Below are 72,089 nucleotides of genomic sequence, written 5' to 3'. Positions count from 1 at the left end.
CACCTGTATAAGGTATGCTATCTAAGAGGTCTGTAATTTCTCTACTAACAGAGAGTCCTTTTGCATGCAATCATTTGTACTGGCATGAATAAAAACAGATCCATACTTCCTTACATTAAGGTGTTCTGTAGCCTGTCTCACATCCTCTATTTTTGCTCCTGGCAAGCATAACATTATTCAATGGTCATTATTTTCTCTGCAAATTAAGTATCAGTTCCTGTACTAACTGAATCTCCAATTACAAGAATATAATTTCTGACCAGATCTGAAGAATCTTCAGCTTCTAATTAAATAATATCTGCTCTGTCAATTGTTACAAAGGAATCATCTTCATCATCATTAATCTTACTAATCCCACTGTCTCCATTGCTTATTACATTTACAAGCATGCAATACTCATCCAGCTGGCTTTGTACATCCACAGCTTGAGCCATGTTAATGTATTAAATGTCCATGATGTTTACTCTTGCTGTAATTCTTCCTGTTAACCTTGCTCAGTTTCTTGCTTTATTGGTGTATTTATGTTTGGTTGTGCTTGTTTTGTTTCATGTAAGTAAGTGTTTTATCAATTCAACTGCAATGTTATTAGTTGCTGTTATTGTTAAATGATGTGTTTCTATCACCTTCAACTATATATATACAGACCCTGGGATTCAGCAAGCAGCCATGCAGGAATAAGTTATTCCTGCTTGGCAGGGACCGCTCCTGTTCAGCTCAGCAGTGCACCATGCATATGTATGAAGGTGCACTGCCGTTCTCTAAAACAGACATGGTTCCATGTACAAGTGCAGGGGGTGTGTGTAAGAGCAGAGCTCTCACAATTAACATGCCCCCTGCACTCCAGAATTGCCTTTTGGCAATTTAAAATGAGCGGGAATGCTTGTAACACCCCCAACCCATCAGGATAACAAATCTGGTCAAAGCCATAAGGCACAATCTTCCCTACCAAGGCAAATGTTGTCAGAATAACACATGTAGCATAAGCACATAGTGCTCACCTCCCAACCCGTCAGAGTAAGGAATGTGGACAAAGCCAAAAGGGACAATCATCCCACAAAGCAGAAAGTTGATAGAACAACAGGTTCAGCATTAGCAGGGATATTCTGAAGGGTACAAATAAAATAACACAGCAAATAATTTTTTTTTTAATAAATGCGATAAAGTTTAAGCATAGCTGCACAGGTGTACCCATTGCTTAGTTATGCTTAGTCCAGCTTAAACAGCACAAGAAGTTAAATAGCAAGAGACATCCAGCATAAGCAGTATTTCAACAATGTAGTGGTTAGAGCATACAATTTGCAAGCAGCCATTCCCTTTTCGATCCTCACTCTAACCAGTTTGTATTTTACATGTAAAAGCAGTACATAAACATTTATTTTTATAATTAGCTACTAAATAATATATATTTGTAAACCAGAGTACCGTATTAGGTCCAGATGTGAGGCGTCAGTTTAATAAAGTTGTGAAACCCCTATATAAACATGTGTCCCATACAGTATAGTCGCACATAAATAAATGTAATGAAAGCACACTGGGGGATGTCAGGGAGAGTAAACAAATTTATAATATGTAATGAATGATGAATCAATGCCATACAGCCGATAGTCTACAAAATAAAAAATAAGCCATGCTAAACATTGCACAGCTCTGCTTACCAGATGTAAGCATTGTGTAAATATGACTGCTAAGCAATGAGTAGCCTAGCTAAGTGGATTTGCTCATTGGTAAGCAGTGCTGAACCTGCCCCTTTAAGCACTGCCAACCTTAGCTAAGCAGGTTTGTCCGTAGCTTAGCTTAGCTTAGCTCAGCATATTCAAAACCATCCAATCATGGCAAGGGGGGGGGGGTTGGCCATATTTAAACCCCACAGGCAGGAATACAGCTCATAATTGGTTGCAGCTTCTCACTGTAGGCAGTATGGCAGGAGTTGGTGAGGGCATGTGCTTCCATGCACAATGCTGGGGCATACAGAAGTCCAAGGCCATAGTAGGACTCCTGGTACAAAACCAGATGTGAGACTGCTGCAGGGCCAGTACCAAGGCTCCCAATATAAAGCAGAAGCCTGGGACATTCTTGCTCATGATCTCAACAGGACCACTGGTATCCCTCGGAATGGTGAGCATGTCTGGCACCACTATGCTAACGTGAAGTGGAGAAAGAGGGAGCTCTTGGACGAGTGTGTCCAAGAAGCAAGGCAGAGAGGTGATGTCCCAGCAGTGTGCAAGTACTCATACCAATAACTGTTTACTAATGTCCAGCCTGTGTATATGATGGATAGGTATGCCTAAATATTATTCTATTCTCTTATAGCTGTAGCTGCGCGGGCTGTGAATCAGGAAGTCCATGCTAGTAGGTTTCAAAGGCTGCATCACGAGGCTGGTGAGTAATAATCCTCCTTGTAGTAGTCATACCAAACAAATATAATGTAGTAGAAAGTCACCTGACAGTATAAAAACTGTGTATGGATTGTACTGAATAAACCAGATGATATGACAGTAATAGTCCCATATAGGTCATATTTAAATAAAACTGTAACTGCCTGGCAATAAAGCTCTAAATCCTGGACTGGTTGTATTTACTCTGGTATTGTCTGGCATTTATTGTTGCATTCTTTGAATAGTTATGTTGTGTTAACAACTGTTACCCACACTGTGCTACATAAAAAAAAAATGTCTAGGAATGTCTGTATAAGACTGTTGTAAGTACAAGATCAGATTGTACAACCAAGAGGGACTTAGACAGAAAACACTGAAGTGACAGACAGCAATATCCAAATAGCAGATTCTGCTGAAACTTAAATTGCTGCATTTTTAGCAGACACAGCCATGGTTCGAATCCTGGGAGTGGTAGTAAGCTGTATGCATAATCATACCTCTCAACTGTACAGATTTTTTCAGAATGTCCAGATAATTGGCTCATATTTTCTGCCTGTCCCTCTGTCCCCCTGGCAAATCAGTTGGATGATCTCAGAATTGTAGTCACTAAATAATGACATACATTTGATTTTCAGACCACAAAACCTTCAGAAAATGTATATTAAAACAAATCCTGTCACTCAAGCAACTCTCCAAGTTTGTGAGAGCAATATTCAAAATGTGTCCCAATTTGTACCCCCGTGTTGTCAAGCTTTGTCCAGAGTGTGTGCATTAAGAGATTGAGAGGTATGTTCATAATTTTAACTCAGAATCTGGGAATATGTGTAGAAACAGTCAGGTAGTGTTAACAAACATTCCTGCCACAGGTCAGATAAGAAAACTGTGCCTGCCAATAAAGATTTAAATCCTGAACTGGTAGTGTTTACTCTGGTATTGTATGGCCTGACATATAGTATTCAGTAACATCTGATATCAGAATGGTACTGTTGTGCCAACCACTGTTTCTCACACTGTGCTACATAAAAATATGTCTAGGAATGTCTGTATAAGACTGTTGTAATTACAAGGTCAGACTGTACAACCAAGAGAGACTTAGACAGAAAACACCGAAGGAATAGACAGCAATATCCAAATAGCACACTTTGCTAAATTGTTGTATTTTTAGCTGACACAGCCATGCTTTGAATCCTGGGAGTGGTAGTAAGCTGTATGAATAATCATACATCTCAACTGTACACATTTTTTCAGAATGTCCAGATAATTGGCTCACATTTTCTGCCTGTTCCTCTGTCCCCTGGCAAATCAGAGGGATGATCTCAGAATTGTAGTTACTAAATAATGAGACACATTTGATTTTCAGGCCTCAAAATTTTCAGAAAATGTATATTAAAACAAATCCTGTCACTCTAGCAACTCTCCAAGTTTATGAGAGCAATATTCAAAATATGTCTTATTTGTACCCCCATGTTGTTAAGCTTTGTACAGAGTGTGTGCATTAAGAGATTGAAGGTATGTGCATAATATTAACTCGAAATCTGGGAATATGTGTAGAAACAGTCAGGTAGTGTTAACAAACATTCCCTCTACAGGTCTACCAGGTAAGAGATGTAGAATTTAGCTATAAGACAGTTGACGTATACACAGTGTACAAACATGCCACTACCCAAACCAAGGCCATAGGGTATTGTAATAATACTTGTACAGCAATGATTAGAGCAATGATCATTAAAGTTGTGAGTACTACAAGGATATATAAGTCGTTAATTGACATCTCTGCCCCCACCATATCTGCAACAATAATCTAAATACACAAATCAATGGGTATGTTTACACCAAACATACTGTTGGGACATATGTCCTATTGTTCAATAAATATTGAAATGTTGCTATCAATGTAACCTCCATGCCATTGTAATGGCCACTGTGATTCCGTAAATGCATGTGTTCTGTTTGCTATGCAACTGTTCCAAATCTGGTGTTTTGGGTTAATGGGAATATCTATGCATGCTGTTATAACTAATCCTGGATTATGTTGACTATTACTAACCCACATATGTTTTAAAACTGCAACACCATAGCATTTTTGGGAAGGCTGGTCCCAGCGGACCCACCTCTCCCAACTCATCTGGCTGTGGCACCGAGTCCCAGAACATCTGGGACACACCACAACACCTCCTCATCCACTGGTCCTGCACCACCTTTGGGTGGAACTGCCTCAAGGGATGGGGCTCATCCCTCCCCAGGAGCGGGCACGGACAGGATCCTGTCACCCGAAGTCAGGTCCAGGGATTGGTGCGTAGTGAGCTCCAAAGGGAGTTTGGAGATTTGCTATGCCTGCTTTAGGGCTGTGTGGTCAATTCAGAGGGTCAGCCTACCCCTTCTGTTTAGCCCCCAGCACAGTCACCTTCGGAGCCATGAAAGTGCAGTGGTGACTGCCTATGTGTGGGGACCTCAGTCCCACTGTTTCCATTTGGGGGCTCATGGGCTTCCAGTTCCCAAACACCTCTCCCTGTCCAAGGTGTTTACCTCCTACATGTGTCATATACCAGCCCTGTATGCTGTCTTGTCTGTTTTCCTACCAAACCTACCTCCCCAAATATACCTACTATCCTTCCCCAACATCCCACTCTCACATTAAAAAACAAAAGAGCAATCTGCCCCCCCCAAAAAAAAAAAATGTCGCCCCATACATAGCTGTCCATTTTGTACAGGAGTCCACTAGCACATGTAATCTGGTCTAATTGGCTTCACAACACATTATTGTTGTCCATGCCCCTCTCTCAGGGGTTTGCGTGTCCAAATCTTCTTCCAAATTCAGTATATATATATATATATATATATATATATATATATATATATATATATATATATATATGTATATATCTATGTGCACATCTCTTGCTATAGAAGAAATGGACAGATATGGACATTCCCTACACCTACCCTGCACATCCCTAGCTACTTTCGTTGTTGTCTTTCCCTCTGCATGCCCCCTTTTTCACCACTTTCCTATCAGCCCTTTTTTCTATTCTTTTAAAGAAATTAGCTTGGGGTAAGCGGGGGTAAGCACTTTTAAGCAGTAGTAAGCAAGTTTAAGCCTGTTTGTGTGGTGCTAAGCAATGCCTACACAGATTAAGCACCCAGGACCCTGCACAACATAGCCACAACAAGTTACCAGTAAGCCATATCAGCTGTAATATGTCAGGATGATTTCTCTAACATATCATGCAGAGCAGTCAGTCTACCACTGGGAATGTATAATGTGGAAGCACTAAACATTCTAATGATACATACATACACACACACACACACACACACACACACACACACACACACACACACACACGCACACACACAGACACACACATACACACACACACACACATATATATATATATATATATATATATATATATATGTATATACACAGACACACACACACATACATACACATATAAATATATGAATACTTATAGATAGATAGATATAAAAGAGTATATATAGAGGGTGCACAACATATCAAACTGCCATTATTCCTACAGTTGCCACCTTTTCAAATGGCCAGTGTCTGATTCGTTCCTACAAATGAGAATTATTGCATGAAACATATACCCACACACAATGCAAAGAATAGGACACCACACACGTTTGCATACATAGAAATGCTTATTTGTGTACTATTTCACTTGTTTATGCCATTTCCTATAGCAGTTAGGTGTTTGAAATACATAATAACTGATTAATGCAACTCTCAAACAAAACATATGATACAGTAATCTGCAAAACTTTACATACTTTGCTGTCTAGGCTAAAGCCTTCAAGTAGTACAACAGTAAAAAACACACTTACCTTGAAGATAAGAATTAATCAACACTTAATTACAGATGTCGTTCAACAGCCTCCAATTACACTCTGTACTCAACCCCTAGGGGGAAAAGTATTAGTTGTCACAATGTAAATGTATCTGTTACATAACAATACTTAATTTAAAATGTCACTATCACACTGACAAACAGAACTATGTGTAAGACAGTAAGCTCTAGACCACCACTGTTCCCATGGTGAAATGTATGAAAATGTACAGCCACATACCTTAATTTTTCTTATTACTGATAGCCCTCACATGTTGCAACAGCCTAGGTTAAAAACATGTAATACCCCTCCCCCATAAAATGTCTTACAAGGACATATAACAGTGTTCTCCATACACTGAACTCTGGACTGTACAGGGTCACACATGTTTTGTCCAGCTGTAGCCCTCATATATATGGACCCTACCCCACAGTTTGTGTGGGAGTCCACAACATCACTGGAATAATAGCAGGAATGTCAGCACTAAATAATTATAGGCCATTACCTAACAACCTCTTACTGCATGACATCTGGACAAAGCCTGGTATATAAGTGGGAGACAGAGGCTGAAGCACAGGGCCATATTTGAAATATTGCTGTTATACACTGTGAAAGTTGCAGGTGTTACAGGATTGGTTGCAACATACCCTTACTCAGGAATATGAAGTCAGAAGCACAAATGGATGTTGCCATGTATGGATAGCAATCAGCGGAGAGAATGGCACTGATATATCAGGGACAAGACCTGTGTGGGGAACAGACAAAACATAACAGCCAATCCTCTGGCCATCATGTGGATAGGCCCACAGTTGAAAGCTATGCAGGCAGACTGCATTCCATGCAAAACTAGCATGTACACACAAACCCTGCAAAACTAGCAGTATTCAATGCATATAATAGCAATACTCACACACTGTCCCTAGGTCTGGTACCTTATACAAACATGTAGTTGGCCTGCATCCACAAATACTGTTGTAAGAGGCATTGCTACCTGCTGTCTGTAACACCGCTGCCAACACGCAGGAAGGATGTCTTCCATACAGGAATGGTAAAGGGACAACGCCCACATGATGCAGTCATTTATAGTAGTGGGTTGCTATGACATTGGCTAGTGGAAGAACTACACAGCTGGCTGCATGCAGTTAGCAAGTGGGGAACACCAATTGGTGCAGAGGCCAATACCTGATCATGAGCATCACCTACAAAAGCCACGGTACAGCCTATTCAAACCAGCTCGATCACAGTAGTGGAGAGTGAGAGAGAGATAGAGAAAGAAATAAAAAAATCAAAAACAAAAATAATACTAAAAAATAAAAATAATACTAAAAAAAAAAAAAAAACAAACACGGAAGACATCCAACTGGTACACAGAAGAGAGCACAGTAATAAAGCAGGTATGTGAAACGTGTCAGCATGTAACTGAATGTAGTACTTGGTCTGTAATAATGGGATAGATGATGTTGAAAGATTTATATGTGCCATCAAGACTTGCTGTAATGATGTCCTGCTGAACAACTGCCTGGCCCTGTGGGCAGTGGGACATACCTGTCAACTGTGCAGATCTTCACAGAATGTCAAGATTTAAGCCATCATAGTGTTTGTTCTGCTCCTCCAAACATCTATATTAATCTGGCAAATAGCTGAAGGTGGAATTAATGATGTCATGACAGACACATGAGTTTCAGACCCCACCACCTTCAAAACAGTCATGGTAATATGAAATGTATTATGCACAAACTTCATAGGTTTGCAATAAGCACATGTATGATCTGTCCCTATATATCACCCCTAATGTTAGGCTTTGTCCACATGTGATGCTCTGTTTTGCAGCAAGGCAGAACAGTTCAGCTGTGGAGGAAGGAGGTTCAGAGTTTGGATCCGATGTCTGAATACACTATATATATATATATATATATATATATATATATATATATATATATATATATGCAGACATGTATGTCTACATATATACATACACACACACACTCACACACACACACACACACACACACATATATATATATATATATATATATATATATATATATATATATATATATATATGTATATATAAAAATACATTTTCCCTACTGTTGAATGACTGTGCTGAATGATATGTTTGAGAAAATATCACACATATCTGCAGCTCAGATGGTTTAGTGGTAAACTGATGTGGCTATGGTGTGCAGGATCCTGGGTTTGACACTTGCAAGGGCTGATATTTTTTTGCTGTCCGTAACAAGGGCTGTTGGTTACAGAGTGATTAAGGCACTTTTAGGCAGTTGCAAGCAGGTGTAAAATGGACAGTTATGTATGGTGTGAAATTCTTTTTGGGAACAGATTGCCCTTTTTTTTAAGGTGAGAGTGGGATGTTGGGGAAGGATAGTAGGTATATTTGGGGAGGTAGGTTTGGTCGGAAGACAGACAAGACAGACAAGACAGCATACAGGGGTGGTATATGACAAATGTGGGGGGTAAACACCTTGGATGGGGAGGGGTGTTTGGAAATCGGAAGCCCATCAGCCCCCAAATGGAAACAGTGGGACTGAGGTCCCCACCCAAGGGCAGTCACCACTCCTCCTTCATGGCCCTGAAGGTGGCTCTGCTGGGGGGTGAGCAGGAGAAGCAGGCTGACCCTCTAATTGCACTATGAAGCCCTCAAGCTGGCATAGCAGATCTCCCAATTCTCTGCGGAGCTCACTATGCACTAGACCCTGGACCTGACTTCAGGTGATAGGATCCTGTCCGTGCCTCTCCCGGGGGGGAAACGAGCCCCATCCCCTGAGGTGGTTCCACCTGAAGGTAGTGCAGGACCAACAGATAAGGAAGTCCCAGGGTGGATCCCAGACATGCTGGGGCCCGGTGCCATGGGCAGATGACGTGGAAGAAGTGGGTCCACTGGCCTTCCAAAAAATGCTATTGTGGTGCAGTTTTAGAACATATGTGGATTAGTAATAGTCAACACAATCCAGGATTAGTTATAACAGCATTCATAGATATTCTCATTAACACAAAACACCAGATTTGGAACAGTTGCATAACAAACAGAATACATGCATATATGGAACCACAGTGGCCATTACAACAGCATGCAGGTTACATTGATAGCAACAGCCCACCAATGATAGTGTTTCAACATGGAACATGAATAGAAACACATTTCAGTATTTGTTGAACAATAGGATATATGTCCCAACAGTAGGTTTGTTGTAAATATACCAATTGGTTTGTGTGTTTAGATTATTGTTGCAGATATGGGGGGGATGTCAATTAATAACTATTATATCCTTGTAGTATGAGGTCCTGTGATCTTTTTTTATGTTTATGTCTTCCAGGTACAATGTCCCATGAATGGCTCCCTGCGTATACACCCCAGGAAAATGATGTTATCATAAACTTCATTGTACTACATCATGGAACCCTCTTTGGATGCAGGGCCCATGATCCGCAGCAGAGGACCACCCTGTGGAATGAGCTCATCTACAGGGGAAATTATGTTGTCCTGCATAACTGCAGTTTTGAGCAGGTGTGACATCATTGCATGGATCTCATCCGCCACGCCCATCAGTGTGCTGCTGCAGATAGGAGGGAACAGCTAGCCACAGGTGGGAGTCATGCCATCCAGCCCCCACTGACACATGCTGAGGAGCTCTTCGCCAGCCTTGGGGCACCAGTCCACCAGCCAAGGCAGGAACCTGAAGATAGCATTTTGGAGGTGGGTGCCACCCACAGAATGGATGAGGAGCATGCAGATAAGGCCCCAGGGCACAATAGTAGACCACTGTTGCTTACCCATCTTCATCTGTAAAGTTTCTTCATGCATATGTCAGATAACATAATCGGTTGCTGCAGTGTAGTAATGAACAGATGTGCATAATCTCTAGTATTGTGAGTTTGTACTGTAGATGTACTGAAATGCTGCTCCCACCCTGTACCAATGCCACAGGTGTGGCTACTGACATTACATCTCTCACACAACTATGTAAAGCCCGCTAGTATACAACTGGGGCAGCAGCCTGTACCTGGTGAGTATGGAGTTTTTTTCAGGTTTGCCAATACACTGGCCATGTTATGACCATGGTATTTGCCATGCACACATTTAACACAACTACCCATAATGCATGATGTACATGTTCACTTATTGTTGCTGTTAACTGCACTACATCACAGTGGTCACCAAGGTGGCATATCTGAAGGGTATGTAAGAGTCCTGAAGTATACCTAACAACATGTCGGTGCAAGATGTGTGTACAGAGATGAACATAATGGTGGGACAATTGGCCTACAGTAGGGACATGTCTGAAACATTATTCTTATACAGTGGCTACAACAATGTATACACCACTATTGCAATGGCAACTGTTACAGATCTACACAATGGCAAGTCACAATACCACATTCCACACCTTTTACAACCTGTAATGTGATCCTAACATGAACAATGAATGTGTAATATGGAATCCTCTGTTAGGAGAACAAATATAGGGAATACATACCTTAGCAAACACTGGAAGCATATGAGTGCACACACTCCAAATAACATATTGTGGAAGCAGCTTTTGAGATACTGACAGCATTCACTCTTCTTGAGTGCAGACCTTCCATCAAGTACAGGGCCTCAATGTCACAACAAGTAATGCCCTGCTGTCACAGAAATATGTCGATGACATTTGCCTACTCACCTGCAACAGAGGCAACTGTGGCTTGCACACATCTTACAAACCATGGAATGGATCCCATATCTGAAAGGTAGCAGTCAGGAGTGGGAGATGTAGCCTTACCTCACCATAGCATATACCATGGCAAGCAGTGCATACAGTCATGTATGCAACTATAAAGTATGGGACAGCGATAATGTAGAAAATAAATAGATGCCCATCCAAGACAGATGACAACGCATGTTGCAAACTGGTCATGGATGCTAGCCAGAAAGATGCAGCATCACTGAGGGACTTGCTGGAATGTCTAGCAAGTACTGCCTGTGCAGTACCAGTGTCAACAATAGCCTGGTATATGCATAAGTGTGACCTATGGGTTAGCGTAATCAGATGGAAGAGTCATTCCACAGGAAACATCATCCAGGGCTCTCTACAGGTAGCATATGCATAACATCAAGTCTCCCAAAAGCATGTGTTGCAATATGTAATGGTGTACTGAGACCAAGGCTGAAACCTACAGACAGTATTAATAAAGATATATGTGGTGCACAAGCAACACCTCACTCCACCTCAGGCCCACCATCCCCATCTTTACCTTGCAGGTGCCAGTGTACACCTTTAGGTTTGCTGTTCATTAGTAGGAACTAGGCCAGTAGACATGGTGTTCTGAATTAGGAACATTGAAAAATGACACTCGTGTGTGGCCCATAGTTGTCAAGCATCTGCAATAAGGCTGAGGATGGGGGAGGGGTGTCATCCTGAAACACAACAGTGAACTGAAGCATACATCCAAAGCTCGCTAAGAATGACTGTATCGGAACACAATCAAAGTCATGAATTGTGCCAGACATAACCCTGACTTCACAGCAATAGTGAAGGCACTGTGTGACCTCCAAGGGCTGTGCACATGAGCTGACCTTGCAATCCAGCAGAGTTGGGGGACATTTGTAGGATGGAGTGGCCAAATAATGGCAAGTGAAGATGGGCCATGCGAGTATACTCCTTCCAGGAATAGTGACTGCTGTAGTTCACTTAACAGGTGCTGCAACAAACCACTGTGTTAAGGGTGTGCACATTGTATGCATCTCAATCAGCATCTGCATGACTAGCACATTTCTTTGATACTGCATTTGATTGCACAGGTCATATGTCACATATCAGGTGTGTGTAATGTTAACATATGCAGTATTGTGGCCCCATTGCATATCATGGAAGAGGCTGGCATGTCAACAAGGGTGTGTACACTCCTCATAGCCACAGTAAGCTTTGAAGGTTGTCAGTGTAATCGGAGTTTATTGCTCATACATGCACTGCTGATGAGGAGATCTGCAAATCAGACGTCAGGCATTCACTATTGACATCTGTCCCCATATCATCCCAGGTATGTGTCAGACAAACACATAGGGGCTGTGAGCAACAGAGCAAACATAACTGCCACACATATACACATTCAGCAATGGTGTGTACACTCGTGAGGTATGGTGCATAGTACATGCCAGGGTGCTGAACAGGTGCACAGCAATACCGTGTACATTGGTGCAGTGTGGTCCAGGGGAAGGGGCATCACCTACTAACACAACTCATGCATCACAGAGATGTATAATGTTGGTAACAAGGATTGAGTATAGCTGCAGTGCATGCTGTTGAGTGCCATATGTCATGCATGTTGACTGCTGGGTAATGAGAGGTCTGTGTAATATCTTTGTGCCACCTCACCTGTAAGTGTGTGTGCGTGTGTGTGTGTGTGTGTTTGTGTGCGTGTGTGCGTGTGTGTGTGTGTGTGTGTGTGTGTGTGTGTGTGTGTGTGTGTGTAGAGGTAAGCAATGATGTACAGGTCTTACATTACATTTATTATTTTCTCCTCACAGGTGGCGAGGTGGGTCAGAGTCCCTCCTGCAGGCAAACTGATGTTAGTGTCCATATAGACTCTGACAATGAAGATAAGTATGGTGAGGCACAGGGAGGGTTGTCAGGGGCTGAAGATGTGCCATCAGTTGACATCCCACTTTTATCCACCCCATCCCTGTACACAGTCACAATGCCTATACATACCCCATCACCAGTGGCCATAGATGAGGAGCAGCTGGCAGGTGGTGGCATGGGACAGGACAGTGTGGTGACTATGGCAAGTGTGTCTGTACACAGCAGCCATAGCCAGATGACCAGCGAGGTACCACACCAGCAGATGTATAAGGGTGCTCATAAAGGCTGCTGGCCATCATGCCCCTGGCAGAAGTGCCACAGCAGTTGTCACCAGACTCATATTTAGGGCCGTCAAGGAGGAACAGACATGTATGGAACATTACACCAGACAGAGTCTGAGGCTCCGGAGGGCTACTCATTCTGCTGTACTTGACAACATCCGTGATCTTGCAGGTGCCCACCGTTATTTTGCAGAGGTTCTGGATAGATGGTTGTGTGAGATGGTGGGAATCCTTGACCACATGGTGTCTGTGTTGGAGCATATGGTGGGAGTAGGGTGACAGCCACATGGACATAGGTCAGCAACACCAACAGGTGGAGCTCTACATGGATGTGCAACAAGTCTCAGCTGCTCCCCTAGTGGCAATACCAGCACCAGCACTGTATGGGGGGTGCTGTCCACACCACAACACAATAGGCCATGTGCACATGGTCCTGGCTGGTCCCAACAGGGACATGGATCCAGCAGACTTTTGTCATCATCAGGGGAGAGTACCATATGGGCTTCTACTTGGTAGTGCCCGTAGAACCCCTAGCAGGCACAGTTCCCGTGTCCATGGCCAGACATGGTGAACTGTACACCCTGTCATGTACGGCCTGCAGATGTCCAACAAACCCCTGTATAGGGCAGCCACATGGCAGAACTGTGTGCATACATACACACAAACATCACCAAGACAGCTAGGGCACCTCCATACCTACACACACCATATATGCACAGCCCAATTGGTAAAGAACCCCCTAACACACACATATGATGCCAACCAAATGGCTTAGCATAGGTTTCTGGCAAAACCCACAACACACCCTGTGCATATGATGATACCTGTGCCACACAACACACCCTATGCATATGATGACACCTGTGCCACATCCCTGTCATCCATACCATTGATGCAGAGACATGCTAATATGGTTCTGATGCACAGGGTGAATGTTTAGCAATGTAATGCTGTTTAACATGTTTTCAGCTGGAATGTTTAATGCTTACATGTCAGGGTGTGTCCAGCCATGATGCATTATAGCTGTTTTTTAACACTGACTGATTGTGGGCTCCATAATGTAGTTCATTTGTGTTGTAGGTGTCTGTGTCAGTAGGATGCTGGTCTGCTGTTGTTTCCTACAAGGGGTATGGCACTGTGGTGACACATTGACTTTGTCATATCCTGTGTACAGTGGAACACAAGTAACAGGCCTGTATAACAGTTACTGCATGTGCCACATGGCTGATAGGTCTGAGTGAGTGTATACCATACTTCTCAACTGTACAGATTTTCACAGAATGTCCAGATTTTTGCCTCATTTCTGGTGTACTCCTCCTAAAATCTGTACTTGTCTGGCAAATAGCTAAGGAGTGAAGTCATTAAATAATAACAAATATTTGAGTTTAAGACTCCACATCCTTCAGAAAATCAACTTTCTAAGTTTGTAAGAGCACTATTTAAAATCTATCCCTATTTGTCTCCCCATAATTTGAGGCTTTGTCCAGATTTTTTGCTCTAACAGGTTGAAATGTATGGTGTATACACATGAGGGCATGGTGGCTGATGTCAGCAGCTCTTCTACAGTGGACAATGGTAAGTGTACTGGGTTGCACACACCAAATGTTTGTGAATAACACACACACACACACACACACACACACACACACACACACACACACACACACACACACACACACACACACACACACACACACACACACACAGAGGCTTTGGTGTTGATGCAATGCACAGAGAATACTGTACACATGGATGTACTTAATTTTGCAGTGAACTAATTTTGGCCTATGTAATTCCACCAAGACAATATAGACAAAACATCACATCAGTAAATGATCAGTCTGGCAGTTTAATGCCATTGACGATGGTACTGGCAGGGTATATGTCCTCTTCCCCAAAAATGCAATCCTGGAGTTGGTAAATATAGGTGTGCTGATGTGGATAGCACAGCCCTCCACTTTGGAGGGTGTGGGGTGGCATAGAACCACACATAGTGTGATTAACAATGACAACTTGTTAACATAAATTGTAAAGTATTACAGCAGACTAAGCAGGGGAATACGCACAACAATAACCCCAATGAGGGTGGCAGGGCCCACAACATCCAAATCCAACTACATGTACCAACTCCAGTATTGCTGTACAGCTGTACAGTGGGAAAGAGGGCATTTATACATCTACAACTAGTTTTGTTGGAATGAATTTCCACAAGATGATTCCTTGTGAAATGTTAGCTTTTGCCAGTCAGTTCTAGGACAAATGAACTCCTAGAACATGTATTTTCTGCAAACTGAAGTAGATCCCGTCACATACACCCACACTTAATTGGCAACACTGAAAGTAGAACTCCTACCTATGTACTTATTACCACTAATGTGTTTGGTCTTAATTGCACACACCACACAGATTTTAGGATGAGGTATGTCCCGAGTTTCTTGTTAAGTGAAGAACATCACCAGGCCTTGTACAGTATGGTAATGGGGGATGTACTGGATGTTAATGAACAATACATAGTATGGCATGCTGTCATATACACATTGACAAATACATAACAGTCATAGAGACATCTAAGAGACCTGAGTTTATCAGTGTTAACTACCTTGTCAGTGAGTCCATTCTGTTACAGAGAATTTGTACACAGCACATGCATCACTGGGCTGGATAGTGTAATCAGTTTCCTGTATGGTTGATGGTGACAGTGGTAATCATACAGTGGACCTTGAGACATGTGCTGGGGTACCATGGTGTAAAGACAGTATACCCAGCACCCACATCCCACATTTGATATTTTACTCACTGAAACCCATGATAATGCTCTGACATACCCACAATCACACATTGACCAGGACTGCAATACAACCTCTTGTCTATCTAATCAGTGCGACTACAGGGATATGCATTTATTGCACATGCCACAGGGATAGTAGGGTGAGGGTTTGTCATGGCTCTCCTAATGTCAGCATCATCACTATCCCTTATAATATATGGTAAGGTGTATTGTATTTGGAGAATGTGGCCTCAGAATGCTGTATCCTACAAATATACACACTCACACACATGCACACATTTCCCAGGACTCAGGGGGTAACTCATGCCTATCTACCCATTTGTACTACAGTGTTATGCTGGTACTGCAATCTCCAGGTAGCCCATAAGGTGAAGAGAGTAACAAGGTACATGTAATGTCAATTACAGCAGCAGCCATTTCTAACTCTGGCAATGGGGTGTGTAGTGGATGAGAAGGCCCTTAGGATATTATCAACTACAAGTTTACAAACACACATACACTGTTATTCTCAGTAATGCACACTAACACATTTATCAGTACTGGAGTCCATAGGTGCAGGTGTTCCTAGGTGTGTACCAGAGGGAGATGAGAAGAGTAGGTGATGTGGGTACACTGGAATCATGCCACCTGACATTGACAGGCCATCTATCAACTGATGCCACTTGAGTGATCCCCAGGGTGACAGTTAAATGCAACATCCAATAATATGGTTGTCTCTTGCAGACAGCCAATGAGGTGCTCCAATTGACATGTATGCATCATATATTACATGACATGGCCAGTGTCTGGGTTGGAGACCTGTACCTAAGCATGTTCTGTTGACTGTGGTAGTCTAGTTCAGGTATCCATGGCATGTGGTGCATACAGGGCGGGCTTTCCTAGATATGGCATTCATAACACAGGTGGGAAGACATGTCAGTGTCAGACAAGCATAGATTGCCTGCAAGCAGACAAGATGGATACCTGACATCTGCACATCTGTACAGAGGATAGACAGAAATCAGCCAGCCAACAGTTTATGCATTAAGATAAATGTTTTAATAGATAGATGTTTGACACTGATAGGTATGCCATTACTACATGAGAACAGCCCTCAATTACATGTCCTATACACATAGTAGTCTACAGTTAATATCCTCATATCAGATCAATATCCAGTAGCAAATACTTAATAACATACAGCTCCCACACCAAGAACATGATAGTCAGTACTCAGAGTCCAGCTTTGCATGCAGGGATGTATGGTTCCAGTACTACAATCTGCAATTTACTCTTACTTGGAAATGTACTGTTAACAGTAGTAAAGTAATGATACAATACATGCAAGTGTGACTGCATATAACTTGGGATACTACCTAGGTATGAAACACATACAAAGAGAAAACACTGTTGCACTAGCCATATATACTAAGGTGTCCCATACAGTATACTCACACCCCTTGCTACTGTAATGACAGCACATAGAAGCATGTTATGTACATAGAATTAAATACACTTATTAAAGATATCATTACCCTACTATTTCATCAGACTAGAATGTGATCACTGGTAACCAGGGAAGAGCTATACTTAGCAGGTGTAAGCATTGCTTAAATAAAAATGCTAAGCACATTGGCGCACTAGTAAGCGAAGCCTACATGGTGTAAGCACCTTTTCGTTTAACCGTACGTTAGCACCACTTACCATCGCTCAAACCCACGCAAACCCACTTAAAGCTGTTCAAAACTGCCTTAACCACTCTGTATCCAACAGTCCTTGTTCTGCCTAGTACCAAAATAAACAGCCCTTGCAGATCTTGAACCCAGAACCCTGCACACTATAGTCACAGCAGTTAAGCACTAAGCCATCACAGTTGTGATGATGCTTGTTATTTTTTCAAATATATATTTCAGTACACATACTGAATAGTGGTGAACAACTGTTTTTACTACTACAATTGTTTAGTACTTTTAAGTGAAAATAGTTTTGAATCAGTCATGTTGTTATATCTAAATATACACATATCAGATAAACATGCTGGGATACATCTGTGAAGGTATATACAACACTCAAGTTACATATAAGGATATGAATATATATATATATATATATATATATATATATATATATATATATATATATATATATATATATCTGTATATATTTTTTTCATATATATATATATATATATATATATATATATATATATATATATATATATATGTGTGTGTATATATATATATATATATATATATATATATATATATATATATATATATATATGAATATATAACCAAAACATGTAGTCGAGTCATACCTCATCACCAAGTCACAACCTGTTAGTGCAAGGTAATGTAATGTAAGTATTGAAGGTATGAATGTAGAATGTTGCTACAGTAACAGGGGTTGTGTCAACAGACATGTTGTGTAAGAAGTAATTTCTGATACTGACATGTGCACCATCAGTTATTGACAGACATCATAAGATCATTATAGTGAAGTACCACACAAATCACAGTAATGATCCTGTGGAATACAGAAGAGATATTACCAGTAAATGTGGACAGTCTGACACAATCTGGTCTGTCCAGAGGTATACACAGAACTCCTTAGTGCAAGACGTGTGGACCAAGCCTGATAAAGTGGATGTTTCCAGCATGTAAATGGGGTATCACAAAAATACTGGAATAGATAAGCTCACACAGCTGATGCAGTCACACACTCCTGTCTGTCCTAACACATATTAACCAGTAGAGAAGAGGTCCCAAGCCTACATACTTTCCACTAGTTAGTGACATACATCTTCACAGCATCCCACTGCTTTTTCAGAAATACACAACACTTATGCTGGCCAGGCAACAGTACATCTGACAAATATCTGGACATAACATCACACTAGGTAAATACACTGAGCTGCTAAGCATATCTCAAAGCACTGTGCAAACTACAGGCAGAATGCCATGACAAGGACCCAAGTTTTCTATGGGGGAATACACATGTACTTTCAAATATAACAGGAACTACAGGCATGTAACAGCATGGAGTTAAGACACCACAACCAGTCTGAACACAGTCACAGTCACATTATGGTAAGCCTAATTAATAGTACAGTATATGGACTGTGTGAACAAAACCATTCTCATATATGCCACTCACACACTAAGCCTACATATACTGGGCTGATACACAGTGTAGTCTGATGCCTGACTGCAGTATGGGACATGTCTCAGTCTGCCCTACAAACATATACACTGATAGGGTACCGTAAACTGGAGCAGCATGCAACATCAGATAGAACAGGACCAAGAACAATGACATCTACCATAGTCTGTACACAGGCCAAGTAACATATTCACAATAGACAGTCTGTCAACAATCACCATAAGCACACAGACCTCACTACTGTACAGACTATAACAGAATGTCCAGGTTTTGCCCTCAGATATAAGGCCTACTATACATAACGTCTAGCAGTCTGATATCTTACTGATTTGTTATCAGGTATGATGTCAGTAAATAATGATATAATGTACATATGCACCTCTTACTGCATGACATATGGACAAAGGGTGACAGACGTGGGGGACAGAGGCACATACACAGGGCCAATATTGACATATTGCTGTGATAAACGGAGAAAATTCCTGGTGTAACAGTGTTTGTTGTGACATATCTCTTCTGAGGGATATGAAGTCAATAACTCCCACGCATGTCATAATTTACTGACTGCAATCATCAGAGTATGCTACTGCATTTCTAAAGCTAGGAAATGGGTGAATAACACACCACATGTAAGACTCCAAACTCTGGCCACTCTGCAGATTGCCCTACATGTGAGAGTTTCCTCAACCACATAACACTGTCATGCCAGACTTTAAATCATGTAGAACAGCCATATCCACACAAACCCTGTTAAATCAACATTACTTCAAATGTAGAACAGCAATACTTACATTATGTCCCCATGTCTGGAACATCCATCTCCTATCTGTTGGCCTGTCTCCACAGTGTATGTTATAAGATGTATTTCCAACTACTCTCTGTGATGCTGTTTGTCAGACACCCACATGAAGTCCTGCTCACAGTGAAAGAAAAGGGTCAACACCCATATGAAGTGCTTAGTTATAGGAGTGTGTTTTCATGCAATTGGCTATAGGATTGATACCACAGCTATTCCACAGGCAGTTAGTAAGTGGGGGACTGCAGTTCATGCACAGGCCATCAGCTGATCATGAGCATTACTTACAAAACTCAAGCTGCTGCTGCCTATGCAAAACAGATGTACTTTTCTACATCCACCAGAGAGGGAGAGACAGAGAGAGAGACAGAGACAAAGTAAGAAAGGAAGGGAGTAAGAGAGTAAGAGACAAGCATGTCTGTGTATGATCCATGGGTGGAGAGTGGTATCTGGGTATTATAACAGTTGCCTATATTGTTTACTAATCCATATTGTCACATAATAATTGCACATGGCTGTACACATTTATGGCTGAGGATTGTCTACAACAACCTCTACAGTGTTTGAAAACTGTTGGCCTTGTAATGTGGACATTGGGACATATAGGTCATCAATATAATGATGTAGTAAAACCCGCACAACAATGGATCTTGTCATTACACAATCACCCCAAAACCCACACAGGACACTGATGACACAAACATAGACTTACCAGTACTGAATTTCAAACCCCTACCTAATTATGCATTGCTATGACAGTGTTATGCAGATATCACACACACCATTTAGCTTACATTTTGGAGAGCTGTCCAAAGGTATCTTTGAATGTGAGTAACATCAGCAACAGTGCTAAAGGAGGGGTAAGGGAAGTGTAGTAAGTATGAATGTCCACAAAATCAAGTGATAATGAAGACACACACACACACACTCTCAGGAAAACACACACATTATCACAGTTGGCAGGATCAGGATTAGAACTCTTACCTAACTAGTTTGCTACACTACAGTATTATGCAGTTATTGCAAGCACCACAGAGCTTATATGGCTGAAATATGGCCAAAGCATTATTTCAAGGTGAATGACATCAGCAGGAGTGCTAAAGTAGGGAATTGGGAGGTGTAGTGAGTGTGAATGGCTTCAAAATCATTAATCTCCACACACACACACACACACACACACACACACACACACACACACACACACACACACACACACACACACACACACACACATTTGCCAGTACTGAGATGCATAGGTTCATTGCTTCACAGGTGTGCAGTAGGTGAACGGGCCTGAAGGCTGTACAAGGCTAGGCAAAGGGAATACCTTGGCATCAGGCCCATGACAATAGTCTCCAGTGTGGCTCAGAGGTGTAGTCCCTGGCATGGTCCCCATGGGTGGGTATTGTATTCACCATCCACTCATCTGGGTTACTATTGTGGCTGGCCAGTGATGTGCACTGCTTCCCATGTATGTGATCTATATTCCATAACATGGACAGTGACTGGGTTGTGCACATGTCACACATGCATGTTCTTTGACGTGTATAAGTGTACTTGAGGTCTCTGGGGCATATTGTGTGGACAGATTGTTAGCTTCTGATGTAGCGTTCCTGACCTCATTCAGTGAGACCTGGCTATGGAACTGAGGTCATGTTTGCACCTACATTGACAGCATGATACAGGTATTCAGTGGAGTTAGTGGCATCTGTCCATACAGGGCATGTGTATAAGGCATGGTGTTCCCTTTTTGGGTTACATTTTCAGACTCTACAGTTGTTGCAGGCGTCCAGTGGGGAACATAGCAAAAGGGTCACTGTAAGCATTTATTTGCCTACTGTGGGGATGGAACAGGGTGCCATATCCTTTTACTTGCTGGATAACACTCACTCAGTCAGGAGATGTAACACATCACAGTACTTTCTGATGTCAGTGGCACTGTTGTGGTCAACAGGCATGTAGTCCACTGCAATCACACTATGGTTACTATCTGTGAGGCAATATGCAGGAAACTACCAATACAGTGGTTGTTGCCTAACCAAGTGTGTTTGTATATGAGACATGGGTAGAGAGTGTTCTCTGAGTAATAGAAGTGTTGCCTATATTGTTCACCAATCCATAATGTCATATGTAGGGCTATGGATTGTCTACACCAGCCTGTCTGGTGTTTGACATCTGTTGTCCTTGTAAGGTGGATATTGTGACATATACTAGGTCCTCAACATAATAATTTAGCAAAACTCACCCCACAATGGATCGTCTTATTACACAATCACAGCAACCTCCATACAGGATACTGATGACAGACACATGCACTTTCCAGTACTGGGATTCAAACACCTACCTAGCTATGCATTGCTACTATAGTGTACCACATTTATCGCACGTGCCACGGAGCTTATAGGGTGGATGTTGTCCCAAGGTACTTCTAAGGTGAGGGATATCACCAGCCCTTGTAAATACTGGCATTGGATTATGTAGTGGGTGAGATATCATAAAATTATAATTTTACCCTAAACACACATTTATATTTACCAGGGGTGAAGTTCAAAACTCTATTGAACAATCTTTACGGACCATTATGTTACACATTCACTACATGCACCACTGACCTGACATGGTTTAGGGGTGGCAAAAGGTACTTCTAAGGTGGATGATATCTGCAGGACTGCTAAAGTCAGGCTCTGAGATGTGTACTGGGTGTAAATGGGTCCAAAATCTTTGAGGTAAACACATACATACATGCACACACAAACACTTACCACAGATGAGATTCAAACCCATACTTATGTAGTTATGGCTATGACATTGTTCCACATTTATGCCATGTGCCATGGAGCTTACATGCTGGAGAGCTCTCCACAGGTATCTTTAAATGTGACTAATATCAGCAGCAGTGCTAAAGGAGGGGTAAGGGGAGAGTAGTAAGTGTGAATGCCCATAATATCAGGTATTATTAAGGACACACACACTCTCTCTCTCTCTCTCACACACACACACACACACACACACACACACACACACACACACAGACACACACACACACCGTTTCACAGTTGCCATGTCTGGGATTAGACCTCCTACCTAACTAGTATGTTAGACTATAGTATTGCACAGTTATCGCAAGTGCCACAGAGAGTATGGATTTGGCCCCTTATCCAATGGGTTATTTCAAGGTGACTGACATCAGCAGGCTTGCTAAAGTAGGGCAATGGGAGGTGTAGTGACTGGGAATGGTCTCAAAATCAGTCATCTCCACACACGCACACAGACACACACATACACATACACACCCACACGGAGTTTCACAGTTGCCATGTCTGGGATTAGAACTCCTACCTAACTAGTATGTTACACTATAGCATTACACAGTTATTGCAAGCACAAACATGCACACAACACTCAATCACATACAACTTTACATTTGACAGGACTGGTTATACAAATGCTAGATTAATACTGATTTGTACTATCATGTTACACAGTTATCACAAGCACCACAGAAACTATAGGGCTGAGGGCTACCAAAAGCAATGTCTACAGTGATTGACATCAGTACATCATGTGATATTGGACAATTGAATGTGTGGTGGGTGGGACAGGCCTCATGATGGAAATCTCAATGCCGCTGTCTTTCTCTCTCTTCCCCTCACCTGTGTGTGTGTATGTTTGACATATTACAGTGTGTTAGACTTGGATATGTATGAGTATTCCTATCCAATGTGTGTGCAAAACATGAACGGTGTGCAATGTGGTGTGTGTGCACAGACATCTGCGACTGACAGATATATATATAGTCCACTGTTGTTGTCAGACATGGGCTTCATTTCTCTAAGTGTAGGAGCATACCCAGTATGACCTTCTGTATTGAGTGTATGAATGCATTCCAAGTAAGTTGTACTCCAGTCCAGGATTTGGTGCTCTACACCTACAGCTAGTGACCTGTTTCTGCAGGATATCTGTAGACAGGTTGACAATATGGAGTCACAATGAGCGAAAGCTAGTGGGATACTGTAACTATTGTGTCTGTGGTGCTTGTGTTACATAGTTGGTGTTAGCAGAGATATTCAGACATATATACTGTTTTACACTGTGATGTATTATGTCATCAACTACTGACAGATATACTTATTTGCTCACAGTTATTTCCTGGGAAATACAAGATGAATGAAGCTCTGTCCAGTATTGTGGTCTGCAGCCTACATATTCTTGCACACTCATGCCATTCTGGAGGGGTAGCTGCAGACACTTGCTGAAGGGTCTGTTTAAATGGTCCAGCACCTTGGTACTGTGGTGGCTGATGATCCCCTGCTTGTACATATATCGACGTAACAGAATAGCCATATCCTGCTGTGGCCATACCTCTCAGCTGTACAGCTTCACCCAGGTTATCCAGAGGCAGGGGTCATATATCTGGTCAGTTCCCCTTCACATTGTGGTTTACGAGCAGGTTTGTAGCCACCCATTACTGAGTTTGCAGGCAGGGGTAGTATGGGCACACATAAGAGTTTCAGACTTCACACACTCCATGACACCCATGCTTCTACATCCCCCCACTCTGTTATTCTATTCTCTTCCTAACATTATGCGAGCGATATCTAAGAAGTATCCCTATAGATGTCCCTTCATCCCAGCAGTATTTAGGGGTTGGTCCACAGATCATGCAGTAGGACATGGTGGGCATGCTACTGGGATTTGTCAGCATTGTCTTGCATTTGTGTTCTGTGGACTGTTATGTTGTTAGTTGGGACTCCATGAGATAACATACATTGGCAGTATGGGTGAGGCACAGGCCTTTGACAGAGGACTGTAGGGCATTTGGTAGTGATGCAGGTCATCTGTACCAGGCCAGTGCATTCTGTCACTTCTACATTCCCAGGCTGTGAGCCACTGGATTCCCTGGAGTGACAGAGTAAGTGTGTGAGGTGTTAATGGCAATAGTTCCTGTCCATATTAATCCATTGGTCTAGATGCTGGCAGGGTGCTGCTTACAGCTAGGAACACACCTGCATGGGACACCTCTTCAGCATGGTGCATTCTGTGGATATTCCCATACAGAAGAGGGGGTCATACTGCACTCATTCCCAACAGCAGGGATATGACCTGTGATAAACCTGTGGCTGATGGTGGGGTGAGCTGAGTGCATGTGTAATATGGAAGCTTCTTGCAGCTGACTCAGAGATATACCTGGGACATTCCCCTTATGCTGCCTTGTGCGGGGACATAGGCAGTCTCTCATTACTTCATAACTGTGCCTTTTGTGGTCTTCCAATGATTGGCCAGACTACATCAGTATTCCATACTACACAGACAACTAATGTGCTGCTAACCTGTATGCACAATTCCAAAGGTGTGTGCAGTTGACAGCTACATTTTATGTGCTCTGTATAGGGTACTTCCACCTGTGTGCTGTGCATATGTCTGGGCCCACATTGATGGCATTTCCATCTTTCAGATGGTGACAGATATTGACATCTAGACAGTGAGTTTGGATGACTGCTGAATTGGGTATTGCTGAGATGCATTGTGGTTGGCACTGCAGTTGTCAGAACATGGCCCTGTCCTCAACAGTACTGGCCATAGGCCACCAAGACACAACCCTTCATGCCTACATGCTGACCACTTCCACACAATATAGAACACACAACAACCTAACACCCAAACCCCTGCATATTGTACACATGCAGCAACTTGTCCTGTAAATTGGGCCAGCTCAGGTAATCTGTGTTCCACTGTTATTAAACCCACACATACATGTTACTGCATTTCTACATAGGATTGTGTGTGTGTGTGTGGGGGGGGGGCACCTGACAACTGTAATCATTGGCTATGACTGTACTGGTATTTCAGGTACTCTGTTGTCTTCCATTTTGTTTTATATTCTGACCTGTCATGCAGACTGGAGGCATATCAGTAGAGTACAGATCTTAGGTTATATTGACCTTCATTTAAGTTTCAGACTTCTTGCCCTTCAGAGCTAACATACAACTGCCAGACCTGTTGTACTCTGTCTGTGTAGGTCTGAAGGGGGGGTGTTCACCAGTGCAATCAACTGGAGGCCTTAACACAGCCTTTCTTTATGGTCATCTACACCTGTCCTGCTGGCTGAGGCTGATGTTGGGTATGTGAGCCTCACTGACATGCATGTGTGTGTCCTATGGACACACATTTGGGCCACCACATGTACTGCAGTGGGATTTGTCACCTTGTCTAGTACTGCCTTCTTTGTTGACACCAGTATTTGTTATGGATTTCATGCTGCCCCTATAGGTGTCCACTATCTGCTGCCATCCCATTCAGCCAGCCGATTCCCTTGCATACTCACATCCATACCATAGATACAACTAGCAGAACATACTACTCCATTTAGCAATGGATAGGAAGAGTGACTTACCTTGTGGCTGTGCCAGTACTGAGGATGGTGCTGGAGGGCTAACTATGTTGGATGCACATAGTACACTCCCTATACATGGTAAAGCACAGGTAGTGTCATGTTTGGCATCCCTTTTACTGTATGTGAGAGTCAGAGAGAGGTGTCATTCTCTGGGTCCCTACCGTGTCAGTGTATGTGCTATGCATTACCTCTTTGCCAAAGTCTGGGCATACTGGGCATGCCTCCTTCTGCCTACATGGGCAGGCTCAGGTTGTTCCTCCTCCAAGTCCTTCTGTGCCTGTGATGGCCTTGGCAATGGTGGGGGGTTGTGTAATTCTGCCCCGTGCTGTTCCTGCTGCAGCTGTTTCCACAGGATCACATTGTATAGCATGGCACATACAATGAATATTTGTGTACACATAGCTGGAGAGTACTGCAAGGCTCCACCTGATATGTCCAGGCACTGGAACCATGACTTGAGCATCCCAGACACACGCTCTATTATGATTCTGGTTTGTGCGTGTGCCTCATTATGGAGTTCTTCTTCATGTGTGTGTGTGTGCACTGATAGGTGTCATTAGCCACTGCTCCAGTGCATAACCAGCATCCCCCACTAGGTGGCCATATGGGATGTCCCCACTGGCATATTTTTGGTACAGCTGTGTCATATGCCAGATGTGGGAGGTGTGATAGCTTCCAGGGCTGCCAGCACACACAATCAAGATAATTCCATGGGCATCACACACAACCTGGCAGTTGATGGAGGGGAAGCCCTTGCAGTTTATGTAGACACAACCCCAATCACTGGGTGGTGCTTTGATGTGTATGTATGTGCAGTCTATAGCACCCACTACCTCAGAGTGTTCTGCTATTTGGTGAAAGAGATGCATATTGCTGGTCAACGCCTCACGGGTGTTGTGGAAATATATGTGCTCACTGGCATGTGCTGACATGGTATCCAGGAACTGGTTGAGTACCCTGGATGTTTATGCCTGTGAGATCCCCATGATATCCCCAGTTGGCCTTTGGAAGGTACCTGTGGCTAGTATTCTTAACCCTACACATACCTTGGTATCCACTGGGATGGGTTCCCGTCTGTTGGTTCTGTGTGTGAGGCAGGGCCGGCACAGCTCAACAATTTGCTGTAGTATGTCCCTGTCCACCCTATAGCGCTCCACTATCTCCAGCTCATGTAGCCCCTGGTAGGTTACCCTGGGTCTGTACACTCTTCTCCTCCTCACTGTGAGTTGGTTATCAGCATTTACTTCCTCGACATCATTAATCTCTTCCACATATTGATGTATGAGAGCAACAGCAGCCCCTAACATTTTGTTAGCTTTGTCAGGTAAAATTTCCCTGTCTGTGTACACCGGTGGTGTATAGTTTGTGGGAAAATCCAGAGTGAAAGGTGTTTGCATAGTTTATAGTAGTGTGCTGGGCTGGGCTGCTGCCTGTGCAATTAACTGATTCTGTTACATTTCACCTGTCAGCTATGCTAGTTCTCCTTGATTGCTTTCCTACTGCTGTTTTCCCTTTTCCATTGCCTTTCTGTTTAAGCTATGAGGCGTGCCACGCATACCCAGTGCTCAGATGTGAACAGAGCTGCTATTTCCTTTGATTTTTTTTTTTTTGTTTAAAACCCAGTGAGTGCCACGCACACCAGTTTAGGCAATGTAACCACTGCTAGGCAGTCTCAGACGCACACTCCCCTTCCTAAGCTGTGCTTATCTAAGGGCAAACATAGGCCACAGAGCTTCAATAAGCTCACAGCATGCATGGCACTCCCCCTTATGAGGTCATCTACTTCTTATACTTATACCATGGTGTTGCTGCACCTACATGGTTGGGTGCAAGCTAACACTGAGAGGAAATCTGTAATTCAGTATCAATCCCCTCATTTGTATAAACTAGAATGCTAATTCATAGTTACCACACTCATACTGAGCCCTCCCTTTAGCAACCACTATTCCCTGGTATTGTTGTCTTATGCATGCCATTGCCTATCATGGCAAAATGCTAAATAGGGTTTAAAAGCTTATTTCCTCCTTTTTTTTTTCTTATTTCCAGGCTGAACCCGTTTGCTCATCACTGCCCTACGTTAAATGGCTGAAATTGTAAAAAAAAAAAACAAAAGTTATTTTTTTATAATTTTGCAACTATTTCCCATGCCAATGGCCATATATTTGGCCATTGGCATGCCTACTACATTGAATATATGCTTTCTTTCCAGCTGTCATGCATCCGTTTTTTAATTTGCAGAAATGTATTCGGCTAGTAGCTGAATACATTTCTGCAGGTTACTCTATTCCTGCACAGACACCTGCCTGCTTCCTGGATTGCTAATTCACCTAATTTGTATGTTTTTCACCAGCAAATGGGGTAATTAGCATAGAGCAGTGGTGTCCGTGCAGGAATAGTGTAGGAGCACTCATACACGTCCCAGGAGTTCATTCCTGGATCGCTTGTCAGCTATATTGCGTGCAGCAGCTCTTGCACTATTCCTGTACACCGTGCAGAACTTGTTGAATCCTGGGGAATGGTTTTATATAATATTTTTATTGCGGTAATTGTTATACTGTTTGCTAAGCTCTTATTATTGTCCTATCTTGAGTACCTTAATGCTAATGTATTTTAATTGGTTACCTAATTTGACAATAAAAATAACTCTGGGAAACTTGTGATCTTCCTGTTTTAATGTCAGAAACATTTTGTCCAGTGCTGTGATAAAGTACAGATTTCCTGAATTCACTTCAAAATGGCACACTCCTTATAGTCTGCTACACATACTAATCCTGGGACAGATATATCTGCACACTCTGGTGGGAATATAGGCTATGCATTACGACTCCTGTGGGCAAACTGCCTGCCAGAACTGCTTACTGACCTCAAAATTGGGGTGGAAGAAAACATACCTAACAAATGACGGAAAATGCCACATGAATGATTTGATAATATAACTGTGCCATGTTTTGATCCAACTAAGTATATCTGTCATTTTACACCTTTGCTGCAATTATACATTTGCAAAAGAAAATTTTTTTATTTGTTCACTATAATGCTCACCAGATAATGAAGTTTTCAAAAAATGATTATCATTTTTTAGTCCAGTATGATTCTTACAGTTGAACAATATGCACCTACTTCTTAAGTCAGAGATATCTTGTGAGAGATTAAATTCTATTCCAGTGTATTTTAATAATAATATTGACATCTGTACTTCCTTATCAAAATAATTCAAAAATCCTAATCTATCATAAAGCAATTTAAAGTACTTGCCCAGCTGTATTTAATGTATATTATTTAAAACAACTGTGTACATGTTTTGGGGACATGTTCTACTCCCAGAACAGAATAAATTGTATTATATGAAATGCAAATGTCAGGTATTTAAATGTACTTGCTGCTTTTTGTCTTCTTTGAGCATTATGCTGCATAAACATTTTCATTGTGCCTGCTTGTTATTTCAGCTTTATAATAAATGCTAATCATTCTTCCTGTAGGCTGAATTTCTTATAATAGCTGCTTGATTATTATAACATATGCACTGCTTTCTGCTCTCTGTGAGGCCACTCATTGTGAATCTGTGAGCTTTCAATTTTTTTTTAAATAGACTATTACTAAACAGAGCATTGACTTCAGGAATAGACTAACAGCAGAAAGTATTGTATTGTCAGAAAAGTCCCAAGAAATATTAACACATTCTGATTTCCTGTGTTAAACTGAATGGCTAACTACTGCTGTTATATTGAAATTTATTAATATTTTCAGACTAAATACTGTTGGAAAAGCAATACTTTAAGGTACATCTTGTAAAATGGTATTATTATAACTTAAAAGTACACATATAGTTGGGCCATGATCTGTACCCAGCATACACTTTATGTTATGGTTTTCTTTTCACATCTCCAGCCTAGAAAAGTATGCTCATCAGGTACCTATAAAATCACTGTGCTGCCATCTTCTGTAAGTCATTAAGAAATTATTCCTATCCTCAGCTGTTGACCTTTTGCTCCCACAGTATGAAAGCTATCCCCTTGAATTGGCATGTCAAGCAGGCCCTGTGCTGGTGACACAGTGTTCTTTAGTACTTCCACTGTAAGTTAATGTTATTTTCGTATCCCTTTTATTACTTTCCCATTTAGCATTACCTACTCACCTTCAGTCCATTTCCCAATGAAATGTATCACCTACTTAACTATAAAATAAACAGATAGTAGAAAATCAAATGGTCAAGCATTGTGGCCAGTATGTCTCCTTCTTTAGAAAAGTGTTTATTAAATAATGAGTTTTCTTTAACCTCCTCACATCTATTTACATTACATGTTTTGTTTGAAGCAGATCACCATTCCAAGACAATACTTGGTTAGATAAAGGCCTAACATTTCTATATTTTCTTTATTTATTTGACTGTTTAGTACACATAATCCCCCTTTTCGGTCATGGTCTGTTATGAAAGTAAAGCAAATTAAAATGAACAATAATGCATGAAATAAATAGAAATGGCTAACCAAGTTAGAGTCTTCACTGTGAAATGCCTTAAACCTCCTATAGTGTACCCCATGGAATATATGCAAATTATTCCTTAAGGGCATATACGGAGTTTAGATTTATTGGCATGAATATACCAAAAAGTCATGGGCATTCAAAAGCCATGTAATTAAAATAGTGCTACATCTAGGGGGTTAATTGTGTATATACCCATGGGCCTCCATTACAGGAGTTTTAAGGTATTACATAGCCTTTCTTGCATATTTTACCCTTTGATTTGGAATCAACAAAAATACAGACAACTCAGCAAAAATCATTGTTACAAATAAGTCAATATGTTGTTTGCTAGACACTAGATAACCTCAAGCAAATCATGTTACTTTCAGCTCATATATTAATTTGTAAGCAATGAATGTTTTGTATGTTGTTCAGATTCCAGAATTAAACATGCATTTCATTAGACTGGTAAGGAAAGAACAAAATTGCTTGTGGGTTTAAGTATTAAGTAGTACTAATGTGGTAGGAATAATTGCTGCCTATCAGTTTCTCTCAATAACAGTTAATGTAAAGATCTAGTTCCATCGATGAGAGAAATAAACCCCAAACTTCATAAAGCATTTAATAGGGTGACAAGATCCAGTGGAAAGATTATTTTAGAAGTAGTTATAGAGTCTCATTTGTGTACTAAACTCTGAAGGAAATCATCTTGGCTCTGCTGCATAAAGAGATAAACTGTGAAAATACCCTACAACATATGTTTGATTAGCAGCACAGGAAGTAGGAAGAGCCAGGTAGGGGGCGTAGGAGTGAAAAGCCTTTGCTGGCTCACCCATAACGATGGGAAAAAGATAAATGAACCACATCAAGAGGGTTGGGACATAGCAGCCAGAATTAGAGGTCAATGTGATACTATGCTGCAGTAAAGTTGGGGTGACTGGTAATGTGTGTGACTGCATGCATGTACTCTCCAAGGCAATAGCATTCATAATGTGGGGGGGGGGGTTAGACTGAGAAAAGAAAAGACAGATCAACATTTTTTGTGGGAGAGCACGCTCTCAAACATCTGTGTGCAGAGCAAATGGGTTGACCAGGTTCTTGACAAAATCAAAGGAATAGATGGGCCATAGGACTTTCACACTGCTCATTGAATAAATGGGCCTGGTTCTCACAATAGATAAGCAGGAAGGGGAGCCATCATTTGAGGATAAGATATGACCTGCCACTTAAGGCCCCCATGAATTCCACCTGGTGTCAGGCACTCTGAACAGTCTCTCCCATCAGTTGTCACCCACAGTGGGTGGCATAATAGCCCAACAGCCAAGCCCACGCGCATGAGGCATTGCCTTAAAGTTATATCAAGCCTACCTCTTATCTGTATTTTCTGAAAAAAAAATCATTGCCTGACTCACTGGCATTTTAATATTTATAGTAAGCATAATAATTTTGATCCTAAATATTGCCATATGGAGAAAACACCTGTTTAAGACCCTTCTGGTCCAAAATGTTTGCCCTAGTTTCCCCATTAATGCAAGTCAGTACAGAGGAAACAGAAGCAGTGTTCCCAGTTCACTGCACCTCAGAAAGGTGTTGTACACTTCCTCCTCATATACATACATGCAAGCACACACACACACACACACACACACACACACACACACACACACACACACACACACACACACACACACTCACATAAAACACATACACACAGACACACACAAACATGCACATACACACACACACACACACACACACACACACACACACACACACACACACACACACACACACACACACACACAGTCTTCTTACCTACAAATGAAAGATATACACTTGGGTATAATATTTCATTTATCATATATTCTTGAGAGTCTGCTTGGGGAAATATTTAAAAAAAGTAGGCAACATTGAGTGCAATCTAGGTCCTAGTAATTCGCCCACCTTTAACTTTCCACATCCTATTGCTAAGGCTTCTAAATCATTCCATAGCTTACAGTGTGCCCTTATTAATTCAGACATCTATAACAAACCCTATAACATGCCAGCATTATCTGTCTGCATTGTCCTGATGGCTTGACTATTAAAGAAACAAGGCAAAAGCCTGAGATACAAATTTAATTTCATCTACTACAAGGTTATACATGGCTAAAGGTATGATAGGTATGACAGACCCAATCCAAAAGTCAGAGGAAACATTTTATTTGTCATTAATATCCATGTGTCTACACCTCCTCTACAAACATATCATCCTTCTTAGATGAATATGAGCCTAATTGATTCTAAGCAACTCTTACTAATGGTAGGCCTTGCATTCTTGTAAATAATAAGTGGAGTCTACACCAAGAAACATGTTGTAGCACTATTTCTGCTATCTCCGGTTGCAACTGCAGAGCTAAACATATCTATACTAGAATGTTTCCCTCTTTTATGACTTTGTAACTTTAAAATTAAACTATGTGGCCTACAACCCACTAAGGTATGCGATGTAACTCATCAATAGTCCTACAAATCCAAACTTTTTTTATCACAAATCCCCTCAGTTCAGGCTTGGTCGTCAGTAATAAGCCAACCGATGTACAAGGCATACACATATCCACATGCAACCTAAAAGATTACTCATTAGTTTTGCTCAACTCACCATCTAGAGAAGTGAAACATCATTTAATAACCTGCCACAATAATGCCCAGAATCACCCAGTGAATCTATGTGCTGTGTGTAGCAATACATATCATCCAGTGATGTAGCATCTATTGCAAAAATATTCTGGTCATTATAATAGAAATTGTCCTACTTAGTACTTGAAGGAACCGGAGAACAAAGAGTTATGGATGAGCACAGTATCAGAGCTTCCTAAATTACAAAATCCTGCTAACTGAAATAAGTGCACTTGCATCTTAACCAGAAATTGGTTACCTAAACCTTAGAAATAATTCAAAGTAATGTGATCCTGAAACAAAAGGCAACTATGATTTATACAAAGGCAAGCTCAGCTTATTGGCAGTCATCAGATCTTTTGTTGGGAATCAGTTGTTTAACAATCTGGCCATGGTGTCTGATACTCCATCTCAATCTATTAATGGTCTCATATCAAATTCTAAAAAGGAATTCATCTCAGTCCCCACAGTTCCATTGATAAATAAAATCATATATAGCCATTCAAAAACTTTAAAACAAAATAATTCATCTAAGTCCTTACAGTACCTCTGATAAGGTACACTGAACAGACATGGAGATGCACATTCATGTCCTTCTTTTAACTTCCAAAATATCTACTCCTACACGAGTCAAGCCAAACTTCTTTGATGCCCTTCTTTATACAGCAAACATGAACTTAGGCAGGTTGCATTGGTAGTTTATTTTAGAGCACGATGTTTACAGAAGGCCACTAGCTTTTTGTCTGTAAATGTTTCCTAGCTGCAGCCATGTGCTGCAGAGAAGGTAACCTGCTCTTATGGTTACTGTATCTAAAGTATCAGCTCCATCATCAACAGGTCTGTTGATACTACATGCCTTACCAAAAGTACTTTTAAAGCCAATGCAGCAACAGGTTCAAGAGCACTTGTGTAAATGTGGTTTATACTTCTGGGTACAGTATGGCTTTGGGCACCAGAGATACAGGTCACACAAACCATACCACTGGTACCCAGCAGGGTAAAAGAATAGAAAGTGCACACAAGTCTAACTCAATAATCAATTCACAAAATTCAACCTGGCCTCAAGACCATACGGGAATATGCACTGATATCCCAGGTATGCAGTTTCAACATCCACCACATATTAGACTGTTCACAAGCCAACTTCAAAACTAAGTTTTTGACCTAACAATTCAAACCTTTTGCTCACCACTCTCACTTCAAACAACTGTGTCTTCTAGTGCCCCTTATTCATAATAACTCTTTCACACAAGTTATCTTCACAAATACATACATTTCTCAGGGAAGGCTAGTAGAATTCCTTAATGCACTGCAGCATTCCTCCTGACAATGTAATACTGCCACTAGTTTGGATTTGGCCAGAGGTCTCAAGTTACCTGCCACTCTTAAGTCAAATATGCACTCATTCACTTTAATATTTTTTTCTGGTGGTAGGCCTAAATGATTTACTTAAGTGGGGATGGGAGCCAGAACTTTTTACTGTAAAAAAATGATAACACTCTCTCAAGTAATATTTATGTGTGTATGTATTTATTTATTTATTCATTTATTTTACAAGGACAGAGCACTGATCAAAGTTGACTATCTGTAGGCTCAGCCCCAATTGCATACATTGTGGCAACATCAAGTTAAGACTAAAGGTACAACTAATAATGCAGTGCAATCACTTAATATAACATAGATGTAAAAAAAAAACATTAGACATATAAATTTATAAAATATTTACAAAGAAATGGAATCAGGAGCATGCAATGCATAATACAGGTGTCATAGCTAAAGCAAATATGGTCCAGTCAAAAGAATGGGCATATTATATACAATTATGGAAAGTTTTAGGAGTGAAGAGAGTAGAAAATGTTAAATAGTAATAAATAAAATAGTTAATAATAAAATCATTAATACAGATATAGTAAAAATAGACAAGTAAAAGCTTAAAAGTGAATAAATAAACTTTACTTAAACAACAAGGCAATGGTGCTGTTACAGAATAAATATGCAAAGAAACAGGAAAGTGTGCATGGAAAAATAAAATAACATTTTGTTAAACACAAGAATATCTGAAGAAGACTTATATCTCAGCTTTCTACATATTTCTATTTATAACTTAAATAGTACTGAACCATTTGCTTTTATAAGCTCCTAGAAGTTAACAGATGAAACTGCAAACAGTAACCTTACAGGGAATTGGTCATCTTAATATTTTCCAAGCAAGGGCAAGAGAGAAGAAAGACCAAGTTCTCATTTTTATACATTTCAGTTTCTTGGTTGTGCTTTGAGGCTTCATTATATAATTACCTGTAGAAAGTATTCTTACCTTTCAATACCTTAGAGCAAGAAATCTGGACAAAGCCACAAATAATGGGGAGACAAAGGCCCAAAAATATGGGCACTTTTTAAATATGGCTCTTACAAACTTAGAAAGTTTATACCATAACAGGTCTGGCATTAGTATGAATTTTCTAAAGGATGTGAAGTCTGAAAATCAAATGTCTGCCATTATTTTCTGACTTTAGTCCTCAATTATTTGCCAGTGATTTGCCAGAAAACTACAATTTTATGAGAAACGGATAAAAAATATGAGCCACAAATCTGGACATTCTGTGAAAATCTCTGCAGTTTAGAGTTATGTTACATCAGCTTTTCTTCAGTTGTTTTGCTTTCCCATAGCAAAAGTAACTAAAGTACTTCTCCCACTTGTAAAGGATGAGACCTTAATTATACCAACTCAGACACAATAGAGAGCACAAATGCACAGGAAGTCAATACATATATCCTAACCAGCTACATTTTAATATCTGCTTTCTTTTCACAGTTCGAGTTAGCTAAGTCTTTGAAGTGGACTGTGATTACTTTGTATGACATACTAGCACACGAGATACCAGAGGATATATCTTCAAACAGATTCATGCATTCCCCTTTCTTTCATCCCCTTTTTCATTAACAAGAAAAAAAAGGGATATAGTTACACACATTTTGCTGACCAAATGTGTTACCATTAAGAAAGAAAAAGAAGAAAATACATTTTTTTACATTTCAGATTGTTCTGCAAAGCTTTTAACAATGTTTTTACATAATTAACATGTCTGACAGTTTTTATACGCTGGTTACATTCACTAAGAATTACTGTTAGTGGTTTTAGGCAATATGTTTATATGAGTTCAGTTTGTTTTAATTTACTAATTAATGGTAATTTATGGAATTTGCATTAACTGATCAAGTATTAGAGAGAAAAGTATTTAAGCAATGTTAGTAGGTTTAAGCACTCATCTGAAGAAGTCATGTTAGGATGAAAACACAGTGAATCAGTTATGTGTCTATGTGTTTTTAAGTTTATGAATAAAAGTGACAATTCTGCCTGGTTCTTCACAAGTGCCTTTATTTGGTTTCTGGTTATTACACTTTGTGTAGGTTGTCACTGGACTGTCCTCAGTTTACTTTTTGGAAAGAAGAAAATGCATAATATTGTTTTCCGTAGCCTGGCCTCAGCCCCGGCTCAGTAGTTTCACTCCCATAAGTACACAAGCAAGTCTTCTGGAGGCATCCCTCAAGAAGCAAAGTCTGAGTCAAGGGCACAGTCCTTTGATGCCAAACCCCATCCCTTTTCTAGGCAAATTGTGTACATTATTATTAACTCATTTCAGTGTTGCATAGTTATGTTGCAGAAGTGCAACACTAAATTCCATTTAAGAGGCTTTATGTAGATATTTATTTTTATATCTATATATCTCTGTCTATCTTTCATGTTCTATTCCTATTCTGGTGTCTAGTTTTAATATGAAAGGGTGTTTGTAAGGGCACATTTATGTGCATAATGATCATTCTCAAATTGAAGACAAATTCTAGACTTGTTAGACTGATCCCATATTCTCTCTTTGACTGACTCAAACCCCTGCAACATTCTTCTCACACAAATTTTCGCTAACCTCCAGGACTCACTCTTCCCTAAAATGGGTCTATATTAAATGAACAAATGCTTAAAATGTCAAATACGGTATTATTTACACCTTTTAAGTGAACGGTCAGTTTAGTGAACACTCACATACCCGAAAATCGTGTATTTGAAAAATATTGTTTGGCCAACACTATTCCCCTAGTGCCGTATGTCACAGGGCCATACACAAACAAACACAACTTCAATACCTTAATCAAGTGGGGGGCTTCACACCCCCCCAACTAAATATACCAGCACTGAGATTGCTCTATGTTGGGAAAAAGAGCAATTCCCAATAATGGACGACTTGAATAGCGCATGTGCATCACAACTTCTGCAGTAACTGCCTGTGTTTTATATAACACTGACAGGAAATAATACTCTACGATTTGAACATTTACTTCTTTTAAATTTCCAAGATGTAACACTTAACAATTTCAGTATATTATTTGTTCGAAGTGTTTACAGAACACAGTACTTAAAGAATTATTTATATTTACAAAGCTATCATACAGCTACTCACAGTGTGAACGCCTTGACATCAGCCATGAGTTTCCTGAGAGATGGACAACTATAACTTTTCAAAACTCCGAATTTACACATTATGAGCTTTCGCTAAACTGAATATTCACTTAAAAGGTGTCGATAATACCATATTCGACCTTTTAAGCATTTGTTCATTTAATATAGACCCCCTAAAATCACATGGCTCTATACCCCCCCCAAAAAAAGGCTGGCTCACATACAAACTCAAATGCCTCCTTAGTCTCAGGGACAATGTCTGTCATACTTGGAAACAGAACCATCCTTGACCTTCAGGCAACAATATACTAAGCTAATTAATCTAGCTAAACAGGTAATCAGATAACATAAAAGTCACATTATGAAAAAGCATCAGTCATCCCTTCTAAACTCACCTAAAAAATTCCGGGTAGAAGTCAACCACAGGCAGTACTAATCCAGCTAATGCCTACTCCTCCTCTTCTTAACTCACAGCTGCTGATTTCTGCTTCCACTTCAGTACATATCCCAGCCCTGATTCCATTAATAACCCTTTCTATCTCTCTATCCTCTCTCCTTCCCTTGTATTTCCACTTTTCAGCTAAAAGCAATCAAAGCTAAACAAATAGTACAACTCCTTGTATATCTAAAAGCTTACTTACCTGCTAGTCTTGACAACCTTCTCCAATAGTTCTTATTCCTATATAAGGACTTCATAGCCCCCCCCTTCACATTTATAATCTCTGCCTCAAAGTAACGTCTGATATCTGAAAAACAGCCATCATTAAACCCATTCTCAAAAACACTTGACCATCCGACATTACTAACTACCATCACATCTCTGTTCTTCCCAGACTTGTTAAAAGCCTTAAAAAAGTAGTTTACAACCAATTCACCCATTGTATCTCTCTGTTTCATCTACTATCCACAAATCAGCATGGTTTTCATGCTAGTAGAAGCATTTCTATTGCAATCTGGACACTTACTGATAACATCTCACTTGCTATGGACAAAGGCCTCCTCACTGGAGCCATCTTTATTGTCCACACCACAGGTTTCAGTTTGGTTGACCATAACATTATTTTTGGTCAATTAACTGAAATTGGAATTAGCCCAGATACAGCTCCCTGGTTTAAAACATATCTTTCCAGTCAATATTTCTCTGTGCAGTTTTAAAATATCCTCTCTGCTTTCATCCCTCTCCTTAAAGGAGTCCCTGAAGGCTCCATTTTTGTTCTATTTTCATTAAAAAAACACCACTTGACCTCCTTCACCTCTCTCTCTCTCTCTCTTAATTTATGCTGATGACATGGTCTTAGTTCATACCTGACCTTCTAGGTCATACAGCAATACCTGCAATCTGACTTCCTTTCTCTTATCAAATGGCTTAATAACAAAAAACTAATTCTGAACACTTCCAAATCTAAAACAATGCTATTTTGTACCTCCCATAAATGGCAGAGAAACTCTCAATCTCTTCTTAGCCATGACCATCTTAACAACCCCATTGATCAAATCCTTTCCTTCAAACATTTAGTTATGTAGCTTGATCCTGCACACCTTCACCTAAAATGAATATGGATGAAAATAAATGTCCTCCTATTTTGAAACTATAAAATTTTCCCCTTTCTCTCCAGACCAACTAGGAGTGCCAGAGGTGAATGTATGTATGAATGTACCACAGCTTGAATATGGACTCCCACTGGTTGCAGCAACTTCCAAGAAAAAAATTCCACCACCATCCAAACTATAAGCAACTGTATGCCATTTTATTACCTGCTGCCCTAGAAATGAGCATCATATGGCTACCTGTCCAACAATGTATCAACCTGCATCTTGGATCCCAACTCTTCAAGCTCCTCAAAGAACATTCCTGTCCTTCCCTTGCCTTCAACCTGTTCAGATTACTCCCCAGTTACAGTTTGAGAAGTCTTAACTATTCTGACCCACATCTTTGATATCCCAGAACCAGACTTTATTGTACTAAGCATGCCTTCTCTATCCTTGGCCCCAAACTCTGGAAATCACCCCTTACAATCTTAAAAACCTCACCTCATACCACTCATTCCATGATCAGCTTAAAGATCATATCAAGTTTGAGACAATTTGCAAATGCTTTCTGTCTGGACACATCACCTAATTCCTCATATTATTTCCCCACACTAATATGTGACAGCTATTCCCCGTTGTATATACTGTACATAGTTAATTTCTGTGTGCCCTTTCCTTACATTTGCTATGTTTTACACTTTGTGATTTATCCTTTCATGATTTCAAGTTCTTCTTCTTCCCTCCTTACTCAAACCATCAGGGTACTATTGTCCCTTATAATGAGTACTTTGTTATTATCACTGCTCTTTGTTCATTACGATCTTCACACATTTTGTTTTATGCATAACACTTTTTGTTAACCTGCTCGTCTACTTTCATTTAGTTTTTTCCGTGGCTGAAGCTGAAATAGGTACATTTGGATCAGTGTTCTACTGCAGTTACCAAGCCAAATAAACAAATTCAACCCTGGACAGCTAGTAAAATTTAACTCTCTAATCCAGTTATACTCTCAATATTCAATATAATTAATAACATCAACCCCTCTAATTTTAATTTTTATTAACTGTAGTACCCTAACAGAAAATGTATGATGTGTACCTATATTTGCAATGTTTTTTCAAAAACATTGTTTTTAGGAAATTGTTTAATATTAGAAATATTTTTCATTTATCTGTTCCTTAAAAGCTCTATTAGTCTTTCCAACATTGAATGTGATATATAAATTACAGGTGGTCAAATAAATAACATGTTTAGTCATACAATTTGTATAACACAAAATGTTATATATTTTCTTAGTGGATGGATGTTCAAATGTCACATTCAGATTAATACACATGCAATCATTGCAGTTCCTACGGGGAGAGTGCTTATTGTATTCACTAATATAACAGGCCTCTCTATTCTATGACATATGAGGATAAATTTAAGTAAGTAATAACCATTTAAACCTGTAAAACTGGTAGAATTTAACTCTGAAATCTAGTTATACTCACGATCTTCAGTATAGTTAATAATATCACCCCTTCTAATTGTAGTTTTTATTAAAGATAGTACCTTGAAAGAAAATGTCTGCTGTTTACCTCCATTGACATCATCAGACATCTTACAAGTGTCTTCAGTACACATGCAAAAAAGGTGACACTCCACAACTGGTAGCTACAGTGTGAGGGCCAAAACACAGACACAATGAGATATGAACAGTATACCCAAAATATGGAACTGCATAATATACTTGAGAATATGCAAGATTCTGTTAAAACCTCTAAATCTAATTTTGCAGCTCCATACTTTTGAATAGAATAAGCACTCACTCCAGAATATGCTCATACATCAACAGGTATGCTGGTAGCACTGTTTAAGCCCCTAGACTGACAATACCACCACTAGAATCAGGCCAGCAGGAAGACGCAAATATGTTCACATCAGAAGCATTCATAGACATAGCACAGTATTCACTGGCTCATGCAAGCCATCAATGCCTGTTACATCATTCTGTACTGTGCCATTACAGATGTATATGAGGCACACAGGTCAGTATGATGTATAATCAAGATGCCATGTTGTGAGTAGTAAAGCTATGCAGACCAGTGAATGACCTACCCATATTGAACATATACCCAAATGACAGGAGACATACTTACCAGAGTCACTGACCACATGTACTGGGAAGGGATGTCACAATAATGGCATGTTAAGATAGACCTTATTATGTGACAGTGAGAGGTTTGCCCATGGGTGCATAAAGTCTGGTGCTCTCGGCATCTCATACTAAAATCCTGAAATCCTCCCTCTCCTGAAATGTAGTACTAGTAATAGGAAGCAGCCAGGCACATGAGGATAACAAGGAGTTTTGTCCCACTGCAGAGTACAGGTATGACCTTGAATTAGGAGAATGTACTGTAAAGTGACAATCTATATCATTGTGTCACAGGTCTTGCAGATGTAACTGCCCCATGGTCAAAAGGAACCCCACCCTGCAGCATAGATGAACTCTGTGCACACAGTCCATGATATATACTTCAGATGGATACAAAAGCCAAAGACACCCCCTGCTCATTGTATTGACTGGGCAGGAAATGCCACACACAGCATGTACCATCCTATCAAATGACGTGACTGATTTGTACCATCAGTGCTCCCATTATTTTCCAGTAGCACCATCTACCACCAACATGCATGAAGCCAGTCATAGGGATCAGGTCTTAGATGGCAGTTAACTGCCTCAGTATAATATGCCAGCTGTTCACTGGACTCATTAGTCTGCAGTTAGGTTATGCAGTAGTAATAGACACTGGACCACAACACCCGCATGTCCATCCAGCAAACCAGCATCAGAGGCCACATGTGCTCCTGAATGAGCAGGGAATGGTACTGGTGGAGGCAGCAGTCAACCTGTGATCTCACTATTATGTCCCATTAGAAGAACCAGGCACAGGATCCAATGGTATTTTTGCTCTATCTGTAGCAGTAATTCTAGTCTTGACCTAGATGTTTGGTGCCACCACACCATGTTGTAAAGCACCAACCCTTACTTTTCCCTGCATGTCACAGACTGCTTCTGTTATCTGTAGCTAATAATCAGATATCTTACATGTCCTCAATATTTGTGTAGAGAAGGAGGCACTCCATAAGTGGTAGCAACATTGCTAGAGTCAACACACAGACACACACACATTGAGATATAAAACCCTTCCTGAATACAATTTATTGTTGTGTTGTTTGACTGATGATTACATGAAATGTTTTTGTGTATAATTGTGGCGTATTGTTTTAGGTGCAGTAATGATGCAAAACCAGGGATCAAATCAGAGAAAGGATAACTTTAGCCATGAATAGAACTGCATCCTCATGGTAACCCTTAGGACATATGGAAAATTTCTTTTTGGAAAAGGGGCTTCAAACAAGCTGAGAGGGCAAAGGCTAGGAAGTTATAGATATAAACACAGTTGGCAGAAGGAAGTGCATATTAACAGATTGCAAAAAGAGCGTGAATGATATCATCTGTTCCAGAAGGCTGGTTTAAAAACACTAACATATATATATATATATATATATATAGAGAGAGAGAGAGAGAGAGAGAGAACTGGGTGCTGACATGGAATGACTACATTAAATATACAATTGCTATTAACAGGTGAACTCTCCATTTAAGCACAGAATGACAATGAAGGCAGTGTGCATGATAAGTATCCCCAACACATCCTTACTCTGCATAAAGTAGTGTATACACTACTACTTTATTGGTAATGTTTTAAAATAATTTTTGCAGTATCAGCAACACAAACAGTTCCGCTACACCAATATCTTTAGAGGATATCAGCAGCAGGATGACTGTTGAAGATGATGACAACATAGTTATATTTAAGAGTCAGTCCGAAGAAAGTGGCAAACAGTCCCCAAGTTTAATAGCAGGAACTCACACCTCACACCATGTTAGTAACTCTGCAGAAAGTGACAGTGCATTACAAAGTCAAGTACATGTTAACATTGCACTCAAACTTATGCAGGAAATAAAAAATCCACCTCTGCATCAGTATCTTTAAAACCCAGATGAACATTTTCAGAATGATAGCAGAAATTCAGAGGTAACAGATCCTCAGTGACACCTTTACAAAGGGAAGCCAGATGCAGGAATTTATAAATGCTACTCTAGGAAACATGAAAGCATTGTGTCATGACATTGTTAGAGCTCAGATGAGTACCACATAGAGTCAGCCAGGGTATGTGTGATAGTTTCTAGCACTATTTGGAAATGGCACAGAGTAGCAATAATACTATGATCACACCGATGGGTAATTCAAATAAGGCCATGATAACACTGATGGATAGTAGAGATAATGCCATGATCACACTGATGGGTAGTGTGGATAATGCCATGATCACACTGATGGGTAGCGTGGATAATGCCATGATCACACTGAAGGGTAGTGTGGATAATGCCATGATCACACTGATGGCTAGTATGAATAATGCCATGATCACACTGATGGGTAGTGTGGATAATGCCATAATCACACCGATGGAGAGTGTGGATAATGTCATGATAACACTGATAGGTAGTGTGGATAATGCCATGATCATACTGATGGGTACTGTGGATAATGCCATGATTACACTGATGGGTAGTATGAATAATGCCATGATCACACTGATGGGTAGTGTGGATAATGCCATGATTACACTGATGGGTAGTATGAATAATGCCATGATCAAACTGATGGGTAGTGTGGATAATGCCATGATCACAATGAGGGGTAGTGTGGATAATGCCATGATCACACTGAAGGGTAGTGTGGATAATGACATGATCACACTGATGGCTAGTATGAATAATGCCATGATCACACCGATGGGTAGTGTGGATAATGCTATAATCACACCAATGGATAGTGTGGAGAATGCCATGATAACACTGATGGGTAGTGTGGATAATGCCATGATAACACTGATGGGTACTGTGCATAATGCCATGATCACACTGATTGGTAGTATGAATAATGCCATGATCACAATGAGGGGTAGTGTGGATAATGCCATGAACACAGTGATGGGTAGTGTGGATAATGCCATGATCACACTGATGGGTAGTGTGGATAATGCCATGATCACACTGATGGGTAGTAGAGATAATGCCATGAGCACACTGATGGGTAGGATGAATAATACCATGATCGCACTGATGAGTAGTAGAGATACTGCTGTGATCACACTGATGCATAGTGTAGATAATGCCATGATCACACTGATGGCTAGTAGAGATAACGCCATGATCACACTGATGGGTAGTAGAGATAATGCCATGATCACACTGATGAGTGGTGTGGATAATGAAATGATCACACTGATGGGTAGTATGTACAATGCCATGATCACTCTGATGGGTAGTAGAGATAATGCCATGATCACACTGATGAGTGGTGTGGATAATGAAATGATCACACTGATGGGTAGTATGTACAATGCCATGATCACACTGATGGGTAGTAGAGATAATGCCATGATCACACTGATAGGTAGTAGAGATAATGCCATGATCACACTGATGGGTAGTGTGGATAATGCTGAGATCACACTGATGGATAGTACAGATAATGCCATGATCACAGTGATGGGTAGTGCAGATAATGCCATGATCACAGTGATGGGGAGTGTGGAGAATGCCATGACCACACAGATGGGTGGTATGAATAATGCCATGATCACATTGATGGGTAGTACAGATAATGCCATGATCACACTGATAGGCAGTGTGGATAATGCCATGATCACACTGATGGGTAGTGTGGATAATGTCATAATCACACTGATGTGCAGTGTGGATAATGCCATGATTACACTGATGGATAGTGTGGATAATGCCATGATCACACTGAAGGGTTGTGTGGATAATGCCATGAACACACTGATGGGTAGTGTGGCTAATGCCATGATCACACTGATGGGTAGTGTGGATAATGCAACAATCACATTGATGGGTAGTAGAGATAAATGCCATGATCACACTGATGGGTAGTGTGGATAATGCCATGATCACACTGATGGATAGTAAAGATTATGCCACGATCACGCTGATGGGTAGTAGAGATAATGCTGTGATCACACTGACGGGTAGTGTGAATAATGCCATGATCACATTGATGTGTAGTGTCGATAATGCCATGATTACACTGATGGGTAGTCTGGATAATGCCATGATTACACTGATGGCTAGTATGAATAATAACACAATCACACTGATGGGTAGTAGAGATAATGCCATGATCACACTGACGGGTAGTATGAATAATGTCACAATCACACTGATGGGTATTGTGGATAATGCCATGATCAAAATGATGGGTAGTAGAGATAATGCCATGATCACACTGATGGGTAGTAGAGATAATGCAATGATCACACTGATGGATAGTGTGGAAAATGCCATGATCACACTGATGGGTAGTGGAGATAATGGTATGATCACACTGATGGGTAGTGTGGACAATGCCATGATCACACTGATGGGTAGTAGAGATAATGCCATAATCACAGTGATGGGTAGTGTGGATAATGCAATGATTACATTGATGGACAGTGTGTATAAAGTCATGATCACACTGATGGGTAGTAGAGATAATGCTGTGATCACACTGACAGGTAGTGTGGATAATGCCATGATCATACTGATGTGTAGCAGAGATAACACCATGATCACACTGATAGGTAGTGTGGCTAACGCCATGACCACACTAATGGGTACAAGAGATAATTCCATGATCACAGTAAAGGGTAGTATGAATAATGCCATGATCACACAGATGGGTAGTGTGGATAATGTCATGATCACACTGATGGGTAGTGAGGATAATGCCATGATCACATTGATGGGTAGTAGAGATAATGTCATGATCATACTGATGGGTAGTAGAGATAATGCCATGATCACACTGATGGGCAGTGTGGATAATGCCGTGATCACACTGATTGGTAGTAAAGATAATGACATGATCACACTGATGGGTAGTAGAGATAATGCTGTAATCACACTGATGGGTAGTGTTGATAATGCATTATCACATTGATGTTTAGTGTGGATAATGCCATGATCGCACTGATTGGTAGTAGAGATAATGACCTAATCACACTGATGTGTAGTAGAGATAATGCTGTGATCACACTGATGGGTAGTGATAATAATGCCATGATCACATTGATGTGTCGTCAGGATAATGTCATGATCACATTGATGGGTAGTAGAGATAATGCCATGATCACACTGATGGGTAGTAGAGATAATGCCATGATCACACTGATGGGTAGAGTGGATAATGTCATGATCACACTGATGGGTAGTAGAGATAATGCCATGATCACACTGATGGGTAGTATCAATAATGCCATGATCACACTGATGGGTAGTGTGAATAATGCCATGATCACACTGATGGGTAATAGAGATAATGCCATGATTACACTGATGTGCAGTGTGGATAATGCCATGATCACACTGATAGGTAGTGTGGATAATGCCATTATCACACTGATGGGTAGTAAAGATGATGTCATGATTACACTGATGGGTAGTGTGGATATTGCCATGAACACACTAATAGGTAGTGTGGATAATTCCATTATCACACTGATAGGTAGTGGGGATAATGCCATGATCACACTGATGGGTAGTTGAGATAATGCAATGGTTACACTGATGGGTAGTGTGGATAATGCTATGATCACAATGATGGGTAGTGAGGATAATGCCATGATCACACTTATGGGTAGTGTGGATAATGTCATGATCACACTGATGGGTAGTGGAGATAATGCCATGATCACAATGATGGGTAGTATGAATAATGCCATGATCACACTGATGGGTAGTAGAGATAATGCCATGATCACACTGATGGGTATTGTGGATAATGTCATGATCAAACTGATGGGTAGTAGAGATAATGCCATGATCACACTGATGGGTAGTGTGGATAATGCCATGATCATACTGATGTGTAGCAGAGATAACACCATGATCACACTGATGGGTAGTGTGGCTAACGCCATGACCACACTAATGGGTACAAGAGATAATTCCATGATCACAGTAAAGGGTAGTATGAATAATGCCATGATCACACAGATGGGTAGTGTGGATAATGTCATGATCACACTGATGGGTAGTGAGGATAATGCCATGATCACATTGATGGGTAGTAGAGATAATGTCATGATCATACTGATGGGTAGTAGAGATAATGCCATGATCACACTGATGGGCAGTGTGGATAATGCCGTGATCACACTGATTGGTAGTAAAGATAATGACATGATCACACTGATGGGTAGTAGAGATAATGCTGTGATCACACAGATGGGTAGTGTTGATAATGCATTATCACATTGATGTGTAGTGTGGATAATGCCATGATCGCACTGATTGGTAGTAGAGATAATGACCTAATCACACTGATGTGTAGTAGAGATAATGCTGTGATCACACTGATGGGTAGTGATAATAATGCCATGATCACATTGATGTGTCGTCAGGATAATGTCATGATCACATTGATGGGTAGTAGAGATAATGCCATGATCACACTGATGGGTAGTAGAGATAATGCCATGATCACACTGATGGGTAGAGTGGATAATGTCATGATCACACTGATGGGTAGTAGAGATAATGCCATGATCACACTGATGGGTAGTATCAATAATGCCATGATCACACTGATGGGTAGTGTGAATAATGCCATGATCAGACTGATGGGTAATAGAGATAATGCCATGATTACACTGATGTGCAGTGTGGATAATGCCATGATCACACTGATGGGCAGTGTGGATAATGCCGTGATCACACTGATTGGTAGTAAAGATAATGACATGATCACACTGATGGGTAGTAGAGATAATGCTGTGATCACACAGATGGGTAGTGTTGATAATGCATTATCACATTGATGTGTAGTGTGGATAATGCCATGATCGCACTGATTGGTAGTAGAGATAATGACCTAATCACACTGATGTGTAGTAGAGATAATGCTGTGATCACACTGATGGGTAGTGATAATAATGCCATGATCACATTGATGTGTCGTCAGGATAATGTCATGATCACATTGATGGGTAGTAGAGATAATGCCATGATCACACTGATGGGTAGTAGAGATAATGCCATGATCACACTGATGGGTAGAGTGGATAATGTCATGATCACACTGATGGGTAGTAGAGATAATGCCATGATCACACTGATGGGTAGTATCAATAATGCCATGATCACACTGATGGGTAGTGTGAATAATGCCATGATCAGACTGATGGGTAATAGAGATAATGCCATGATTACACTGATGTGCAGTGTGGATAATGCCATGATCACACTGATAGGTAGTGTGGATAATGCCATTATCACACTGATGGGTAGTAAAGATGATGTCATGATTACACTGATGGGTAGTGTGGATATTGCCATGAACACACTGATAGGTAGTGTGGATAATTCCATTATCACACTGATAGGTAGTGGGGATAATGCCATGATCACACTGATGGGTAGTTGAGATAATGCAATGGTTACACTGATGGGTAGTGTGGATAATGCTATGATCACAATGAGGGGTAGTGAGGATAATGCCATGATCACACTTATGGGTAGTGTGGATAATGTCATGATCACACTGATGGGTAGTGGAGATAATGCCATGATCACAATGATGGGTAGTATGAATAATGCCATGATTACACTGATGGGTAGTAGAGATAATGCCATGATCACACTGATGGGTATTGTGGATAATGTCATGATCAAACTGATGGGTAGTAGAGATAATGCCATGATCACACTGATGGGTAGTGTGGATAATGCCATGATCACTCTGATCGGTTATAGAGATAATGCCATGATCACACTGATGGGTAGAGTGGATAATGTGATGATCACACTGATGGTTAGTAGAGATAATGCCATTATCACAGTGATGGGTAGATGTATAATGCCATGATCACTCTAATGGGTAGTAGAGATACTGCTGTGATCACACTGATAGGTAGTGCAGATAATGCCATGATCGCACTGATGGGTAGTGTGAATAATGCCATGATCACACTGATGGGTAGCAGAAATAATGTCATTATCACACTGATGGGTAGTGTGGATAATGTCATGATCACACTGATGGGTAGTAGATATAATGCTATGATCACACTGATGGCTAGTGTGGATAATGCCATGATCACACTGATGGGTAGTATGAATAATGCCACAATCACACTGATGGGTAGTTTGTAGAATGCCATGATCACACTGATGGGTAGTAAAGATAAAGCCATGATCACACTGAGGAGTAGTGGAGATAATGCCATGATCACAGTGATGGGCACTATGGATAATGCCATGATCACACTGATGGATAGAAGAGATAATGCTGTGATCACACTGATGAGACTTGTGGATAATGCTATGATCACACTGATGGGTAGTATGAATAATGCCATGATCACTGTGATGGGTAGTATAGATAATGCCATGATCACACTGATGGGCAGTGTGGATAATGCCATGATCACACTGATGAGTAGTAGAGATAATGCCATCATCACACTGATGGGTAGTAGCAATAATGCTTTGATCACACTGATGAATAGTCGAGATAATGCCATGATCACACTGATGTGTAGTAGAGATAATGCCATGATCGCACTGATGGGTAGTGTGGATAATGCCATGATCACACTGATGGGCAGTAGAGATAATGCCATGATCACAGTGATGGGTAGTATGTATAATGCCGTGATCACTCTGATGGGTAGTATGTATATTACCATGATCCCACTGATGGTTAGTGGAGATAATGCCATGATCACACTGATGGCTAGTATGAATAATGCCAAAATCACACTGATGTGTAGTGTGGATAATGCCGGGATCACACTGATGGTTTGTTTGTATAATGCCATGATCACACTGATGGGTAGTAGATATAATGCCATGATCACACTGATGGGTAGTAGGGATAATGCCATGATCACACTAATGGGTAGTGTTGATAATGCATGATCACACTGATAGGTGAAACCAAGAACCACAAAAGTCACCAAACTATTCAATAAAAATGCCTCATACCAAAAAATATCACCAGAACGAGCAACGTCCCACCAATGGAATTTATTTAGTGTTTTTGTGTTGTATCTCAATACTTCTTCAGAATAAAACTTACAAACATACACCACATATTAAAAGACATTCAGCAATCACATGACAATTTTTCATCAATAACAAGTGAAATAAAATAATTCAATAAATCTCCTAGCAACTAAAGCAATTACTAAAATTAATAAGTACGCAGCTTAAAAAAAACTAGCAATACTAAAAGTGTCATTTAATCCAGATGAAACCTGGGCATTCAACCTTATCAGCCAAAGAAGTTCTTTAAATACCATCATGTCTGCCCATGGTCCCCCTTGAAGATCTTTCCTAACCCCTTCAATGACAAGAAACTGAAAATTGTGTGTAGGATTTAATTCCACATGCTTATATAGAGCATTATTATTGTTTTTATTCCTCATATCCCTAGTGTGCTCATAAATTCTCTCCTTGAAATTACAAAATTGTGTGTAGGATATAATTCCACATGCTTTGTAGAGCATTATTATTGTTTTTATTCATCATATCCCTAGTGTGCTCATAAATTCTCACCTTGAATTTACGAATGATTTTCCCAATGTAAAAACCAGGACACTGGGAACAAATGGCAGCATAAATCACCCCTACAGAAATACAATTAAATAACCCATTTGGTTTTATAGATAAAGAAATTTTTTTTTATTTAGGATGTGACTACATTGTGTACAAAACCCACATTTTTAGTACCTGTTTTTCCTTTTTTAAAATGGTTATGTTCTTTCCATTCTAACATGTTTTTATTGTACATCCCCTCCTGTAGAGTATATTAAACTTTTCCTCAAGATGTTCCTTCAGCCCCTCTTCTCCCAAAAGTAGTTGCCAGTTCCTAGTTAAAATGTTGTGGATAAAGTAGTGGTCCACAGAAAATCTGGTCACAAAAGAGCACTGGTTATACTTCTGTGCTCTAATACCTGATATTTCCAAGTTGTTAGGATATAAATTGCCCTTAATTTTCAGTAAAGGTAGGAAAACCCTTTTAGTTACTATCTCATTTTTAACCCTTTCTGCTAAAAAAACTAGGGTAACCTCTTGAAAAGAACATATTGTTAAGTGTGGTACACTGGATAAAAAAGTCTCTATCCCTAGTAATTATTTGTGCCATCTGAACAAACTGCCCCTTTACTATACATTTTTTGGTATGTTCAGAATGACAATTGTCATAGTGTCAAATGAAAAAGAGTGACCAGTGCAAAAAAACAACTAAAAAAATAAAAAAAAACAAACATTGGCCGGTGTTTTGTATGTAACAGTGGCACTTCTGAGAATTCCGGCAACTGTCGTAGTGTAGCAAACTATTGCTATAGGTAGGCTTCCTGCAAACATCACTTATGTATTGTTTATTCTCTAAGTCTTTGTGAATTTCTACATCCAAGTAGTTAATCTTATTAATGTCATAGAGGTAGGTGAACTTTAAGTAGGTAGTAGTACCATTAATGTAAGTCAAAAAATCATGAATACTAGTTTCGTTCTTCCATACAAAAAAACAAGCCATCTAAATAGCGTAGATATAAACTCAATTTGTTTTTAAATACAGACGGGAACAAAAACTTCCTTTCCCACATTAACATTATGATTTTGGCAAATACGGGGGCACAAATAGCCCCCAAAGCTACACCTGTGTTTTGCAGGAAATACTGACCTTCAAAGTAAACAAAGTTGTTAAGTAGAATTTTTTCCATGAAATTCACCATGACATCCACCTGGTCATTAGAAAGTAATTTAGAATCAAACAAAAACTCTTGGAACCATTCTAACCCAAGTGTGTGGGGTATTACATTAAACAAATTGATGACATCAGCCGTTAGAGAAATAATATTCACATTGAAAGTAAGGTCATTCAGTTTAGTTAGAAAGTGCCAGGAGTCAATACAAATGTGCAGTTGATTCCCCTAAACTGTTTTCAACTGTATGTCAATGTATTTACCTAAAGAATGTATCTTAGACCCCCTAGCACTTATGATAGGTCTCATGGGGGAGGTCATACTTATTTTTATGGCTTTTGGGGATCCCAAAGATACTAGGTACCATAGGGTACCTAGTACTCAAAAATTCTACAGTGTCATGATACAATTGCCCCTGGTCCTCCATGTCTTTAAGGAGTAAATCAATTTTGTAATAAGAGATGTTAACCATATTGAGACTAACTTCCTCATACATCCTTCCATCAAGCAAAAGCACATTCATCCTGTTAATGTAGTCCTCTTTAGACATTATCACTACCCTCCACCCTTGTCTGATTTCATACCTCTTATTGATTTATTTTGACAAAATTCTGCCAATACTACTCTTTCATCCTGTGTAAGATTGTCAACAAATTGAACTTGTTTGTTTCTAAGCATTGCTCTGAAATCAAATTTGCATATTCTATCAAACATGACAAGGCAATTTGATGTAGGAGGATTAAAAATGTTTTTTTTCTTTAAAAAGTTGCTGCCTTCATTGTGCACACTATTATTGAAAAGCAATTTCAAATTAATGTTCCTAATATACAGTTTTTAGTCAACAATAAGGTCAGATATTTTGGAGCAACAGCTGGGCACAAAGTTGAAACTCTTACTAAAAAGCTCAGCTGTCTCCGTTTTTTAATTCAGAGGGTAAAAAATTATACAAACAAAAGTCACCTTTCGAATTGTAAATGTAACATGGATATTTGAAGTTTGTATAACCCTCCTGGGTCAATGAGTCGACATTGGAACTTAGTATCTCCTGTTGTATTGCCTCCTGGACTGCTAATTGGAAGTATATTGATTTGGCCACATTTGCATATTCTGCTGGGGCCTGTAATCCACTGTGTGGCCCTGGTTCTGGATCCTCTCTGACCTTCTCAGTTGATCCCACCCTAAAGGGTCACGGTTTACTGAGGTATTAGTTAGCTCATCCTCTTGCGAAGTGACTCTGTCATTGGATTCTACTCCAAGTGGGGTGTTTTGAAAAGGAGGAAGGTGGCTTAGGATAAGCCGAGCCATCGAGATAAGCTTTTTTATCTCTTTCAAATTTTTTTCTCTTTTCGTTTTTTAATGTCCCCAATGATGTTATTGACCTTAGTAAAAACATGGTTGTAATTCAACACAGACCTCTCAAAGAGTAGGTCATCACGGATTTTTTATCAGTTAGTCAATTCATACTGCAACACCTCAATAGATGCTAAGTTATGCTTGACAAGAATGTCCATTAGCTCACACCCCTGCCTATTGAAAAAAGCAATTAATTTGCAATGCAAGGTGGAGTCAAGTATTAGCCCATTGGGAAACTTTCAAGATCTTAGTCCCTTGGGAACCATCTGAGATTTAATACATTCAATAAAGTACATATTCTCTAACTAACTTTCTACACTTGAGTAACTTAATCTCAAATAACTGTAGTGACTCATTAAATGTACGAGCGTCACTATGAAGGATGGTATTAAAAGTAAAGTCTCTGTTCAACCAAGTATTAATGTTGAACGGATTTCTATCACAGTTGTCCCTAATTAGTGCACATACTGAAGTGTTAGCTGAAGACCCATCAACTCTGGAGACATTTCCCATTTGAATATTAGACATAGAAATAGCTGTTTGAGCACTTCTTTGGCTGTTTGACTCAATAGCTTCTTGCGAAAGTTGCTGGATAAGCTGAGTTAGAGGACTAATGTTTTCCACTGGATCATCACCAAGGGTCACTCTTCACGCTGGGGCATCCATCAGGAAACAAGGCAAACAGCAAAACCAAGAACCACAAAAGTTACCAAACTATTCAATAAAAATGCCTTGTACCATAAAATGTCACCACCATGAGCAAAGTCTCACCAAAGGAATTTATTTAGCACTTTTGTCTGCTTGTATCTCAAGACTTCTTCAGAATAAAATGTACAGACATACACCACATATTTAAAAGACATTGAACAATCACATGACATATTTTCACCAATAACAAGTGAAATAAAATCATATAATACATCTCCTAGCAACTAAATACAATTACGAAGCACAATATGAATGCAGCATTAAAAAACTAACAATACTTAAAGTGTCATTTAATCCAGGTGAAACCTGGGCATTCAACCTTATCTGCCAACAAAGCTCTTTAAATTCCATCATGTCTGCCCATGGTCCCCCTTGAAGATCTTTTCTAACCCCTTCAATGACAAAAAACTGAAAATTGTGTGTAGGATATAATTCCACATGCTTATATAATGCATTATTATTGTTTTTATTCCTCATATCCCTAGTGTTCTCATAAATTCTCTCCTTGAATTTACGTATGGTTTTTCCAATGTAAAAACCAGGACACTGGGAACAAATGGCAGCATAAATCACCACTACAGAATTACAATTAACTATCCCATTTGGTTGTACAGATAAAGAATTAATATTCACAAATTCTTTATTTAGGATGTGACTACATTGTGTACAAAACCCACATTTTTTAGTACCTGTTTTTCCTTTTTTTAAAGGGTTATGTTCTTTCCATTCTAACATATTTCTATTGTACATTCCCTCCTGTAGACCATATTAGGCTTTTCCCCAAGTTGTTCCTTCAGTTCCTCTTGTCCCAAGCGTAGTTGCCAGTTCCTAGTTAAAATGTTGTGGATAAAGTAGTGGTCCACAGAAAATCTGGTCACAAAAGAGCACTGGTAATATTTCTGTGCTCTAATACCTGATGTTTCCAAGTTGCTATGATATAAATTGCCCTTAATTTTCAGTAAAGGTAGGAAAACACAATTTTCCCTTTTAGTTACTATCTCATTTTTTAACCCTTTATATTAAAAAAAATAGCGTAACCTCTTGAAAAGACCATATTGCTAAGTGTGGTACACTGGTTAAAAAAGTCTCTGTCCCTAGTAATCATTCGTGCCATCCAAACAAACTGCCCCTTTACTATACCTTTTTTGACATGCGCAGCATGGCAACTGTCATAGTGTAGCAAACTATAGATAGGTTTCCTGTAAATACCACTTATGTATTGTTTATTCTCCAAGTCTTTGTGAAATTCTACATCCAAGTAGTTAATCCAATTAATGTCATAGGTGTAGGTGAACTTTAAGATGGTAATCATACCGGAGTTTATATCTACGCTATTTGGTTGATTTGTTTTTTTGTGTATGGGGGGAATGAAACTAGTATTCATAATTTTTTGACTTACATTAACGGTACGACTACCTTCTTAAATTCACCTACACCTATGACATTAATAGGAATAACTACTTGGATGTAGAAATTCACAAAGACTTGGAGAATAAACAATACATAAGTGATGTTTACAGGAAGCCTACCTATAGCAATAGTTTGCTGCACTATGATAGTTGCCATCCTGAACATGTCAATAAAGTTATACCTCAAGATTCAGCAAGTTCTGCGCAGAGTTCCTGGATAGTGTAAGAGCTACTGCATGCAATATGGCCAACAAGCGATCCAGGAATGAGCCCTAGAGATGTGAATGAGCACACCTACACTATTCCCACACAGACACCACTGCCATATGCTAATTACCTCATTTGCTGGTGAAAACCATGCAAATGAGGTGAATTAGCAATCCAGGAAGCAGGCAGGCATCTGTGCAGGAATAGTGTAATCTGCAGAAATGTATTCAGTTACTAACTGAATACATTTCTGCAAATTGCAAAATGGAGGCATGACAGCTCAAAAGAAAGCATGTATTCAATGTAGTAGGCATTCCAATGGCCATATGGCCATTGGCATGAAAAATAGATGCAATTGTATAAAAACAAGTTTTTTTTGTTTTTTTTTGTCCAATCTCAGCCATTTAAGCGTAGGGCAGTAGTGTGCAAACAGGATCGCCACAAAAATAAGAAAAAAGGGGGAAATAAGCTTTTATACCCAAATCAGTATTTTTCCATAATACTGAATGTCATGCATAAGACAACAATACCAGGGAATAGTGGTTGCTAACAGGGAAGGCTCAGTGTGAGTGTGGTAACCATGAATTAGCATTCTGGTTTATGTAAATGAGGAGATTGATACTGAATCACAGATTTCCTCTCAGTGTTAGCTTGCACCCAACCGTGTAGGAGCAGCAACACCATTGTATAAGTATAAGAGGAGGATGACCTCATAAGGGGGAGTGCCATGCATGCTGTAAGCTTATTGAAGCTCTGTGGCCCATGTTTGCCCTTAGCTAAGCAAAGCTAAGGAAGGGTGTCTGTCTGAGGCTGCCTAGCAGTGTTTACATTGCTGAAACGGGTGTGCGCACTGCACACTGGGTTTTAAACAAACAAAAAAAAAAAACATGAAATAGCAGAACTGTTCACATCTGAGCACTGGGTATGTGCAGCGCACCTTGGGGCTTAAATGGGAAGGCAATGAGGAGGGAAAGGATCAGTAGGAAGACACTCAAGGAGAATGAGCATAGCTGGCATGTGAAATGTATCAGAATCAACCAATTACACAGGCAGCAGCCCAGCACACTACTATAACTATGCAAACACCTTTCAGTCTGTTTTTTCCCACAAACTCTACACCACCAGTGTACACAGGGACATTTTACCTGAAAAAACTAACAAAATGTTAGGGGCTGCTGTTGCTCTCATACATCAATATGTGCAAGAGGGTGATGATGGTGAGGATGTGAATGCTGTCGACCAACCCACAGTGAGGAGGACGAGAAGAGTGTACAGACCCAGGGTAACCTACCAGGGGCTACATGAGCTGGAGATAGTAGAGTGCTATAGGGTGGACAGGGGCATACTACAGCAAATTGTTGAGCTGTGCTGGTCCTGCCTTACACACAGAACCAACAGAGGGGAACCCATCCCAGTGGATACCAAGTTATGTGCAGGGTTATGAATACTAGCCACAGGTACCTTCCAAAGGCCAACTGGGGATATCATGGTGATCTCACAGGCATCAGCATCCAGGATACTCCACCAGTTCCTGGATGCCATGTCAGCACATGCCGGTGAGCACATATATTTCCTACACCCAAGAGGCATTGACCAGCAATATGCATCTCTTCCACCAAATAGTAGAATACCCTGAGGTAGTGGGTGCTATAGACTGCACACACATACACATCAAAGCACCACCTGGTGAGCAGGGTAGGATCTAAATAAACCGCAAGGGTTTCCCCTCCATCAACTGCCAGGTCGTGTGCGATACCCAGGGGGGTTATCTTGAATGTGTGTGCTGGCAGCCCTGGAAGCTATCATGACTCCTACATCTGGCATATGACACAGCTGTACCAGTCATTTGCCAGTGAGGACATCCCATATGGCCATCTAGTGGGGGATGCTGGCTACACACTGGAGCCATGGCTGATGACACCCCTCAGAAATGCACACACACCTGAACAAGAACTCCATAATGAGGCACACACACAGACCAGAATCATAATAGAGCATGTATTTGGGATGCTCAAGTCATGGTTCCTCTGCCTGGACATATCCGCTTAAGCCTTGCAGTACTCTCCAGCTACATGTACACAAATGTTCATAGTATTTCCCATGCTACACAATATGATCCTGTGGAAACAGCTGCAGCAGGAACAGTACGGGGCAAGACCACATAGCCCCCCCCACCATTGCCAAGACCAGCACAGGCACAGAGTGACTCAGAGAAGGAACTACCTGAGCCTGCCCATGTAGGCAGAAGGAGGCATATCTGGTATGCCCAGGCCTTGGCAAAGAGGCAATGCATAGCACATACACTGACACGGTAGGGACCCAGGGAATGACACCTCTCTCTGACTTGCACATACAGTAAAAGGGATGCCAAACATAAGACTACCTGTGCTTTACCATGCATAGGGAGTGTACTATGTGCATCCAACATAGTCAGCCCTCCGGCGCCATCCTCAATACTGGCACAGCCACAAGGTAAGTCACCCTTCCTATCAATTACTGAATGGACTAGTATGTTCTGATAGTTGTATCTATGGTATGTACGCGAGCATGCAAGGGAATCGGGTGGCTGAATGGGGTGGCAGCAGATAGTGGACACCTATATGGGCAGCATGAAATCCATAAGAAACACTGGTGTCAACATACTAGGCAGTACTAGACAAGGTGACAAATCCTACCACAGTACATTGGTGGCCCAAATAACTGTGTGTGTCCATAGGACACACACATGCATGTTAGAGAGTCTCACATACACACCACTAACCTCAACCAGCAGAACATGTGTAGATGACCATAAAGAAAGGCTGGGCTAAGGCCTCCAATGGATGGCAATGGTAAACAGCCTTCCTCCACATCTACACATACAGACTCCAACAGGTCTGGCAGTTGTATGTAAGTTCTGAAAAGTAGGAAGTCTGAAACTGAAATGTAGGTCATTAAAACCTAAGATCTGTACTCTACTGATATGCCTCCAGTCTGCATGACAGGTCAGAATACAATATAAAATGGAAGCCAACAGAGTACCTGAAATACCAGTACAGTCATAGTAAATGTTTAAAGTTGTCAGGTATGCCCCTCCCCCACAATCCTATGTAGAAATGCAGTAACATGTACGTGTGAGGAGTAATACCAGTGGAGCACAGATTACTCGAGCTGGCCCACTCTATAGGATAGATTGTTGCATGTGTACAATATGCAGGGGTCTGTGTGTTAGGTTGTTGTGTGCTCAATATTGTCTGGAAGTGGTCAGCATGTAGGCATGGAGGGTTGTGTCTCTGTGCCTATGGGCAGTACTGTGGTTGACAGGTCCTTGTTCCAACAACTGCAGTGCCAACCACAATGCTTCTCAGCAATATCCATGTCAGCTGTCATCCATACTCACTGTCCAGATGTAAATATCTGTCACCGTCTGAAAGATGGACATGCCATGAATGTGGGCCCATGCATACAAACAGTACACAGGTGGAAGTACCCTAGACAGAGTGCATAAAATTTAATTGTTAACTGCACACACCTTTGGAATTTTACATACAGGTTAGCAGCACATTAGTTGTCTGTGTAGTATGGAATACTAGTGTAGTCTGACCACACCTCCCAACTGTACCAAATTGCTCGGTTTTTACCGAGTTTTGGGGTTCAAATGATGGGGTGTCACGATTCCCGAGTGGCATCCCTTGAGTTCCGATTTTTTGCTGTTTGAAATATTATTTCTTGTGCTTTTGAGCTGACGTCATCACGCGCACAATGACGTCAGCTCCACCAGCCCCACCAGCCTGTCGGAATTGAGCTCAGGTGTTCATTCTGTTTGAATGCAAGCGCGGACTCAGCACTTATTTCCTGTTGTAAACGGAACGGCACTTGCAGTCTTCAATAGCAGCAGCACTTGTTGCCATGGACCGTTAGTTTACTTTCCTGATGGGATCATGGACTGGAGTAAGTTATTTACTGGGACTTTACCAGGTGAATGGCACTTGCAGTTGGAATTTTTGAACAGCACTTAAGTTGCGACGGACAGTTTACTTGAACATTCGCAGTTTACTTATTTCTTTCCTGCAGTCTGAGTTGCAGTTGGGGACAGCAGTCGTACAGGGTAAGTTACTTACATTTACTTACTGAACAGAAACAGAACAGTGTAGGGACTTTGAACAGACTTTCTTGAATGAACATAGTTGCTGGTTGTCTTTATTTAGATTTACTTATTTCGTTCCTAAACGGAACAGAGGGAGTGCAGTTAGGGACTTTTGAAGTTGAGTTGCTGCCGGTCTTTATTTATGTTTTAAATGGGATAGAGTTGCTTGCAGTGCAGTTAGGGACTTTTGAAGCTCGTCTTAGAAAATAACTTTGTCTTTATTTAGATTTACTTATTTCGTTCCTGAACGGAACAGAGGGAGTGCAGTTAGGGACTTTTGAAGTTGAGCTGCAGTTTTACAAAGTAAGGTGTGTGTGTGACTCCTGAGTGGAAGAGTTGCTGGTCTTTTATTATGTTTAAAATAGAATAGAGTTGCTTGCAGTGCAGTTAGGGACTTTTGAAGCTTGTCTTGGAAAATAAGGTGTGTGTGAATGAACATAGACTTTCCATTGAAGAGTTGCTGGTTTTTATTTACATTTACCTGAACTGTGTTTAAGTCTACATATTTCGTTTAGTTTACGTTGCTGCTCGTAAAGTGTGTGTGTGGTTAGTTTATGTTGCTGCTTGGTCTTCATTTACATTTACCCTGAACTGTTTTAAGTCTACATATTTAACTCGTAAAGTCTTTGTGACTGTGTGTGTCTGTGTGTGTGTGTTCCTGACAGAAACACCTGGTGGCTAGAGGAACTCAAGCTTAAGCCCTGTACCTTGGGTACAGGTAAAAAGAGTCTAAAGTCCCTAGCCACCCCTTGAGTTTATACCTCATTTTTGTTCTGTTCCTCATAAAAAAAAAACACTGAAGGACAGACTTTACTAAATACTGGCAGGCATTTCAATTTCAGACTTTATAAAAGGTTTTGTGTTAACATTTATTTTATGAAGAATATAAAGTCTGAAATTTAAATGCCTGTCAGTGTTTAGTGAATTCAGTCTTTCAGTGTTTTTTTAATGAGGAACAGAACAAAAATGAGGCATAAACTTACAAGTGATGGTGGCTAGGGACTTTATGAAATGTTTTCTTATATTTATGAAGAATATAAAGTCCCTAACCACCACTTGTAAGTTTATGCCTTTTTTTCTGTTCCTCATTAAAAAAACAGACTGAATTCCCTAAATACTAACACAGGCATTTGAATTTCAGACTTTTTTATATTCTTCATAAAATAAATGGTAACACAAGCTATTTTCTAAGTTTGTAAAATCAGTATTTGAAATTTCTCCCCCTTTTGGGGCTGCATTTCCCAATTATTGGCTTTTCCAGTTTTATTTTTTGTGCTAAGAGGTTGAGAGCTATGGTGAGAAATGAGAAATGAATTCACTAAATGATAAGCCATTTAAGTTTCAGTCTTCCTATCTCTCAGGAGACTGCTGATTTGGCTTAGTGGTGTGTTCTGACTATAGTGCACAGGCCTGGGTTCAGGACCTGGCAGTGAAATGCGAGGTGGTTACGCAACATTTTATTCAAGCAACTTTCCAAATTTATATAAGCAATGATTAAAATGTGTCCCTGGTTTTTGGTCTTGTCCCCCCTCAAAAAAAAAAACTGAAATTGAAAATAAGTGTGAGAAGCTGTGCAAGGTGTGTGTGTGTGTGTGTGTGTGTGTGTGTGTGTGTGTGTGTGTGTGTGTGTGTGTGTGTGTGTGTGTGTGTGTGTGTGTATGTATATATATATATATATATATATATATCTATATATATATATATATATATACACACACATACATAGTGTGTGTGGAAGTAGACTTTTATCATGGAAATGTTCTGAATAGGGCAGATGTCGATATTGGTTCATGCAGTTTGTTTCATTGCCTACTGGAAAATGTTTATAAATTTAAAATGCACTCCAACTTTGTTTCTTGTTTTGTGTGCAAGGGGCCAATGATTTGAAAGTAGCCCAAAGTTATCTTTATCCACCGCTGGTCAGAATGATGCCTTTTCTTTGGATGTGGTGTGGCTGTGGGTTTCAATGCTGTTTCTATGCATGTGAGTTTCAAGGGCAGGTAAGTTTTAATGCCAAGTCAATTTTCATTGAGAGACAGTGCTTTGTTTAGCAGATATTTATTAGTGTTTCTGCATTGTAATATAAAATGTAAAAATAAAATCCAAGTCATTGTAGAAATAAAGCAGTGCACTGCGGACACATTAGTGTTTATGGTAAATGGGGTGAAATAGCTAGGTAATGGGACACTGGAATGGCTATGGCTGCAGGGGGACTCCGGTGCTATATTTTGGTGCTGTTCTTCAGTTTACATTTGAAAGTTGGTATCCCACAATTCCACGGGAGTGGGTGGGGTTATGTAATTATTTATGCAAATTTTATGTTAATCACCGTACATATTTGTACCTATTTTTCATGGGCCTTGTCCAGATTTTTGATGTTTCAAGGTTGAGAGGTATGAGTCTGACCAATCACTGGCAGACCACAAAAGGCACAGTTATGAAGTAATGAGAGACTGCCTATGTCCTTGCACAAGTCAGCATAAGGGGAATGTCCCAGGTATATCTGTGAGTTCGCTGCAAGTAGCTGCTATACCATACATGCACTCAGCTCACCCCACCATCAGCCACAGGTTTATCACAGGTCATATCCTCAGTGTTGGGAATGAGTACAGTATGACCCCACTTCTGTATGGGAATACCCACAGAATGCAGCATGCTGAAAAGGTGTCCTATGCAGGTGTGTCCCAAACTGTAGGCAGTACCCTGCCTACATCGAGACCAATGGATCAATATAGACAGGAAGTTTTGCCATTAACACCTTGCACACTTACCCTGTCATAGGGGAATCCACTGGCTTGCATGCCTGGGAATGTAGGAATGATAGAATGCACTGGTCTGCTACAGATGGCCTGCATCACTACCAAATGACCTACAGTCCTCTGTCAAAGGCCTGTGCCTCACCCATAGTGCCAATGTATGGTATCTCATGGGGTCCTAACTAACAACATAACACAATCAACAGAACACAAATGCAAGGCCATGTTGACAAATCACAGTAGCATGCTGCCCATGTTCTACTGCACAAACTGTGGACCAATCCATAAATACCACTGGGATGAAGGGCCAACTATAGGGATACTTCTCAGATATTGCTCGCATAATGTTAGGAAGAGGATAGACTAACAGAAGGGGGGTGTAGAAGCATGGACGTCATGGAGTGTGTGAAGTCTGAAACTCTGATGTGTACCCATACCACCCCTGCCTGCAAACCCATTAATGGGTGGCTACAAACCTGCTCATAAACCATAATGTGAAGGGGAACTGACCAGATATATGAGCCCTGCCTCTGGGTAACCTGGGTGAATCTGTACAGCTGAGAGGTATGGACACAGCAGGATATGGCCATTCTGTTAAGTTGATATATGTACAAGAAGAGGATCCTTTGCCACCATACTACCAAGGTGCTAGACCATTCACACAGACCCATCAGCAAGTGTTTGTAGCTACCCCTCCAGAATGGCAGGAGTGTGCAAGAATGTGTAGGCTGCCGCCCATAATACTGGACTCAGCTTCATTCATCTTGTATTTCCTGGTAAATAACTGTGAGAAAATAATTATATATGTCAGTAGTTGATGACATAATACATCACAGTGTAAAACAGTACATATGTCTGAATATCTCTGCTAAGACCAATTGTGTAACACAAGCAGCACAGACAGCAATAGTTCCAGTATCCACCTAACTGTTGCCCATTGTGAGTCCATATTGTCAACCTATCTACAGATATCCTTCAGAAACAGGTTGCTAGTTGTAGGTGTAGAACACCAAACCCTGGAGTTGAGTACAACCCTACCTGGAATGCATTCACACACTCAATACAGAAGGTCAGACTGGGCATGCTCATACACTTAGAGAAATGAAGGACATGTCTGACAACAAATTGGACTATACTTATCTGCCATTTGCAGATGTCTCTGTGCACACACACCAAATTGTACACCATTTATGCTTCACACATACATTGGATAGGAATATTCACACATATCTAAGGCCAACAGACTATAATATGTCAAACATACACACACAGAGATGTGGGGAAGAGAGAGAGAGAGACAGACAGTGACAAAGCGAATTCCATTATGAGGCCTGTCCCACCCACTACACATCCAATTGGCCTATATCACATGCTGTGCTTATGTCAATCACTGTAAACATTCCTTTTGGTAGCCCTCAACCCTATAGTGCCTGTAATGCTTGTGATAACTGTGTAACATGGTAGTACAAATAAGAATTCATGTAGCATTTGTAAACTCAGTCCTGTCAAATGTAAAGGTGTGCGTGACCTGAGTGTGAGTGTGCATTTCCAGAGGAGTGATATATGGCCCATTCACACACACTGCACTTCCCATTTGCCAATGTTAACACTCCTGCTGATGTCAGTCACTTTGAAATAGCCCTTTGGGAAGTCTCAGCCCTATAAGCTCTATGGCACTCGCAATAACTGTGTAATACTGCAATGTAGCATACTAGGTAGGTAGAAGTTCTAATCTCAGACATACCAACTGTGAAACTGTGTGTGTTTGTGTGAGAGTGTGTGTGTCTTTGTTGACACCTGATTTTGTGGAGATTCACTCTTACTAGTCTCCCCTTACCCCTCCTTTAGCACTACAGCTGAGATTACTCACCTTCAAAGATACATTTGGACAACTCTCCAGCATATAAACTCAGTGGCACTTGTGATAACTGCATAATACCATAGCGTAGCATTCTAGTTAGGTAAGAGTTCTAATCCCAGACATGGCAACTGTGAAACTGGGTGTGTTTGTGTGAGAGAGTGTGTGTGTCTTTGTTGACATCTGATTTTGTGGATATTCACACTTAGTACACTTCCCTTACCCCTCCTTTAGCACTGCTGCTGATGTCACTCACCTTCATAGGTTTATAGGTTCATAGGTAAGTACTAGGCTATCTGCCTGAGGGCATCTATAAGCCTAGCCAGAATGTGTTGGCTTTCGCTGCCCCCTTAGATTAGTTCCCTGTGCTTCAGTCCAGCAGAGCCATTAGTTCCCTGTGCCTCTGTCCAGCAGAGCCACTGTAGTGATCCCTGGGTTTAATTTTCTATTTCCCATCCACTCGTCAAGGTTTCTCTTGAAGAGTGTTAGTGAAGGGCTCTGTCTAATGTAGATTGGAATCCTGTTCCAAAGCATGGGGAGTCTCTGGGACAGGAATCTATCCCTCCAGCACATTCTATTTATTGTTGTGGTGAGGTTTAGATCCCTAGAACATGTGGTTCTTGAGGATTTGTTTTTTTTTAGCTGAAGCATGTCCATCAATTCTGTGTTGGACATGGCCTTGTATGTCAGGCAGAGATTACCTCTGAATAAGCGGTATGCAACCGAGTACAGCTGGATTTTCTTCAGTTGGGCTGCATAGGGCATATGTTTGAGGTGAGTAATCCTCTTGGAGAGGTACTTCTGTGGTCTTTCCAGCTTTTGCAGGTGTCTTTTAAGGTACTTCCCAAACGGGGCATTGTACCCTATGATGGGTCTGAAGAGTGATGAGTAGAGGGGCACAGTAAGCTTTTTTGTTCTAGATGTGAACCCTTTTGGATAAGGTGGGCCACATAGAAGGATTTTCTAACCACTTTGGCAATATCATTATCAAAGGAGAGATTACTATCTACTTGGGTCTCCAGATCCCTTATTACATTTTCTGTATTTAGGGGACTACCACATATGTGGTAGTTTGCGGGTACTTTGTTTTTTCCAAAGGGGATGACTATGCACTTTTTAGCATTTAGCTTAAGGCCATGATTTTGACACCAGGTATCCGTCTCAGTGAGACCCTTCTGGAGGATGACTGTGTCAGCTGGAGAGTCAATTATGGCCCCCAGTTTGAAGATCTCTGCAAACTTGGTCAGCCATAGTCCTCCTGTGCTTGTCTGTACCTCTGAGAAGTATATAGCGAACAGGAGGGGTCCCAGGACTGAGCCCTGGGGACACCACTTTTAACTAGTTTAGAGTCAGACCTAGAGCCTACAACTCTCACTGTGTGGGTTCTATCCATGAGCCAATTGGCAACCCATCTCATGACATAGGGGTTTATGTTCAGGCTGGTGAGCTTGTCTATAATACCAGAATGGGGAATGATGTTGAAAGCCTTTACAAGGTCTAGGTAGGCTGTCTGGGCCTCCTTTTCCTCATCCAAAGCCTTGGTAACTGGCTCAAAGAAGCGCACCTGATTTAGGAGGCATGACCTGCCCTTAACAAAGTCAAACTGGGTAGGGTCCAATGTTTGAAGGTTCCCAATGTCTCTGTTAATGAATTCCATGATGATGCACTCCATAGCCTTGCAGACCAGGCTAGTCAGGCTTATAGGGAGATAGTTCCCGGGGTCCATTGTGGCTCCACCTTTGTGGACCGGGATAACTGTTGCTGTGCGCCACTCTATGGGTACATAGCCTGTAGAAAGGCTGTGTTTGAACAATGTGTTTAGGTGAGGGGTTAGTTCATTTTGGAGCTCATGTAAGACACAGCCTGGGACACCATCTGGTCCCACTGAATCTGTATTTTTGGCTTTGGATAGGGCTGTTTTAACCTGTGTGTCAGTGATTGCTGGGGCACTACATTCTTCTGGTATGGTTATGGGCCCTTTAGGGGTGAGAGAGGGGTGAAGTTTGCATTAAACCTGTCTTCCAGAATGTTGGCAACATCAGTCGGTTCAGTGTATTTTGTGCCATTCTGCACTAACTCAGAGCAGATCTGACAGTTTCCACTTAGGTTCTTGACATAGCTAAAGAACGCTTTGTGGTTATCTTTGGAGTCCTTGGCAATTTTTCTTTCGAAGCTAGCCATGGATGATTTTATGTGGGATCGTAGTTTCTTGCTGATACTGATCAGGGATGTCTTTCCTTCCTGGGATTTTACTCTTTTCTGCACTAGTTTCTCCTTCTAATGTATAGCTTGTTTATGGCAGGGGTTCACCAGACTGGTTTCCTTTTCTTGGAGGAGCGAGTCTTGGTTTTGCTTGGGATTTCACAATCCATGCATTCTTGCAGGTACTCATAGAGTGCCTTTGTAAAGGATTCAGCAGCTTGGACAGCATTGTCCTTTAGCATGGGGGCTGTGAACCTTTCCACCTCAGTCTTAAGTAACGTGACGTTTGCTTTTGAAAAGTTTTTCATGGTGGTTTCCTTGATTGGGGGTGGGGGCAGAATGTGGATATCCAGAGTGATTAGTCTATGGTCTGATCTAACCAGCGAGGGTTTGACCACCGGTGTACAACACCGGTCGCCCATGTTGGTGATGACCAGGTCCAATATGTTGTCACCTCTGGTGGGGGTGTTGACCAGATGATCCAGGGCATTTGAGTTTATAAATTCTAGGAAGCGTTGGACAAGGGAGTTAGTACTTGAGTAGTTCTCCCAGTTAATGTTTGGGTAATTGAAATCACCCAATATTAGGGCATTTGGTAGGACCTTCATATTTTCCAGTGTCTCCAGAAATGCGGAATGAGGGTCCTGGGTTATGGTGGGTGATCTGTAGCAAGCTACAATTTGAACTGCAGTTTTGCCCGTTGTTAGTTGCACATGTATGATCTATGAGGCATTGTGCTGTGCCACTAACCTGGAGATGTGGGTATCCTTGATGAATATGGATACACCCCACCTTTAGTGTTTCAGTCCAGGTTCTGTGGCCGAAAAGTATGGTATGATTTATAGCCTGGTAGTGCTGGGGTGCTCTCTGGAGCCTTAAACCAGGTTTCTGTTACTGCACAGATATCAATGTTCTCCATACTGAGGAGTGCCTTGAGTGCATGCATTTTGAGGTTTAGACTTCTGGTGTTGAGTAGCATTACCCTCAGTTTTTGGTTACTTGTGCTATTTATGGTGGTGGGTTTGTCTTTTGAGCCTTGCCTAAAAAAGGCACTATGGGGGCAGCAAAAGCCTTGTCCAGTATTCCAAAGCCTAAGGGTGACAGGTGCAAGCCATCTCTTGCAAAGCAGTGTCGCTTATCGAGCATGTCATCCCAGGTGGACAGATAATGGATCCCCTTTGAATGACACCAGAAACTTAGCCAATTGTTGAAATTGATCATTTGATACCTTTGGAGAGCTGTCCAACATATAAGCTTAGTGGTGTTTGCAATAACTGCATACTAGTTATATAGAAGTTCTAATCCCAGACATGGCAACTATGAAACTATGTGTGTTTGCGTGAGAGAGTGTGTGTGTCTTTGTTGACACCCGATTTTGTGGACATTCACACTTACTACTCTTCCCTTATCCCTACTTTATCACTGCTGCTGATGTCACTCACCTTCAAAGATACATTTAGACAGCTCTTCAACACATAAGCTCTGTGGTGCTTGCAATAAATGCGTAACACTGTAGCAGCAAAACACAGGTACGGGTTCAAATGTCAGTACTGACAAGTGCATGTGTGTGTGTAATAACAGGATCCATTGCAGTGTGGATTTTGCTACATTATTATATTGAGGACCTATATGTCTCAATGTCCACATTACAAGGCCAACAGTTGCAAGCACTGTAGAGGTTGGTGCAGACAATCCACAGCCATAAATGTCTGCTGCCATGTGCAATGACTATGTGACAGTATGGATTAGTGAACAGTATAGGCAACCTTTATAATACTCAGAGACCACTCTCCACCCACGGATCATGCACAAACATGCTTGGCTATTTCTCTCGTTTTGTCTTTCTACCTTTCTGTCATTCTCTCCATCTCTCTCTCTATCTCTCCCTCTCTGGTAGATGTGGAAAAATACATCTGTTCTGCATAAGCACAGCTTGACATTTGTAGGTAATGCTCATGATCAGCTGATAGCCTGTGCATGAATTGCAGTCCCCCACTTGCTAACTGCATGTGGAACAGCTGTTGTATCATTCCTATAGCCAATTGCATGGAAACACACTCCTATAATTAAGCACTTCATGTGGGTGTTGGCCCTTTTCCTTCACTGTGAGCAGGACTTCATGTGGGTGTCTGACAAACAGCATCACAGAGGGTAGTTGGAAATACCTCTTACAACAAACACTGTGGAGACAGGCCAACAAATTAGAGGAGGATGTTCCAGACATGGGGACAGAATGTAAGTATTGCTATTCTACAGTAAAAAAACAAAGCAGGAGGTAGCAGCCACTGCTATGTAGAATAACAGCTTTATTAGTAAAAGAGGTGAGCGCTTTCGTGGCACCAGCCACTTCATCAGACAATCAAAGAAGAGTAAAGCACAGCATTTATACCAAGCTTATCATTGCCATCAACTGCCCAATTAATCCTTAAAGCCATATACTTAGTATAAAAAGTTTTATATCTAGTGTGAAAAATTTTAAAAGCTTAAAATTAAAAACAGCTCAACAATAGAAACAGCATATTACATCATACAACTTAATACATACAATATAAAAGTATAAATATATATAAAAGTATAAAAAAATATAAAAAAGTATCAAAAGGTATAAAAGGTCGAGGGGGTACTACTTACTATTTCTTTAAATCTCTATTTAGAAGAATGGGTTTAATATTGATTTTGTCATTCAGGCTTAACTCAGTGTTAGCTCATAGCCTTATAATCCATTCTAGTTCCCTAGTTTCTACTCTGTTCCTAACATCTCCACCTTTATTGTTGGTATAGACTTTATCTATTACTAAAAATAAAAATTTGTGTGTCTCATCATGGTCCCTCACATGCTGTAATGCCACTTCCTACCACACCTCCCTCGGATTCCACAAGCAGCAGTGAGATACAGAGGCCTGAATGAGGAGCTCGCAGCAAATTTGCAGAAAGAAATGTATCTACTAACTTTAACAGTAGCCGTATGTCATCAGTTCCATCTGACAGCATGGCTCTTTCTTCATCGTATCCTATACGAATTACAAATTTTCAGAACCGCTCCATGAGCAGAGGAAGGATGAAACGGAAAGCATCCGTAGAAGAGGAACAACCTATAGGTTCATAGGTTCATAGGTTAGTACTAAGTTAACTGCTCTTGCGAGCCATTTTAAACCTAGCCAATTATCCCTTGTGAGACTTGAACCCTGCATCTTGTGTTTGTAAAGCAAACACCTTAACCATTAGGCCACCCTCCCAACCCCCTATGACACTCAAGAAAATGTGGCAACAATCCAACATCCATTAGTATGGAATATATCACGGCGGATTTTAACTGATTCTGAGATAAGTGTATTGAACAAAGGGAAATCCTTTGTACCGGCAAGTAGAATGGATATGACTGACAATATTATAGAACTTAAAATGTTTACTAGGAATCGTTTGCTTAAATCTCAGTTTGGTGACAATAATATGAGTAATAGCTGTGTAAACATTTTTAAGAAACCAAGTAGCTATATTCCTGTAAACAATGCTGCTATTGAGACATTCGAAAAAGCATGTATAAAAGAAACATATAAGATGCATAATAGTGGTATTTTTAAGAAATGATTCTATAATTTAAACAGAGAAGAAAAAGAAGCCTTGGAAGTTTTGTGTAATGATCGCTCTATCGCAGTGAGACCAGCTGATAAAGGTGGTTCTCTAGTGGTGATGGATTATGTTTTTTATAAGGAATCTATGCTGACAGTGCTTAATGATGACATCTCTTATCAGAAAGTAGATATTCAACAGGTGCATATAAGCAGCATGTTAATATACAATGCATTATCTGAATGCTTACAGTGTCGAGTTATTAGCCAAGAGCTATTCAAGTACTTCATAGTAGACAAACCTTTTCTACCCATCATACAAGGACTCCCTAAAATACATAAACATCCCAGAGTGCCCCCCATGAGACCCATTGTATCATGGAGGGGCTGGTGCACTGAACCTTTGTCCATTTTTGTGGAGCACCACCTTAAAACTGTGTTGAAAAAGAATGTATATATATTAACTGATACAAAACAGTTTAAGATCTGTATGCATTTTGCAAGAGTATAGCTGTGGAGGATAGATGGCTCATGATTACGTTGGATGTGAAATCTCTATTCACAATCATCCCCAATAGTAAAGGTGTTGAGCTCTTCAAACAGTATTTAATGGAAGACAAAACATATGATGTACAAGTTACTGATTTATTATCACTGTTGATGGAACTGATATTAGAGAACAATATCTTTTTGTTTGATGGAAATTTATATAGACAAAAGGATGGCGTGGCCATGGGCACTTCATGTGCAAATGGCTACGCAAATATTGTTATGGCAATGTGGGAGAAAGAATTCCTACTGACTGAGATGGGAAGGCATCTGAAGTTCTACAGGAGATTTGTGGATGATCTCTTTATTCTATGGGGAGGTGATGTAGCCTCATTTCTATAATTCTTCCACAAAATAGACAATAGTACCAGCTTCCTTAAATTTTCACTGAAGCATTCCTATGATGTTATAGATTATCTGGATGTTAGGATACTTCAAAAAGATAGAGGTATTCTGGAAACTGAAATCTATAGGAAAGAATGTTATAGGAATAGCTATCTCCATAAACAGAGCATGCACCCGAGACATATATTTAAGAACACTGTAAGAGGCCAAGGACTGAGAACATCAAGACTCACAGCTAATCAAAATAAGTATGAGGAAGAGATCAAGAACTTGAAGGAAAGGTTCATACATAGAGGGTACAGTGAAAAAGAGATACAACAGTCATTAGTGGGTCTATCTGAGGCAAGGGAAGGAATAGGTAAGCCATACTTTTCAGATATGGATACCATCATAGATGGAGGAACTGTTAGTCAGAAACACATGAGAGTACAAGTATCCTACTCGAGTAACATTAGATCTTTACAGGAAGTATATCGAAAAAACTGGAATATACTATGTGCTGATGATGATGATGTTAAAAGGCTGGTAGGTAAGACCCCGAGATTTGCTTTTAAGAATAAAAAATCTATAAAAAGATTATTATGTGTTGAACAACCCATGGAAACAAGAATAGAAAATGCAGTCAGTTATGGAACCTTCTCCTGCAATAAATGTAATTACTGCACCTTCGTTGACACTGGAAGTAGATTTCTACATTCAGATCTAAAGAAGGAGTTTACCTTCAGAATATTAGCTAACTGTGACAGTATGAATATTATATACTTGGCACACTGCACAGTCTGTCCTGCCTTCTACATTGGAATGACAACGCGAAGGCCGAGAGACCAGATAAGGGAGCATGTATATGATATCACCAGAGGAATAGA

The sequence above is a fragment of the Protopterus annectens genome, chromosome 12.part0 (genome assembly GCF_019279795.1).
Source record: "Protopterus annectens isolate FY-2018-M chromosome 12.part0, PAN1.0, whole genome shotgun sequence".
In the NCBI taxonomy this organism is placed as follows: domain Eukaryota; kingdom Metazoa; phylum Chordata; order Ceratodontiformes; family Protopteridae; genus Protopterus; species Protopterus annectens.
This window is presented reverse-complemented; position numbering follows the sequence as displayed.